The 59,354-nt window shown below is 37.9% G+C and overlaps 2 protein-coding genes across 8 annotated transcripts; both read right to left on the bottom strand.

Annotated features, from left to right (window-relative positions):
• Window positions 1–14,000: 14,000 nt before the first annotated feature.
• LOC139119346 (RNA-binding motif protein, X chromosome-like) lies at window positions 14,001–31,914 on the bottom strand. Of its 4 annotated transcripts, XM_070683118.1 has the most exons (12): window positions 31,804–31,914; window positions 30,214–30,357; window positions 27,928–28,034; window positions 25,035–25,174; window positions 24,124–24,245; window positions 22,010–22,051; window positions 21,331–21,369; window positions 19,901–19,996; window positions 19,127–19,316; window positions 18,183–18,541; window positions 17,358–17,429; window positions 14,001–15,188 (listed from the first exon to the last, which is right to left on the bottom strand). In XM_070683118.1, the coding sequence occupies exons 2-12, from the start codon at window positions 30,329–30,331 to the stop codon at window positions 14,953–14,955; spliced, it is 1,521 nt and encodes a 506-aa protein (XP_070539219.1). In that variant the 5' UTR covers window positions 30,332–30,357; window positions 31,804–31,914; the 3' UTR covers window positions 14,001–14,952. The 4 variants fall into 4 exon arrangements, with proteins under 4 accessions (XP_070539219.1, XP_070539221.1, XP_070539220.1 ...); XM_070683120.1 differs by lacking the exon at window positions 17,358–17,429; XM_070683119.1 differs by lacking the exon at window positions 22,010–22,051.
• Window positions 31,915–51,967: 20,053 nt separating this feature from the next.
• Window positions 51,968–59,025, bottom strand: LOC139119345 (uncharacterized). 4 transcript variants are annotated; one of them, XM_070683115.1, is made up of 10 exons: window positions 58,918–58,993; window positions 57,304–57,434; window positions 55,519–55,651; window positions 55,141–55,247; window positions 54,826–54,878; window positions 54,408–54,520; window positions 54,125–54,231; window positions 53,434–53,819; window positions 52,963–53,001; window positions 51,968–52,516 (listed from the first exon to the last, which is right to left on the bottom strand). In XM_070683115.1, the coding sequence occupies exons 3-9, from the start codon at window positions 55,616–55,618 to the stop codon at window positions 52,968–52,970; spliced, it is 900 nt and encodes a 299-aa protein (XP_070539216.1). In that variant the 5' UTR covers window positions 55,619–55,651; window positions 57,304–57,434; window positions 58,918–58,993; the 3' UTR covers window positions 51,968–52,516; window positions 52,963–52,967. The 4 variants fall into 4 exon arrangements, with proteins under 4 accessions (XP_070539216.1, XP_070539215.1, XP_070539218.1 ...); XM_070683114.1 differs by lacking the exon at window positions 57,304–57,434 and having other exon boundaries at window positions 58,918–59,025; XM_070683117.1 differs by lacking the exon at window positions 52,963–53,001 and having other exon boundaries at window positions 58,918–58,958.
• Window positions 59,026–59,354: the final 329 nt, after the last annotated feature.

Genomic DNA, 59,354 nt, shown 5'->3' with positions numbered 1-59,354 from the left:
GCCATTGTCTATTGTTAGCATCAGTAATAATGTAGTCATCTATAGCATTAGATTACTTTGTCTTTCTCAGACTAGTCATGTTTACATGAGAATTTTGTCTGATTTTGACATTTGACTTCTTTTTTCAGAGGTAGACAAAGGGGACAAGTCTCGAGGACAAGTACGTAAGTACATTCCTGGGCTTGCACCACCTCAGGTTCGGGTTTTCCTCTCACAGGCGCCCGTGGGCTGGGTAGTCAGCTTGATCGATCGATTTTCTGCTCGATCTATTGATCCCATACTCGATAGCTCGAGCAGAAAATCGATCGGTCAGGCAGACAACCCAGCCCACGGTTGCCTGTCTTCAGTCTACTGCATCTCGTCTTCTGCAAACCCGGATGCTGGCTGATTCCACCATCGAACCGTAGAAACGTCATCCTTGGTTACATGGTTGTTGGGTGCCAATATCGTGTGCGCCGGATCGCAGAGCACCCTCATATATATTTTAGTATCCTTTTGCCTTGGTCCAGCGATCCCTGCTATGGTGAAGGGCCAAATCTATGAATGTGCGTATATCAGCTTTTGACCTATTCTATCCGTTGCCCTGTTGACCTTATCAGGGGAGAACAATTTTATTTCGGGAGGGGGGGGGGTGTCGGCATGTGAAGAGTCAAAAAATAATCATATCCTGTAATGGCTTCAGGGGGAAAATGTCCCAACTGACAGGACTTGAAAATAAACTTGTCGCAATATGTTGAAATCAGTAAACTGGAAAATATGATTCTTTTAATATTTTTTATTCATTTATTTATTTGAAGCACGCCGCCTAAGACAGCTTTAATATTATCAACATGTGTGCGCAAGTCCTATGTTTTTGCCACCATTTATGATACAATAGCTAGTCAATGATGACAGACCCTGGAAAACATATTTCTGGCTTTGTTTGCAATAAGCATTGACACGATCAGCGTTTAAATAAAGAGAGACTATTAGACTTGCTCTGGAAATAGTTTAAATGTAAAAACACAGGACAGAATTCAATCAGTCAATGAATCAATTGTGAAAAAAATGGTTACCGAGAAAAAATTGAATTGTTTCTGTATAAGGAAAATATAATTTGACCAGGACTGACAGTAGGAAAAAAATGTGACGGAAAAAATTGCTGCCATAGCCATTTCCTCCTCTCCTCCCCCAAGAGAAATTAAATGGTTACATATTGATAATGCTCCACCACTACCATTGCCTGTCAATCACGAATGTCAAACATCATGGACCCACTCCACAGGTACATGAAAGGTTATTCATCCATGCATCAGTTTATGAAGTCATTCAAAGTTTGCAAGACCATATAACCGAGGTGATTCCCTACATAACAAATCTACTTGCATGTAATTGACTGACCTTGATTTTTCCCTCAGATTTTTGTTTAGGATAACTGGCAAATTATCTCTGTGAGGAGACGCATCAAAATTACCATTAGTGACGATGACGGTTTGTAAACAGTCGTTACATTTATAGTAGAGCCACTTCGCAAGTCCCAGTAAAAACCAATCCTTCTCAACTATTCAGATTATTCGTGTGAAACTATATCACTTTCGCTCAGAGATCATGGAGTGAGGAGTTAACCGTTGATCATTCGATAATCGGGCACTCCATTACTTTTAGCCGGGTGAAAAAATTTTGCGATCGTTGAGATGATCGTTAACAGTTCAAACATGGTAAAAAAAATAAAACACATGCGAGATCTTATGATAATTTTGTTTATTAAGTGTATACACAAACATATACAATGTATAATTCGATTCATGAATTCATGACCTTGTCAAAATTGGACTTACTTCCGATCTATCAGGACGTAACCGAGATGAAATGTTTCCTGTCGTTGAGGGCGCACCGATTACAACGACGAGAGACACGCAGATTTCTACGACCGCCAACCTGATGACACTGGTACTTGTAGTAAGAATTCGTCGGAATACCATTTTAATAATTGTGAAGACTGGGTTGACAGAAAGATGACGGCAGCAAATTGGAATCGATCAATGCGATCATCGTCCATTGATTAAGGTTGCAATATGAACCAGCACAGTGGCTTCCGGCTCCTTGCAGTATCGGTCAAGTTTCCATGGAAACCTGTTGCTGTAAGCTAAATGACCCTGGTGAGATCTATAAATACGTTAAAGAAACATGCACATTTTGAAAATTTGCAACTCAAGAGGCATTTATAAGCAGTAATTCAAACTTCAAAGCCAATGGCATTTGGCGATGAATAAACGAATGATAGGACTAAGCACCGTCCCTCCACCCACGAGGGACGGTGGACTAAGTGAACAGCTTTAACAAACCGAAAAGCATGAAATGCATGGCAATGGTGACAGTGCTTCAAATTGGTGTCAATGACAAGAATCAATTTTTTGCAGACATGTGAGCAAACGAATAGTGGTTGAGTTGACATAAGCTTGCAATTAACTTGAAATAAAATGTACTACTATCATGACAGACAGCCGAACATAGCATTTGTTTTACACATTTTGATAAACTCTCACTGTATGATTGCTCTACGGTGAATAAGCCATCATTTTTTTAGTAAAATTGACAAATTTTACACTTTTGAAGTCTGCTCGTTTTCTCCAAAGGGAAAGCAAGAAGCCTACATTTGACAATGACTTCAGCGCTGACCGAAATTTGGCAAACTACACTATTCAAAATTATTGACCCGTACCCACATATGCCACATGGATTTGTCCTGTGTGGGACGATCTGATCGTTGAGAGTTCTCAGTACCAAATGAAAGCGATCACCTTCAGCATAATGCTTTGATTCAGATTTCACCCATGAGGGCGCCGTATTGTCGATTTGCTTTGCGTGACATCAGCACCCATTTCGCCGTGTCGTCTATTTGAGAGACTGTCGATGGCCTCCGACGAGTGTCACACTTATCCAGGGTATGAGTTTATACAAGGAGTGTTTAGTTTACTGCTATTTTTACATTTTTTCTCAACTTAGAAAACGCGGACAGATTGCGATTCTAAAATCCCTCGTCATCCAACATTAAGATGTGTTTGCTGTAATATCTCGACAAATAATTTTCTTTTCCAGGCCTAAAATTACTTTTCTCCCATGATAAAAGGTCGCATGAAAAATCACTGTTCTTAGAATAATCAGACAAGTTTACACTTGTTGCTCGATTAAAAAAGTATGCTTTTTTGAAATTTTGGAGTTTGTTTCAATGACATTCGATGCGGAGAATGAGATAGGTAGGAACAGAATTCATATCCACGACATTCGAACTTGAACCATTTTTTGCGTTCCGTGAAAATTTGTGGTTGCACTATCGCTGTAGAATGCGCCTCGAGAAAAGATATTCGGACTTTAAATTTTTTACAGTACATTTTGGTCTACCACTCGTGGGGTCTCATTTTCAAGTTGACGCTCGCAGACTAATTTTCACAGACTCATTTTTAAGAAACTCGAAAATTTAATTTTTGGCCATCTTGAATTTCAAGTTTCGGAAAATATTGAGTAATTTGTTTCTCTAGAACCAAATTTTGCACGGTGACCCCTGATATTAATTCTTGATTTCCAGAAGGAATGATTTAAGGTTTCCTTACGGAATCAGTGCAAAAGTTTAAGCCTTTCAATTTCCAGGCGCGTGCTACAGTAACACAAACCCGATCTCGGTGCTCTGAGTAAATAGTAAGGAAAATAAGTTTGACGTTGGGGTTTTTTTTAGTTTTAATTCGTGAAGTAAAATCGGTAGGTAGAAGTCAGTCTCCACTCAAATGAGCTGGTAATTAAAGAGTGACTTTATCAAATAGATGTCATTCATTTCACCAACATACTCTCCCAATGTTTTTGGTCAGCAAGCTAGACGTTAAAGGGGGTGGTCGTCGGAACTGCGACTTACTTGTTTATAAACAATGTATTTCATGTATGATATCTATATTCATCACTTCAACGTAGCTGCAACATATAAATTTTATGATATTCATTGTTAACAAGCATGTTCCAACTTTCATCAATCGCCAACGTACCCTTGATACAGTATTTACATCGGTCGTAGGGGTCGCTGGCAACCTTTCAGCAGAGTTCCGACGACATAGGAAATGGGGAAAAAGTGTTACCTGACGCAATGCTTCGCTTTACATCATTAACCAGGCGCGAATTAGATGGAACATTATCGTTTGTTTTATGTACATTACGATGAAGTTTGAATAACGTATGCAACCACTTGGAATTACGCCGCTGCCCCAAAATATTGCTGCGAGGAGTTTCTGAAAATGGCGCGAACGTAACAGGAACCTCCATGATGGCTTATCAAACAGAAGTAGTGCCAATGGGTTCGGTGCTCCCATTATGTTAAAATCGAGGTCCCACTCCTTTTTTAAGACTGAAAAAATATAGGACGGCCATTTTAGATTGGATGTTTTGATCAACATTAGATAATTGGACTAAAAGTTTACAAAAAAGCCCAATTTCACTCGAGAACTGAGTAGTGAATTTGCATATTTGATTAGAACTGGAGCCTCATTTTCAAATGCGCGCGTGTTGTCAACATGGCAAACCACACACCTCGCCACTGACGTAAACATATTTTATGAAGTGGTTTATAGACATTGAAAAGCGAAAAAGAAAACTGAAATTCACTTTAGTCAGGATACAATTTATTCGATACACGGAAAAATCGGAGTTTTAGCTTCAGTTGTTTTTTTTTAAATTTATAACCAATCTCGCCACAAGTCATTCAATGCACACGATACACAGGCTGGTCTTCCACGCAAAGGTTAGGGGTCATGGAGGTCTTTAGCAAGAACGATATTTCAGTCACGTGATTTTGAAAGGTTACAGATACTACATGCCGAATATGGAAGTTGTACTGCCCAGCAAATGCAAACGACACAGTGTTTTAGATCAGGTGACTGACTCAGGTCAACTCACTTCCGGTTTTCGATGTGGCTACGTGCACGCTTCTGAGCACCATGAAACACTCGAAATTTCGAAACTACCTCGAAATCTAGTCAACTTCAATGGATATAATCTCCACCTTTCGAGGCTTGAGCCAAATCGTAATGATATATAATCAAATTATAAGGTAAAAATCTAATATAAAATGTACACTTGAAACGATTTTATGCTTGCTAACGGATAAGACGCAAAGTTTGTTTCAGCACTTTTATGGTCCTAGTGCACAGACTAAATCTGAACCTAGTCTAAGGCAGATATGCCTCCAAAAATTCAGTTGAAAAGTCGTTTTCGGCTGTAAAGGTAAGAGATGCAGTTTTGTTGCCCAAGTCTTTTTAATTAGAAATGGGTGATTTTTGGACGCTGTAAAATTACACCAGCGGTTTAGAGGGTACTCTTGCAATTGAAAGTAAAATCTCATTAACATATGCAAAAGCACGACCCGGTTTCTCAACTTAATTTCACTATGATTTGAACAAATCAAATTGCATGGAATAGATTTTCATTTATTCCCTCTGCATCAAAATTGGAAGTCCTTGTAAACGCAACACATGATAAGCCATCTTCTTTCGCACTAGAAACTTACCTTTTGTGAATAGAATGCATGAATGTCGATATTCTTTAACATTTTTTATTGAGCTTTTTTTGTGTTCTTCTTAAATACCTTAATGAAAGCGCAGCTACATATTTTCTGTTTTTACCACAGCAATTGACCCGTTCAGGCCAAGATGAGAACATTTTTAAAATGTCCTATGATATAAGCTTAAGGACAAGTTGATCATTCTGGGATAGCTATATCAAAACTGCACATCAAGTTTCTCATAATCAAGGCAGAAGTAAATGTCCTTCTACAATTGGGTTTGAGCAATCAAATGTAAATCACGTGTTTACATGAACATACAACACTGTGTAAAGCGACAGGTGTGTAAATACCTGGTTCCTGCATGCATTTAGCCCTTGTTGATGTTGGTACACACACATAGCATGGCATGGTGAAGGTCCTTTGCTTTATTTTAAATATTCAATCATTTTAATTTGTTTTGATATAACGCTGACAGACAGCCGGCCTACACCAAATGACAACTCTATCTCTATGTGGACTTTATTGCGATGAAAAAACTTTAATAGGCTGGTCGGTCTTCACCACATTTAAAGGGAAAAAGTTACTCAGCCAGTTTTGCATTATTTACAACAAGTTTCACGATAAAATATCATAATAGAGTTGGTTTCATTCACTTTAAGTTGCCTGTCGTCGAGTTATATGCGGATATGCGTAACTAAAATATGTTGGTGTTTCTGGGACATTACAGAAGGACTGGCAATATTTTAATAAAGTTTGATATACATTGAGGAAACTGCCAGACGTGCCAAGACTCTGGTCAAGGCTTGCATATTTTTACTAATATTCTTTGGCAGTAAACAGAAATGATGGCAATAAGTATTTTGAGCTAGATTTCATTGATCTTTAGAACACACATTCTGCTTGAATATGGCTGAATATAGTTGTTGGCTTACTAGAGGCCATTGTGTATTTTTAGTCCAGGAACGTATGCTCTATGAAAGAGGTTGCACACTGAGAGTGGTTCGGTAATTTTTAACTGGCATTTTTAACAGCAGTTCACTTTGACAATTTTAGACAAAAGTAGATTTAGAATGTCAATTTGCATTTGTAGTGAGGGCCATTTGCATATTTAAAAAATTTTTCAAACACTTTTTGTAGACAGCTTCACCAACTGTAAATACTGCCACCAGTGACTTTTGCGGTATTTTAATCAGTTTTCAGGAATGACACTGGGAATATTCAATTACATTCACTTCACATTTTGGTTCCACTTGCAGCTACTTACAGTTTTCCACTCATTCATTTTATGCATGATACTGAACAGAAAGGAAAGTAAATTGCATCGGTGGGAATTCTGCTATGATTGACTAATCATGTTAAAAAGACATATAAAGCAGTCTGAATACTTTGTGGCTCGAAAATCCCATTTGATATCTGCAGAATTAACATATGTCTGTATAGAAACAGCAAACAGTTCGGCCTTTTTTATAGCAATGAAAATGCTATTTGAATTGAAGTAATATTGTTGATTAAAGCTGAAGTCATGGACATGGCATACTGCACAACAATATCATTTTGGTGATCCTGTGAAAGGAATATCAAAAATCTAAGGAACCTCAATAGTCAATACCATGTTTCAAAGCAAAACAGGAAAAATTGCCCAGAAATTATACAAATATGCAAATTTCACTGCAATTTGAATAAATCTAAGGGAACCCCTAGCAACAAGCATTTTTAATTTCAAGCCAATTGGACATGAGGTTTCAGATAAGATTTTTTGACTAAAAATAGCCCCAAAAATGCAAATTCTACCATGATTTGAACAAACCTAAGGTCATCCCCTAGCAACCTGCATACCAAATTTCAAACAAATCAGACGAACTGTTTCAGAGAAGAAGCTTGGAATGTGAAAAGTTGACAGACGACGGACAATGACAGACAACCACCTATTTGATAAGCTCCATGTCCCTGATAGCGGAGCTAAAAAAGGGGTAAAAAACAAAATATTTTCTGTTGTATCTAAGAAACTTCTGTAAGATCTGAAAATACAAGTCACTGTAAATGACATAGTCCCTGCTTGGTGATGAATTTGGCAGCCATTGAAAAAATTATGATGAAGTGACATTGGTCAAAGCAGAAAATGGCTGAGAAAGTATTAATCATGTGTTGATGTGCATGCACATGACATGCACACCGTTAATAATATGAATGGAATTAGTTTAGCTAAATTTGTGGAATAGTTGAGTAATAGGTGTGGCTACATATTATGAAAGTGGGTATGAAAAAGTCAGAAAAAAATGGCCAGTTGGCAGCCATATTAGATTGCATTGCGAAGAAATGCATACGTATATCATGGTGTATGTATTGTCCAAATTGCAAATTTGAAAGAAAGTAGTCAAGACAAGTTATGGTAATGGCTTAAGATATTTAAAATTTGGAACAAAATGACCACCTGGCGGCCATCTTGGATTGTGTCATGAAGAAAACTGAAATCTGCTAAAAATCTGCAAAAAATCTGAATCTGGAGTCGATATCTTGTCTGTTTACCAGCCATTGATGCAAAAATGATCAAGTTAATTATCAGACAAATATTAAGCAACTATTATCAAGTGCAACGTCATGATATTATAAAATAGTCTGGTTCCCTGACCCATTTTCCCGGTAGAGGGCGTTGGGAAATATAGGGTCAGGTACCGGCTATGTAAACATGGACGCTATTGGGTTAAAATAAAACAAGCTGTGATTGGATGAAAGTAAACCTGTAACTTTTTCTCATCTTTCTTGGGTTTCGCACTTTCAGGCTCACTTGACACCAACTTCTTGTTTGTACCATAAAGCCGTGGAGGTAGAAAGAAAGACTTCTACCTCCATGATTTAGCCACTGTGACTTAGCACACCTCTTAATACTTTTAGAACGTCGACATGATGCCTGGCATTTTTCACGAAATTCGGACACCATTCTATCCATCGAAATCAATCGTCGTTCACAGTTCCAACAAAGTTTGCTTTCAATTAGCTGTGATATCGCAGCAGTACTTGTGGAGTGTATCGAACGTGCTCGGGTCATTGGGGTCACGCCACAGTCGGCGATGACCTCAATGACCCTAGCGCGTTCGATACACGCAACAAGTACTGCTGCGATATCACAGCCAGCCTTCAATCACCTCTATTTCCCCGTACTTCTGGATTAATCCTTTCAGTTTATGTTTCCCGTCTTGTGTGCCAATGTTTTTGCAAACATAATTCTGATCCAGTCGAATTTTGACCGGCGTTTTCATGGTAGCAGCCATATTTGTTGTAGCATGTTCTGTCAGGTGACTAACCTCCGCCATCTTGAACAAAATTCTGTTCAAGATGGCTACCCGGTACCTGACCCTATATTTCCCCACGCCCTCTACCGGGGAAATGGGTCAGGGAACCAGACTATATTATAAAATTTCTAATTGAAGCCATGGCTTCTATTGGGAAATGTGTTTACTATCCCCTTGGGACAAGTGTGAAAAACCATTATATTGCTTCTGTTGCATACATTTCCTGATCTTGATATGGTTAGGTGAGTCTCATGGTGCCACCCAGTTGGCCATTGTTATGCAAATGACCTTTGATCAAGAACACTGATAAAATATGATCAATAATAAATGATGAAATTTCTTTGATGTAGGTTGAATCACAATGTTTAACAAGACATATACTTAAAGAGTTAAATTTGAACTCATTTGTAGTTTTTGAACAAAATCCAATATCATCAATTTTTACAATGATCTTGTTTGTACATGGGGTCTAGTTGAACCAGTCTATCATCTATGGAGTTAATGTTGATGCCTGTACTCTCTCTTCTTTTCTACTCTGTTGATCATTCTATTGTTCCGATCTATTGTTTGGTATACAAAAAACTGTTTTTCTCATTAGAAGACAGTTTATTGCTGAACCCAATGCTTTGATTTTGTCGACCTTGTACACTTTTCAAACGCCACTCTATTCTTTGGAAACCCTACAAGCGCCAAGTTATTTTGATGAATTTGGTGTTACTTCTTCAACTGTGTCCGCCTCCTTGTTGTCATCTCCTTCCAAAATAAAGCACTCATCAAAAAGTCGTCAATGCATTGTTTCCAAGCTTACAGCTCATCTCTCTGTTATGCATCCTTGCTCAAGACATGTCGAGACAGATGCAAAAAATTTTTACCTTGACACGGGGGTAAACCATGATCAGAAGCATTCTACGAAAAATGCTCATTACTCATGTTGATTTTCGGCCATTCTGACAATACGCAGCTGTTAAAACTTGCTTGAAATCATGGTATGCAAGAAACTCTAGCATGTTTGTGGAAATCAAACAGAAAATGGGGCATTCTCAGCTATGGATTGTTGGCCAACTTACATACATGCAGACCTGTGTATTCTGCAGTTTTGTTTGTTCAGTTCAATGATTGAAAAGACAGAAAAGATGTTAAAATTCATTTAATTGTTCCAATGTTTGTTGTTCATTTGAGAATAAAGTTTGAAAATAATCAGTTTGTGTCGATGTACCGGCACATTTGACCTCACTGTTTCACGCGGACCACTCCATGATTTGGTGCAGCTTCTATTACAGATGGAATTGGAAAACTAAAAACTTGCCCAAAACGATTGAGGACAATCCTGTCTAGGTGTGGAGTCTATTGAGGCAGCAGCTTCAATGTGGCATTTTATGGACAGTAGATATTGCTGCTTCTGTCAATCAATGGTGTTGATGAAGATTTGAAGCGTCAGGAAGTGCAGCGTAAATAGCTCCCTATTTATTCTGCCCATCAAGGGCGTCAGTAAAGATCTGAAGTGTCAGGGGGGTTGAGCAAGAATTATAATGCCGTAACCTCTCCAGGATAAGCCAGGCTGCTGCAGTACACCAGTTTGTCTACCTCAGAGTGGTTGTTTTTATTAGTTTCTCATCGTCAGATCAAGCTTTTTTGGGGGCTCGATTGAGTTTTTATTTACGATGCACCTTAAGAATACATATTTGGCGAGTATTCTGCCAAAGACACTCCACCTTATTCTACCCAAAAGCAAAATCACAGACAGTAGAAGCAAGACTGTCCATGGCAAAACTAAATTGTAGAACAAGTTTTGCTTACTTAAAGATGGCATTGACATCAAACCCACTTCTAGCTGCTCAAACAGTGTTGTTGTTGACATACGAGTTGAAAATGGTGGTTTGATAAAAACATGGATTTGTGATTTGAAACAACTTTTATTGACATTTCTAAAGAAATTAACTGCCACCGATAAAGTCAGTGAAGATGCACCAGTCAACATGCATTTTGAATTGGAACACCCTGAACACGATTTGCTTGCAGATGGTGACAGCACCAAAATCAAAGACATTGAAACTACTTCTGACAAAGGGTGAATTTTATACATGATTTTTCTCAACAAGAGACTGTTGCAAGGTATGCAAGTTGTTTACGTAGTCGTTTTTGTACTATTTATTTTCTGTTGGCTGTTGGGAGGGGGTGTGACGATTGAATTTGAATACCCTGCAGCTGGAAAAAGGGATACTTCACCTCACAGGGAATTGATGATAAAACTTTCAACAGAACAAAGTTGTGTTGTTTACTGCTCGAGATTTACACCATGGACCGTGCTCCAGTTTATCTGTCTCAGATCTGAAGAAAGAATGTTCATATGGAAATTTAAATCTTTACTCAAATAATAATTAGAGGTTACTACCCAATTATCCCCTGTTCCCATGTCGTATTCGTGTTATCTGTGTTGCGTCAGACACCAGACTTTCTCTCGTGTCTGACGCAGCACAAATGACATGAATGCTGATACGACGCAAGGGATAGGTGATAACAATTTATCATGTACCCATGCATAGAATTTTGCTAATAGTACAAAAAAACCTTAAATTTTGATGCTTTACTTTATTACACTTTGCACATAAATATCAAAATATTTGTGTGAACAGGCTCCATTCATAAACTAACCGAAGAAATCAACATCACGGGCAAAATTGCTGCAAGTCCTCCATATCTCAATGAACACAGGGGGAACTTTTTAACGTTTAATACGCTATTACAATTGATATCGATCAAAAGGTGCTTTGAATCACTCCTGATTTCCATCGCGCTCGATCGTCGTAAAGCACCGAGAGGGGCCACCATTTTGTTTGTTTACACGGAGTTGCCATGTCAACAGGCATCATGCACTTTAACAGAAAAAACATGGGAAAACATTACAAGACTCAGCAAGTATTTCCGTATTTAGCAGCCTGAAATATCCGTGTCCCTCAAAGCCCTTCAAATTTTTTCGTCAGCAACATCGCTATGCAGGCAGAGAGTGGCAGCCATTTTGTTTGTTTACATTGTATACCATCAAATTGCAAATGTAGTGAACACTCCGAGACCAATGACGTTTATCGTGCATATCTGATAGAGCAATATGTTCCTACCAGAGATCTCCGTTCTGCAGACAAGTTACGTCTGATTCCACCTCGTGGAAAATTCAGTAAAGCATACGGCCAGAGAGCCTTTTCAGTGTGTGCGCCATCGTCGTGGAATATGTTGCCTGTAGAGATTCGTACTGCAAAAAATGTTGAGTCTTTTAAACGCGGTTTGAAAACCTATCTTTTTAATCTGTATTATCAGTGATTTGTTCATGCTTTGCGGTACATTTCTTCACCGCAGGACTGCTCGTGTGGTGCGTTTTATCCCTGTCACTTGTATTTTGTAAAATACCTTATTCTTTTGTCTGTTCTGTACAGCGCACTGTGACGTATGTGTAGTGCGTTTTTCAAGAATTTTTAATAATAATAATAATAATAATAATAATAATAATATATCTTAATGTTTACCATGAAGTATCACGGCTGATATTTTACGGTAAACATCACTACGATGAGGCTACATGGGCATATGATAAAAGTCACATATGAGAATGTTCAATTATCATTTGTTGTTCTTCTTGTTCTTCCAACCGGCAAACTTATACTTATTTCGGCCTTGCGTCAAGAAACTACAAAAGGCCACCTTTCCTTAAGTTGCATTTTCCACTGTAGCACAAACTTTATTTTTTTTTACAAAACCTCACACCAGCGGAATAGCCTACATTATCCATTGCCTTTTGGAAAATGAAACTTCTCAAAGTACTCGTAGCATACTCTGTAGGTTTCACAAAGGCAGAAAAGTTTGTACTTTGAGTTGAAGCAAACACAGATCAAGTCATAATATGCTATAAATCAAATCAAAGGTACTTTTGCTTTTATCGTAATTTTTACTTTTGCAAACACAGATCATGTCATAATATGCTATAAATCAAATCACAGGTACTTTTGATGATATTCGTATTTCTAGTTTTAGAAATTGATTTAATTAAAATGAATTCTCTTTATGCTGATCTGACAACATTTTGAACATGTGTGATCAGCAATGCACACTGGTTTTCTGTCATCGTTTTGACGTCCTATTCTATTCTCCTGAGATTGTTCGGAGGGTTGAATGACTCTCCAACACTGGAGGAAATAGTTGTGATGAGACAGTCTCTTAAAAAGACTCCAAAGGACATAAAAGTCAGTGCATCATTGCAATTGTTGAAAGTAACGTTATTTTTCACATTTTTCCCTGCAGTGAAATTTAAGAATATATGTGCACTTCTAGAAAAATAGCATTTGCATGAGAGCAAAACTTTTCCCACCAGATGCACGACACTGTTCAGGTTTTGAGAATGTCCAGTGCAAGTTCACGGTTTTTTGAAACTTTTTTCCTCTTTCTGAAGCGGTGTGGTGGGCAAATCATAGATTTCGAGTGAAAGAAGTGAACATTTTATTTATCATTGGATAACTAGGATTTGCAACGAAGATTTCACATTGAGATCACAGCATTGACCATGTATGTATGCAGAGAAGGTGATAACTGCCTGGAGCATGTAGATTTGGTCATGCATGAGAAATTTCACAATTACTAGTCAGACTGGTAGACAGATAGTTGTAGATTTATAGCTCGATGAGTCTAAGGGCAAGGTATCTAACCTATGTGCAATACGTATACTGTTCACAAAATTTTTTGGCACATATGATTTTGCTCAGGGAGGCAATGGTTTCTAGTTAATTGCCAGGAATATCTGGTTTTTATTTTTCCATGAATTTGCTTCACTGGTGTATCGATGACATGGAAGCTATTCCTATAGATAAAGGTGCTTCAAAATCCACAGCGGAATTTTGCTATCTTTCTTGATATCCATGAGAATATTTGATAAAGATTCCGTGTTTATAAACGGCTGATCTACAGGAACACATTCCTCCGGAAAGCTAACTCCAGAGCGCCTGCTCTTCCTTTACAGGTAGATCACATCTTGGTGCGAGTTTCAACCGCAGATATCCTACCTGCACTTAAATGCCAAGCTCTGTTACAAATCCTTCCGTGTCCGCAGACAAAGTAGCGCACATTTTTTGTGAGTTTTTAATCACTTTCCATAACTCATGCATGAATCTTTTTTTTTATTTTATTGACAGCGTAATCTACACTAACAGAGAAAATGTCAGTTCTTTAATAACATGTAGTAATAAGTTTCAAAAAGGGACAACTAGTAAAAAAGACAATATAAAAAGAATACATCAGGGAAAATCATTTAGCATCCACATAATCAAATACAATTCTGACTATCAATATCTGTACGTCAAAGAAATGTTTTTAAAAAGGCTAAAATTTCTATTTTTCCCTCTGAACATTTCAATACACAGAGGACAAGACAAAGTCGCATTTTCACGGTAGTACACGAAATAATATTTTGGTTTCATTGAGAAGCAGAAGTGTGTTTGGTAAAGTTTTCCTTCTTCAGTCAAATGGTGAATTCATCAAACAGAACGACAGCGAACTGCTCTTTATCATTCCGCAGAAAGGCAGTGGTTTTCTGCAACGTTACTTTTTCTTGCATTGTATATAAGAAATAGAGTGTTTCATTTATTTGGGTTTTTTTATGTTATTGTATGACAGAGACAGCACAATTTTTTGTTGCTTAAAATATGCAAATTTTGAAAGGCTTGCCAAAATTAGTTTTTGAGAGGTACTTAGAACCCCATTACAGGATTTAACACAACTTGATTTCTTTACTGTTCTCAATTATTTTGCAGTTCATTTTGAGATTTTTTTCTGAAATTCTGACAGCTTGAGTTTTTTCCGAGTCTAAACAGACATTTGTTGGCTCTACTTGGTCACCATCTTCTTGGAACCTGAAAACAAATCTTTTCGAGATTTTGTGGCAGTTTTAATCGCATTATAAGTTTCTTTAAGTAGAAGATACGAGTCCTTTACTTTGCAGGGAACAGCAACATCCTTTTCAGTATTTTCTTGTGACGAAGGATTTTATGTTTTCTTGATGATACATTTGCTATATCTCTGTTTGATAAAATGACATCAGACTGGAGCAAGTAACTATTGTAGGGTTTGACGCTGCTTCACTTGAACAATCATCATTTTTTAATAATGATGATCATATCCTCTTGCTGGCAAGGGACCTGCACTACGCTCTGGAGGCCTGAGACTACGAATCTCAGCCGCATATGGATCACGGGCCCCGTAACCTGCCTTATCGACTGGGCCTCTTTCGTCAGTGTAAGGGTCACGAGAGGCATATGCATCATAGCGACCCCGCCCTCCTTCTGTTGAATAGGAACTTGCTTGGGGGTGTGACGGCGGAGCTGAACGGGACGCACCTGAAAGTAGTATTTGATATTTGGGGTGTTGAAACGAAAGACATTCAGAATATTTACATGCATTCAGTGCTGCTACTTCTAGTGAAATTTATCTGTGCTTTTGAGTCACACTTTCCCAAGAGCACAGCAATTTTCATTTTGTTTGGGTTTTGCTTATTGTCTTCCCTGCTGGTCGTCACTGTCGGCCAACAAGCCACCTAGGGTGATAAAAATATGTTGAATGAAAAGGAACTCCCCCTGAGTTTTCAAAATGTAATATTTGAGGACTTGTGCGATTTTCAAAAAAATAACTCTTTGATTTATACAACAGAACTTTAGTTTCATACGCCTTTTTTCTGTGGCAACAGGGGCTAATAGTTTGAGAATGCAATTTTTGAGTGCAAATTTTGAGTGTATTTATCGTACACGTTTTTGTTTGATTCGTGCAGATTTATGATTCCCATTCTAAGTCTCAAGAAATATTTTAAAATAATGTCCCTTAGTGGAACAACAACATTCCTGTGGAGGGAAAAAATGAATTAAAAACTATCTTCACTTGCTGTTGCCTGGCTCCTGTCAAGGAATACATTTGTTACTAGATAATGTGTTATTCAAATTGAGGATTTCACTTGCATTCGTTGGACAGTCGGTTTCCGTTGCACATTGACAATACCAGGCATTTAAATATAGAACAGATATTTGCTGGTATTTCTAGATTGAGGTTGTCTCTCTGTTTCTCAGCATTTTCCATTTGTTTCTTATACACTCTGCATCACTTATGAAGTTTCCTTTATTTTCGGTTCATGGATGTATTTTCAAGGTTGGTATACAGTTTTTATTTTATCTCTGGAACACGACACGCTTTTGGGTTCATTATTTCTCATGAATATTTTAAGAAAATTCCATGTTTTCATTTACAACATTGAAGATCACTTATTTACATGAAGTTTTGACTTTTGTTATAGTGACAAAAAACTGCTTTAGCTTTAATATTTTTCAGTACGAGAGGCATTCCAATATGTATCTTATAATCATCAACTATTTTTTTCTTTTTCTGTATTTTTTCAGGATTTGTATGGTCAGTTACTAGTCTGTTGTGCCATTCTTTGTTTTTTTTTTGTTTTTGTTGTTTCATTCTTCTTCCTTTGATTCCAAACCATTCATTGACATTTGAGCACATCGCATCATGAACATTTGAGCACAGATGACAACATTTTGTGAGAACCCTGTTTGATGACAAAGCATACAGGATCTGCATCTTCTCACTGAGTGAGGGAGCCCTTCACTGACACGAAGCGCTGGCTGTGAGAAAATATTGTTAGTAAACACAGCTGCATATGAACACACACACTATCAGAGTTTGCATGATATCTTTGTGCCTGAATATACTTCAAAAGTGACTGATTGCAAGCATTGATGTATTTTAACCCTTTCACCCCATTACTGTGTGTAGAGGTCTAACTTCACCATCACAAACAACACGATTGGGCAAAACCACAATGGTGAAAGGGTAAGGATGCTAACAGATCGCTGAGGAGTGCATTTTATGCTGATCTTAGGGCTGATGTTATAGGAACACTGAGCTATTTATTTCAGGCTACCATTTCTAACTGTTTTGTATAATTAGCTTGTATATAATGAATTTTGAATAATCTGACTGATCAACCACTTCTGCTGGAAATTCTAGTGAAGTGCAAATAAACACGTAGAATCTAAGGATGTATAACTATGAAAATTGGATTTGCTACTAGAATCTCACTTGAAATATTTTATCTATCACTGTCATGCACTAGTCTTCTTTGATTAATTTTCGGTGGGCATATTTTTCATTACTTGTCGACAAAGACTACAACTGATACACAAATTAGAAATATTGACATCTTTCCTGTTATGTGGCTAATATTTGTCTCATAAATGTGTACAATCCTACCAGTATGAAAACTGAAAATGGCACAGGAATACTTGATCTTTTTGACTGATGGATCTTTAACAGACTCAAAAATGCATAAACTGAACAAATTCCTTCCCTTTGAAAACTTATCCATTAACCTTTTCATCCTATATCCCAGTAATTGGACCGAACAAACATAGTTAAAAACAGTAGGGAGTGACACCACAGTCTGGAAGTGAAAGGGTTAAGAGAAAACGTGAGCAGACAGCAGACACAAGATAAGAGAAGTGTAACATTACCACCATAATCCCCGTAATCCCTAGACCCCGTGCTTGCATATCGGTCGTCGTAATCCCGACCACTCGGGGCACCTGAGAACACAAAAGTCAATAGAAACCCTTGTGAAGTTGTCTCAAACAAAGCTCAGGGGGACACATCACCTTGCTGCCCAGCTCTGTGAAAAAAATGACATTTCTAATAGCTCACCCGAATACCTATCTTGGAATGTTCTAGAGCCTACATGTTAGTGCACATAATCTAAAACAGTGGAAAAAGCATTAAAAACTGCGACTGGAATACAGAATCATAATTTGAGTATGCATTGTAAATAATATTGATTTCCTTGGGAAACAGGAATGCACTGATAGAAATGATACGGAATCCTTTTCGAAGAATGATTCGGGGCTATAGTGAGGATCAGTGGGATTGTCTATTCCTGTATTCAAGTCACAGTATAAACACTTATTCAACCCTCAATATTAGTGGTGGTACTGAGTACACAGCATACTACCAATAATATTTCACCATATTTCACTATAGGGCGCTGTAAATAAATTTTTTGTTTGCCGTCCGCGTGCTGGTAGGTTTTCAGAGAAAATTAAGAAAACAAACACAATGTTAACACTATTAAAAATAAAAATATTATTTTTCCAAAAGAAACTAAATAAAAAATGAGCTTATGTTAACACACTAGTGTTTTTTCTCTGTTTTTCAAAAATCCAAGGATGGCAAACAAAGAATTTTATTTAAATGGCCTAGTGTAGTGTCTGCACTGCTACCATCTACTCCTACACCGTCCAGTGTGTACATCTAATGACTACACGGCACAGAGATAGATAACTTACCATAGGACTCGTACTCTCTGGAGTAACCGCTATCCCTACCATTAGACTGACTGCTAGAATGGCCGTAATCCCGACTTGGAGGAGGAGGATTGTATTCTCTGGCACCATAGGAGTCTTCGTAACCACGGCGCCTCTCACTGGAGGGGTAATCCCTGGAGGCACTGACCGGGGGATAGTCGCGGCTTGATGAGCCACCGTAGTCCCTTGAACTGGCTGATGGATAGTCATGAGATTGGTATTCAGATCTGCTGCTTGGAGGGTAGTCACGAGAAGCATAGTCACGAGGTGCAGCGTACGAATCTCGCTCAGGAGGATAATCACGTGCTGAAGCATAAGAGTCTCTTTGCGCATAGTCATGACTGTGAACAAGCATATAAAAGATACTTGAACACTTTACATACTGATAAAATCGCAGTCAGAGTTTATTTAAACCAGAAATGAAGTGTTTCAAACTCTACTCGTCTACTTATCACTGCTTTTACTAGGTTTTTTTTTGCAGGAAATCACAACTTGGGTTACTTTGAAATTCAATGTAGAGAACTCTCACTCAGCAAAAACACCAATGGCAGACAACTTTGCATACTAATGAGATGTGTACGTTTCAATTTTGATGCCCTCAGTGGATTGGCTCTGTGTTAACATTCACAACAAACATCAGAAATATATACCTCATCACTGGGCAACATATCACATAAGTTTGACATCGAAAACTGATCATAAATGCCTACTAAGATAATCAATCTTAGCATGACGATCAATGACAAAAAAGCTTTCCTGAAGTGAAACAATCCCGATATTATAATAGAGACACTCAGAGAAATTTCTCATGTTACTTTTATCATAGACTGCTGCTGTGAGTTTGAAGTTCAACTCAGAGCTAAAATGTGTATGTAAAATGAATATTTCTGATCTCATAAACGACTGTAGGAGTTCATAGTCAGTACCTGTCCCTTGGAGGATAATCTCTGCTACTTGGTGGCTCTCTGCTCGGTGGAGGATAATCCCTAGGTGGATAATCCCTTGCCGGTGGTAAGTCCCTGGCAGACGCATAATCCCTGGATGGTGGAGGATCACGGGAGCCATAATCACTGTACCTTGATTCACCATAGCCACGATCACTTCCATATCCCCTACCTAAAAACCATCAACAAAATATTAAGCATTTCGGAATTTTTTTCCCAAAAGACATAGAACAGAATCTGTTGACAACAAAACACTGAGAAGAGTCATTATCAATGACACTGTCCAAACTGAAAATTAGTCATAATTAATTGATATGAAAATGCAATGGATAAGGCAAAAAAAATAATAGGTTTGTTTCTGGTCATTGACATGTGGCAAAAATGATGCGGTGACGCGATTTTTTTTTCATTTTTTTTTTTATTTTGGCTGGAATTTGATACATTTTCCCCTTTCTTCCATAGGGGCAAATGAAAAACAGGAAAAAAAGAGTTGACGCGCACACTTTGAAGTGATACGCGCGCTGACCAGAAACAAATCAATTTTTTTTTTGGCCTAAGTGTATGTATTGCATGCAGAGATAGAGTATGAGTGACAAACCAAGATTCTGGATTGTTAAATAACAAAATGACTCCCAGATGACCATATTGGATCATATCCTAAAACAACTGGCATCATGAATTTGCATATTATGAGTTGACACCAGGAAAAAAAAGGAAAAATCAGAAATCAAATCCAAATGCAATGTGGAATTTTACCTGGGTCTGCAGACATTAATGGAACTGGAGCAGAAGGTCCTCTCCGTTCTTCTCGAGAGCGTCCCCAATCTCCCCTGTACCCATCACCTGCAAGATCTAGATGCAGAAAAGACGTGTCACCTCTTGAGCATCTTTATGTGAGCCTGAATATCTAATCCTGCTTTCTTTGTCACAAATGTCTGAAAAATATGCTGCTTTTTCTTAAATTCTTTCACTTCTGGAACAATTTTAGCTTTTCCAACCCTTATGTTTACTCTATAGTATTGAAAAATTATGATTAGCAGTACAGGTTTACAAGAGTTAATCCAAGCTGCTTGGCCAGAAAAATGATGATGGGTGATGTATGGACAATTGATACCACTGCCACTTCAATCAATGTCTTGAAAACTTGAAGCAGTTGTAACTAGTCATCATGGATGACATAGTCCCAGTTGGATCACAAGTTTATTGGTACTGTTGATCCTTGTGTGGATTGTAAGTTCTTGTTTTTTATTGGTGTATCGCAGACAATGCACCATTGGTTACAATTTGGGATCTGAGAATCATTTCTGATTGTTTATAAAAGCTAAGACAATACATAAATACGCATACATAATGCTCTAAAGTTAATAACTGTTGCTCTTTTGTTATTGACATGTATGCATTTGAAACATGCACAGCACAGTCTGGCCTTGCCTTTGAGATTAACAAACTCACTCAGTGTAAATCACCAATGGCAGACAACTTTACATACTAATGAGATGTGTAGGTTTTGAATTTAGATGCCCTCAGTGGATTGGCTCTGTGTTAACATTCACCGAAAACATCAGAAATGAATACCTCATCACTGGGCAACATGTCGCAAAGTCTGACATTGAAAACTGGTACTCTTTGCTCAAGTCAATCATAAATCCCTACTAAGATACGCACACTCAGCATGACAATCAATGATAAAAAGCTTTGTGTGAAACAAGTGAAAAAAGCTTGAAATTACGATAAAACTCATAGAAATTTCTCATGTAACTTTTATCATACATTGCTACTGCATAGTACAATGTCATTGGTACCCAGTCCGAGTGAAATCAGTTTTTAGTAATGGTTCTAGACATGAAAAAGTTGCAACAAAATGGCTGCCCTGCAGCCATACTGGATCACACTGCCATGCATATGGATGTCATGGTGCACTAACCCTAGATCAACTTGGAATGCAATCTGTAAAAGCATTGTCTGCATAATAGCTCCGGATGTAAAAAACGAACATAATGGCCATCCAGGAGCCATAATGAAACAAATTGGCGTGCAAATGTACACCATTGTGTATTATCCCTGCATGAGGTTTGAAATAATGTGGTTCACACAAGTCAGAGAAATGGCTCTGGACGCACAGACGGACACATGAACAGGCGGAATGAATTACAGTGTTAAATCGTCCAACCATTCTGCATTCTTACCTGGATCAGGTCTTAGTCTTTTCATAGGTGGACCATGATCTGTAAAACAAAACAGTGAGGCATTAAAGATTATGCCTTTGCTGAAAATATGTAAATGGAGGAAATACAATACAATGAATGACAACAGATGAGGCCAGAAAAATCCAAGATTTCCTTGACCCCATTTCCATTATTTTTGTATAAATACAACATGTTGTCAACTCAATAGTTTCAACAAAAGTAGTATGAATCTATAAATACATAAAGCGCACTGAGAGTGCCTGAAGTTGAGTGACAATTGATTACCTTTTTATATAATCATTACATACAGAAAGCTCTTTATAGAGTTTTATACCTGCTCCCAACACTTAAAGGAAGATGCTGAGATGGCAAGAAAACTTATTGCAAGCAGAGAAGCAGCGAATCCAGCAAATGAACATTGAGAATTTCATGTGGTAAGCGTGACAATGCCATGGTTGTGGATGAGCCTACTTGGCCAGTAGTCTATCACAGATATCCTTTGAACAAATTTTACATATGAGTAACATCAATTTTTCTGGTTGCAAAATCTACTCCTTTTATGATGAATTGACAATGGAATCACGGGACTTTGTCCTCTATCCTGGAGATCATGTGGGAAATCAGTCCGTTCTGTAACGTTCAGTGCATGCCTGCACAAAGTGGACTACTTGGTATTTACCTTGCCTGGGTCCTCCTCTGCCTCTTGATAGACCCCCATCACCTGAAAGCCAACAACCACTGTCACATCAGGTCTAGGACATTCGTGGGCACAAAATTTAGGCTACTATACCACAGTTCCTACTTTTGTAGATGGCGTTTTAAATGAACTACCATATAGCTTGTCTGTAAATCATTTGGCACTGGAAGTTCATTGCTGTGGCACAACTTGAAACCTCATGTTTAGTCCCGGCTAAGAGTTTTCACTGCCAGGAACACTATCCTGCAATGTTGATGTGGACCATTGATCATAACACCTTTAGTTTGCTGTTGGTCACTTCCAAATTTGTGTTTGACCCTTGTGGTTTAGCCTTTCCCTGATGAGGGTTCTTTAGGCTTACAATTTATTGCATTAGGTCTGTCAAAGACGCTATTTTATTTGTATTTCAGGAATCAAACTTACTTTTTTTCGTTCAAATTTATTGGAGTGATTACGGTAGATGTGCAGCAAGAGCCAAGAGAGTTGTAGCTGATTGGCTATTTTGAATTTTAATTCAATACTGTCAATGATATTAGCCAACTAATGAGCTGCAACATTGAAAGACACTGCTAACCAGCTCAAAAATTTCACAAATACCTACAAATTTTTATTTGCAGAGAGAGTTTGGCAGTTTCCTTTTGGAATACGTCAGACAATATATGTATCCTAGACTTAATTGAAGAAGACAGAGCAGGAACACACAGTAAACCACAAGACAATATTTTTGTAACAGTACACCAGTATACATTACCAGGGCTCAGATTCATTTTGTGAGGGCTCCTGATATTATGTTATCGACAATGTAGAATCAGAAATATTGCTGTATGAGCAGATCTCAAATCATGGACTTGTGTTTCCAAATCTCAGAACAGCAAAGTTTCTTTCAGAAAAATTGAGTATCATTCTTCAGTGGGCTTTGAAGACTGTGAAATCTTGTGAGAAGGGACACTGAGATATCTGTTATAATTTCGTACTAAGGGCTACTCTTACAGTCGGACATAACACTGACAGCACACCACACCGTGGTCAATTTTTGAAGCTACACACTTCTCCCTACTTTTTGCTGATCACAAACCACATCCGATAAAACAACTCGAGGGGACTCCCCGTTTTATCAGTTTGTTTTTTTTACAGTCTCTCCATCTTGAACAAAACTGTTTGAAAGTCAATCAGATGACTACTCTTCCTTTCCACATGATCTCAAGTTTCAGTTAGGGCAAAAGAGTTGTGAAATATGAAATCTGTAGGTCAAGCTGCAACGATCTGAGCTCTATGTCAGCATTATAAATGAAAGGAGGATGGTTATACAGTGTGTTTAGTTCATTCACTTGCTCCATATGCCCAGATGACACACTCACAACAAAAGACAAGACAGAAGGAACATACATTTGAAATGTATGTATTTGATAGAATACACAGAATATAGATAAAATGAAAATCTAGCAAGATGGATGAATGCGTTGCTGAATGAGTAGTTTTACATAGAAAAACCTGGCATAGCCACAATATTGAGGATACAGAAGACGTACAAATGCTGCAATGTGACAGAAGAATGAGTTTGAAAAAGGATAAGTTCAACAATATGAAGGCGGTAAAGAGATTGAGAAATACAGAAACAATCAGTTGGACTATTTTACTTAAATAAACCATATGTAGAAGTTCTTTTAAAATGCTGGCAATGTTCAGGAGGGCACTTAACAGAATGACAGGAAACACTGTTAGTATATTTGTAAAACAAGTCAGGAAAATAAAGACTATTTTATCTTGGTATTCAATCTACTCATCTAGAATAAATAGTTGTTTTGATTCGATGATTTCAAGGTCCCCATTTGATATTTTTATATACAGGCAGGACACTTGACTGTGATACTCAAGACTAAAAGACAGATTTCTATAATAATGGGGGAAATTCACACATACAAATACTGTCCACAGTTGTGCTTTCATTTTGTTTCCTGTTTTTATTTTTTAAAGCATATGATTAATATATGTGATGGGTTTTGCATTTATGTTTCAGATAAATCAATGATACTGCATGCACAAACGTAGCATGTCAACCTGTCCCAGTGTAACCTGTAATTGATAAGAGTGCTTACCTCTTAGATATCCACCGCCTTGGCCACCCCTTGAACTGCGGTCAGAATAACCTCCGCGTCCCTGATATCCACCACGACCACCTCTGTCACTGAAGCCTCCACGACCCCTCATTCCAAATCCCCTAAATGACACATGGAGAGTCAAACTGTTTAGTCACCTTACAGTAAATGTGATCTTTGTAAAAAAAAAAAGTTTTCTGTAAGAGATGCCTCAAAAACTGAACAACTTTACATTTTAAACAGCACAATATGTCAAGTGTATTTCAAATATTTCAAACATAATAACAAGTTATTGGAATTGAAAATGAATCAAATGAAGTGGTGAAAATATTTTGAACCAGAAAGTTCATTAGAGTATTGGGTTTACTCAACTAAATAGAATCTAGCAATTGTGATGTGCAACTTCTTGGGAGCGAGGGGATTAAAATGAACGTCAATGTTTTTAGTAAACATAAGTAATATCTATTACAAAGGCACAAAGCATCACCAGAACACAGCGATTTCCATTCCAAATAAGAGAGATAAAGTTGTCTTTGAAATTGTGAAATTGTACATTTTTGCACTTTCAGAAAAATCTAGGCGTTTTTGATGGTATCAAATTCAGAAAAAAATTTGTTAGATACGACTTCTTTAACTCAAGCTTGCTGTAATGAGATAAAATCTCATGATGAAGTAAACCTCAACATTAAAACCTTGTACAGCTATTTTTCAAACAGATTTCCAATTTCATTCCACATTTTATCAATTCTTTGCTTCCTTTGCAGATTCGCATTGTTTCCACTACATTTACACTGAAGCACTGATAACTTGAATAGCCAAATATTTCCTGAAGCTTTGCTGGAATACCACAACTATACCATTGTGTAAAGCTTTGAAAATTGAGATTAAAATGAATGACCAAATATTTATACCTGCCACCTCCGCGTCCACCTCTGTCACCACCACGACCTCCCCCTCTCCCGCCACGACCTTTTTGATTGGGCGAGTACCCCGGTTGTTCAAATGACGGCTTGTTCGCATGGTCCACTTTAACGACTTTGCCCTGAAATTCCTAGTTGATGAAAGAGAAACAGACCGTATGACTATCTTGTTCACTGAGGATGAAATTACTTGTGCTGGTTCCGGGTAGAATTCTCCACTGGACTTGAGTTGTCACTCACATTCAATAAAAAATTGCTTGGTAGTATATAGCTCACATTTGATTTCTCATTATTGACAACAAATCAATGTATTTGCATACATTAACAACATATTTCTCAACTACCTGTACTACCAGTATTGGAGCCACTATACTGATAAATGCAATATGCAATATTTTCATGAGTTGAGATAACATTCTTGAGTGAATGGAGCACAAACTTGGCACAAAAAATACACAACACTTTAATACAAGTTACATATAAATGAATCCTTCAAACATTACATAACACTGTAGGTTGTGAAGGGACAACAGCTGTAACTCTCTATAATATTTTGAGGGATTTTTGTTCAGTAAAACAAACACATCTTCTTCTCACCAAGTACATTGGAATACAAAAGTTTTAATTTTGCCAACACAAAGGCATTTTGTAAAATAATGTCCTTGTTTACAATCAAATTCTAGTGACGACTAAAATTCAGTTGTTAACAATGACATCGAATGTTACACACATTTACAGGCAGGCAATTTGGCATGGTTTTTACGGAATAACAAGAAACAATTTTAACAGACAGAACAAAATTTTGAAAATATCTCATAAAATTGTGTATAATAAACATTGTCATTGTTTAGGGCCCTGTCACACCTTGACGATTTAGTCAGCATATACCGACGCATCAAAGTTTCTCTAAAACGTTGGCTTGCTGAACTAACGATGTATATTTCAATTTTGGGCGTATACATAGCCAGGGCTCGAAATACTTTTTTTCAACCACCTGTCCACTGGACAAGTCAAAATAAAAAGTACCTGTCCCAGTGAGAAAAGTACCTGTCCAAAATGGCATAATTTATTCTAAGAAACCATACTAGTATCAATTCAATTCAACAAACTCATGCCTGTATCATATGCAAACTGGCGTAACAGCTGTGTCAAGATAGCTCTGAGAATCTCCCAATCTAAGAGATTTGAGACATGACCTTAGATAAATCATATGGCTGCCTCCTGTAAACAGTGATTGCATATTTTCGAATTTTCTTTTACTTTTTTCTGACAGGTAAATATCCAAATAATGATTTTCAAAATTGTAAAAGGTATATACTGTAACAGCGTTTCCGTTAACGCAAAATCCTGCGTATTTTACGCAAAATAGTCTGAAATACGCAAAAAAAATCATGACTGCGTAAACTAATTAATACGCCTTGAGAAATGCCGCCCCATGACACGGACGTACTTGGCTCACACTACATTGCCTCAACGTGGTTCAATGCAGGACAAAAATAGAACATATGCACCTGCTTGCAAGTGACATTTATCATGATATTGCAACATTTTAGACTTTAGCGGACGGCAACTCTTTATGAAACCTTGTACTTCATCATCATAAAGCATTGTGTCAATCAGTTCTGTATAGACAATGACACAGATGCAAAAAATTCAAGAATCCATCGAGTCTACGTTGTTGGTAACACAATACAGTTAATCATGGTCATTAGGTCACATGTTATTTGGAAAGTGTTTACGGGTGACGATTTACACTCTGTAGGGTTGCATCTTGAGAGGTCCCGCTGGACTTTGATCAGTATCTGCTTTTTGTTGGCCCTTTGAAAACACTAATTTCATTGTCAGAAAGTATTTTCTTTTAAACTTGAACATGAAGTCATTAGGCTGCTCAACGATCATATACGAGACATGCATCACGGCATTATCATTGCAAGCGTTCAGCTACTATACCTGAAGCCCCCCACGTTATTGTTTTTTGTTAATAGAGCATGCGCATTAAAGGAAACCCCCTAGTTCGACAGAAAAGACTGCCCAACTCACTTCAGATACCGATTCCACCAGCACCGTACGAGTTGTTGATACATTTTACGCAAATAAGAACCAAGTTGCGTAAAATCGTACGCAAGTTTTGAAATTGTAACGGAAACGCTATTATATAAATTTAAACTTATGAATATTTGCTGTAGTCAATAGGTTGAAATACTGGTTGCAGGCTGAAAAAACCTACCTGTCCACTTGGACAAGTACTTTTCAAAACTACTTGTCCCAGGCCAAATTTCACTTGTCCGGGACAGGCAGACAGGTAATATTTCGAGCCCATATAGCATATTCAAAACGTAATCGTGGGTTAAAAATATGTTTTGGGTACGCTAGACAATTATCTTTATACATTTCGACTTATGAGTAACTTTCAAGTAAGGTGTGTAAATGTGTGTCAACGAGCGCATAACCTACCTACGAGCCATATGCTATCATACGTTGAAAAGTTTTATGCATGCACAAAAGCTTTCGATGACCTCACTGTACTTCGATGTATACCAGCGTGCTTCAGCGCGTTCTTAACTTATACAAAACTTACCCATAACATATTCGACATAAGCTAAGCGTATTCACAAAACTTTTCATACCATAAATCGTCAAGGTGTGACAGGGCCATTACAGTCAAATTCTAATGTGGATTGAAATTCAGTTGCAAATATCAACATTGGGTATTACACACAAGTACAGCACTAAAAAATTTCCTAGTCTGCAAGATAGGTAGCATTGGTGGATCCTGTACTCTCAATAAACACAAGTGTGGATATCACAAACACCTCAGACTGGGAGATTTGACAATCTGTAACACAACATCCTATATCAGTCTAAAAAGTTGTAGAGTAAATACCTTCCCATTCATTCCACCCACAGCTAAATCAGCATCATGAGCATTTTCATACGTAACGAACCCGAAGCCTCTCGATCTTCCTGTGACTTTGTCTTTGATTAACAGTACTAGAGAGGAAGGAAACATTGAAATATCTCTGTTAGTGAAAACACCAAACCTGTCATTCCAGACACCAAAAAACCAAGTGCTGAAACATAAAGTATTTCTTGAAGAATATTATCTGGCTTAGCTTGGCAAATAGGTATATTTGAATATTTTGTTGAAGCTGTATTTTCTGCGCATAACATCTCAAAAAATGTCAGATATTCATTTTCAAAGTAACACAATTACTGTAAATAGTTTAATTTTGATGTTTCAAAAACAAACATCAATATAAAAGCTATTCACCGTCTCTGAATGACCATTCTTCAATATAAATGGACCTTATGGTTGTTTAGTGAATTTTAAAAGGGAAAGCTATAGGCAAATTTTCACGCTATAGGAGAGGCAGAAGTTGGAGCTGCCAACAACTCACAAGGTTGTCTGTGATTGGTCATTTCTTTCCAGTTCATTATTTGACACATCTATACATTTAACCCTTTTCTTGCCAAGTTCATATTTCACCATGATTCTCACCAAGTTCATTAAACCTAGTGAAGCACACAATGTGTCCCATTTGGTGCATTTAACAAAAAATTGAACATCTGAAGCACCTGAAATCAAAGATAGAGTAAACATGATTTTTATGGACTAAAGCTGTTGGAACAGATCAAGCCAAATGGGTGGAAATACCTACGGTTTTGGTTCAATACCACTTTTCACTGAGTTGGCTGATGGGGAAGTGATTGTGTCTGGCAGGGAAAGGGGTTAAGATAGAATGCACCTTGGAGACAGATATTTGGACCCTAAAATTTGTTTCAATTCTTTTTTGATCTACCTCTTGTGGTGGCTCATTTTAAAGCTCTTGGGATAAGCAAATTGTTCACCATCTTAGTTTTTGAAAATCTCAATTTTCACAGCTCCAGGTTCAGACAGCTTGAACACTTTAAAAATTTACTTGAAAATGCTGAAAGTTTACATGACTCGCTTATTTTGGCCAGCTACAAATGCCTCAAACCCAAAATTGTCAGTGACTTAAAGCTTGTACTACACTGCTACTCCATTTTAAGTAAACTTTCAGCAAGTTTAAACAAATTTCAAGATGTTCCAGATATCACGAATGGTGAGCTGCATTAACTTCTAAAGTTGACCCATTTGACATTTTGGATACATGCAGCATTGATGCTCACTGGTGCGAGTAATTGCTTTGCTTTGTTTTAGTAGTACAGAAAATTTCTCAGCACCTGTAGTGAATTCAAGAATTTTGATTATTTATTGGAGGAAAATGATTTGTCATTTCCATACACCAAGATCCTTGCCAAATCTTTCTAGAAATTTCTTTGAATATGTCAAAAAATTCTTGCCAACCTAAAAAGAACTCTTTTATGGCTGTAGAACCTTATGTTATTTCAAAGGTTTACTGTCATTGCAAATCACTGACAATACATAAGGCCAAAAAAAAAAAAATGTTTCTGGTCAGGTCTTTCTTTAAAAAATGGTGCGGCGACGCGCATTTTATTTTATTTTATTTATTTTTTTTTTTTCCCTCAAGGGAGGGAGGAGGGTCAGTTTTATAGTTTTATCAATATAGTCACATATGTACTGTTCATGCAGTCACTGATCATGCCCCCAAAAGAATTTTCTCTTTCTCTTCAGCCATTTTGGTTTGGTGTCAGCCACGGCCGCCGGCCACAAACAGAAAAAAAAGGGTGACGCGCTGTTGTTCAAGTGACGCGCGCGCTGACCAGAAACATTTCTTTTTCTTTTTTTGGGCCTGAACATGGAAGTATGGAAAAGTCTGGAACAAATATAATGTTTTCAAAAAAGTGTTAGATGATCACATGTCATGCACAGAGATTAAATTTTCTTTCCCTTTTCATTCCTTTCACAGTCCATAGATATAATCATCAACTTTTTCTTTTGTTTTCTTTCAAAAGGCTCGAGACTACCCTCTCCCATCAGTTTCCATCTTTCGGTAGCCATGGTTGTCCCAAGACCGCAATCCTGGCTGCAATTAGCTGACTGCATTTTGTCAACAGTGGGTTAAATCTTCAACGAACTTTCTTGTCAAATTATCTTCCATTTTTCAATTGCTATTCTGAATAAGGATGTCTTTTTTGATATACAAAAATTACACTCTCAACTTTGTTGTCATGATCTTCAAAGTTTCATATTTTTTGAAATGTGCTTTAAAATAAATGCTCTTACCTTCAGAAACATTGCCATATTTACTCATTTCAAGCTCCAAAGCCAACTCGTCAGTATCTTGACTCAGCCCTGCTATGTACAATTTTGTAGGTTCATCCTTTACTGCCGAGTCACCCATTGTATACTTTTACTATAAGAAATACCCTGTGGACAAACATCACAAAAATATGTGTCATTAACCCTTTTCCTGCCAAGTCCATATTTCACCACCAGGTCAAGATGGTTAAAATTAATGAAACACAAAATATTCCATATGGTGTATTTTAACATAATACTGTACATTTGAAGGCTGTTGAAAACATAATACTGTAAAGTTGATTTTTTTTAACACAAGATGCTATAACATACCAAGCCAAGCGGGTGAAAATACGTCATGTTTTGCTCAATACCGCTTTTTACTGACTTGGCTGATGGGGAAGTGATACAGTTATTACTGTCTGGCAGGAAAGGGTTAACATTGTGTATTTGCGAGAGGTATAAAAGTTCCTTGGAAGAGTTTGTGGTTCATCAACCATTTAACTTATACCAAGTTTTTACTAACTTGAACATGGGGAAGATGCAATTGGCAAGATTCTATGACATTTGCAGAATTCTGGACTACCTGGTGAGTGTGCTGTCCACTGCAGTCAGAATTAGATTCACAGAAATCATCATTAATCAGACAAAAGTTAGACTTAGAGATACCGAGATTGATAAGAGAAAAACAGAACAGCAGCCAATCAAAAATGCCACAATTAGAAAAAATCCGGTTTTTACTTTATTCTCGGTCCTCTCTATTCAAGTATTGAACGATTTAAATTCCACAAAAATGGGAAATAGCCCCTAAAATAATCACATTCACTATATTTTCAAATTATCACGATTACTTTTGTGAATGTGAGAAGTTAGTTTTTTTTCCTGCAAAGTAAAAGTTTGAACACCTGAGCTCCACTCAGAGTCACACCTAGGGAAAACACATAACCTCCACACAATCTGATGACATTTCTGAAATGAACCATAATGTCATCGAAGCATTTCTTCAAAATGAACCCACGCATCTACAACCAAAGTTTATTCACAGTGCAACCTGCCTTTCTGTCTATTTTAGTTTAAAATATAACAACTTAAAATTTATACCCAAAGTGAACGGACACGCAAACGATGCGATTCTGAGACAACCAATCCACAGAGTGAAGCCCTTCACAGGTTCCATCATGCATAGTAAATTAATCAATCAATCACATGTGACGAGCAAATGGTATAAATATAATCAGAGATCTACATAGTGAAATCATGAGAGCAGATAAGACTGAATCTAAAGCTGGTAATATAATGCTCTGTCAGTAATGTCAATTGGAATGCTTTTTATGTACAAAACTGCGATTCCATTTCTTTGTTCTCGGCTAGGTCGGCGAATTTTTTTAACCGCGGAACACTCAGTATTTGTATCACGTGTTCTTCGAATAAATTTGTGTGAATAAATATGTCAGTTCTTGGCAGGAAAACACCGTCTGGAGGTCTTAAAGAAGACCATTTATATCTTAAATCATATGTGGATCAAAGCACGTGCTCTTTACAAAGAGAGGAGGTCACTTAATCGCTTCAACTTACCGTTAAAAGCCTCACTAGTCGGTACCACGGTACTGGCACGGATAAAAAGAAAATGGCCGACTGCCGCCACGCTTTACGTGGAATTGTGGGAAAGTAAATGAAACAATCGATGAGGGCGCACCAACGGGATGCATACCTCTGACCCACTGACCAACACGGTTACTTTATGGTACATGTTGTGGGTAGAGTGACCATGCTCTTGTGGAGTGAGTAATGTCTGGCCTTGAAGCTTCATCAATTCAGGAGAAATGTAAGAGAGTAACTATAAGTAGGTCAACAAAATTAAAATGTGTCTTCATCCATATAGGTGCGTTTCTGACTTACATATATAACAATTCTCTTCTTCAATCTTTATGGTCAATAATTAGGTATTTTGCAAAGTTGTTTACTCATGTATGTTCATTATTGCATTTATTGCATTTACTGATGCAATTTTCCCACTTTGTTCTAAGACTACTGTACCTTACAACACTCTCTGATGGTGTATGTTGAGTACTAATAACTACTATATAGTAAAAAGAATTCAGGTTGACCTATTTACGCCCGGATCTTTTTTTCACCTCGTTCTCCAAGCACTGATCGTAAAGAGACCCTGTTTTGTGGCCACACGTATTCTTCTCATTCAGGAACACGATGGTACAGTAATATGTTGATAAAATTCATAATTTTGATAAAAATGCGATTTTTCAAAATCTCTCGCAAAATCCCGTGTACTCTCGCTTACCCTAACAATTGACGGTGCCCCCGCGCGAGAAATTATAATAAAGGCAAATATAAACAAACACAGTCGCATTTAATGAGGTACATTTTGGTAAGTTTCTTTCAGATTATTCTGACATTCACCTGATTTAATTTGTTTGCTTCAATTATCTCCATGTTTGCGATTAATAATTATAATATCCCGTCTCCGGTGGGGGGCTCGCGACCGACTTTTTGTTTGTAAGTGCGCACGACCGCTATACGTGACCCCCGTCGCTTACCCTATGTTCTAACGGAACAAATTCAGCACAAACGAAAACCGCTAATTTCAAGTATCTTTACGCGTATAATGTCCCGAAACATGTTAATTTACTCCAGCCATACCTTTGTTTACTCGTCCCGTCTTTAAAATTGTGAATGGGTTTGATTTAATGTGAATTAGCGACATCAAACGAACACTCCGGACAAGCCGCGGAGTCGCACCCCCGACCATGTTTTACCTGTGCAAACAAACATGAACCTGTGACCGAAACGGTATACGCTCGTAAAAGAGGCGTAGATTTAGATCAATAGATAGGAATATGATGGAGCCATGAGCTTTAAAAATTACAACATTCAAACAACATGAACTATTCAAAACTTCCAATTTTTAAAAGATATTTCGATTTCGCGCGCGTCGCCAAGTCGGTCGCGGCCCAGACGTACAATGAGGTCAACGAACTCCTGTGTATGTTACAAGCCGATGAAAGGCGCGCGCGCGCCGTATCTCCTGGCCTGGGAAAAATATAGGCCTATGTGCATATCGCGCAAAGTGAGGAGTTTGTGAAAGGATGTTTGGATACGTCAGAAAGATAAAGTTTTACAATGAGTAGGGATGTAGAGTATTTCTTTTCAAGTACACTCAGTGTGACAGTTTTCGGACGACCTCAGTTTTCGGACATTTAGTGACATGCTGTTAGTTACACTCACTTCGCTCCGTATTGATAGCGTTTTACAGGTCGTGTGACCTCATATTAAGTCAGGTGATGCTGATGTCCCGTTTTCAATAGTTTTTTTGGTAGAAGCTATCGAGTTCGCTACGAGCGGCGGTCACAAATTGTCGTCTGATACCGCGTCAGTGATACTGTCAACATACTGCCGTCATGTCAAAGTAACTGAAATTTTGACTAAAGTCCTGATTTAGCATTGAATTTTGAATGTGGGGGAGAATAATGATTTTGAAAATATTCTTTCCATTGTTCGCTACGATTGCATGTAGTTTCAACGAAAACTGCGCAGCTGTTTCTAGAAAAAAAAGTACATTTAATGAACGTATGAAGTGTACAAGTTTTCGGACAGACAATATTTAGCATAATTGTGTAAACGTAAGTGACTTACCGCGTAAAAACTTGACAGGTAAATAATGTCATACGATGAAATATACTCGCTATTTTTATTAATAATGCCTGTGCGATTCTAATACAAACAAAATATGCAATGGAAACAATTATAAGTAATACTCACTGAACAAACTTAGCGAAGTTAGCCACATCGTACGATACAAGGTGCCGAAAGCAACACACACAGAGGCAGCCCGTGTCCGATATCTAGCGCTATACACTTCGAAATATAGTTGAGTCGTCCATGGATCAAACATAACTAATTATCATGAAATATTCTTATATACAGTTTTCTAAACACATCGAAATTAAAAATCGGTGGTTTGAGGTTTCAAATTATCAATACTTAGCTCCTAATCACATTCCAAACACGACGTCCGATTTCTGGGATTGCAGTCCGATTACTACGCCATCGACATGGGGTCAAAACTTTGGCAACTTTGACCCCGAAATATCACTCCCGTCGTATCAACTGAGTTTGAGAATAACCACAATAAAGTTTCGAAAGGTACGGTAATAAGATTTCGTATTGCTGGTCATTTACGAAACGACTTTAGGCGAAATTTACTACCCTGTCCGAATTCTGTCACACTGAGTGTATTGCTGTCAAATTGCCGTGATTAAACATATCCAGTCCGGCCGGGGCTGACACCGCCGGGATGGAGTGGCGGAGGTCGATCATCACACGGAAGGACGTGAAAATGTTCTGATGCGACGTAGTCCGTCCCTTAGTTTATTCTCAGTGCATGGAGCCTTAGCTTATTATTTACGCGTTTGGAAATGTGTGATTTACAAAATATCCGCAAAAAAGTAATGCGAGATAGTAGTAGGAAAACTTTACATGGTATGATCTATCAACGCCAACGCCGGTCTCTGGGTAAATATTGTCGAGGCTGGGTGATCGTACTCAAACATCCCCGGGCTCTCGCTTTGTTCAAAGTTGCGACTTGGCATCAATGAATGACTTTCCTTCAGGATGTCTATAAAATAAATCCAAACTATCATTGGATGATATTTTAAAAATAAAGCCCTCCCATATCACTCGGGTTGATTGTCTTCTCTAAAACTTGCGCAATGATTGGTCCTTTCCGAATATTTCTCAATTTTATACCACGTGGGGGGAAGTTCATCAACAACAAGGTCTGTGAGTGGTTCGCAAATTGCAACTTTCGTCTCACAAGATTGTCAATCAAACAGTGTCGCGTCCCACGTTTTGTCTCCGCACTCCAGGGTGAAAAGAATCACTTTGCGAGCAGACAACGAACATTTTAATGAATTGATCATTTTTCAACATTAAAAGTTATATAAATGACAACTTTAACTCACAAAAAATAACATGATGATGAGACAAAGATTGAATGAGGGAAAGTCCTGACACATTTCTATGAAATCCAGGATAACTATTTGTACTGTTGTTTGTTGATAGTTATAATTTCCAACACGTCTGTATCTTTTCAGGTCATAAATACAACACTTTACTCGTTCCTTTAGCAATGACTCATACTTTAACATCTGCATAATTTATTCTTCAACACAAAAGTCACTTTTCTTTGGCTATGGTACGTCCACTCTCTCTCGAAAGAAATTATGACACCTTCAATATCCAGAAAACAGTGTAGCACATAGGATTTTATTTCAAATACTACATGAATATGCAGACAAAAATCAATAGATGAAAATTTTGTTCAATGCTATACATGTATATCATTGATATAGGAAATATACCAGTGTATCCAGAAATACCAAGTGTACAAATATAGTGTGAAATAAATTTGGCATCTACTTGAATATTTAGGGGTGCCCAGAAATAAATATTAAATAAACATTATTTATTGCTTGGTATGCTTTTCACAAAACTGATGAAGAATGAATGAATGAAAATTTTAGTATGATTACGTTTAGCTGTGAATACCATGTTGTGGACTACAGTTTGAAATAAGATAACCAAGGTGAAAATCAGCAAGCCGTAGATCTATTATTGACCCTGTTTGAAACTGTCCCTCAGCTACAACATCATGTATTCACCTGGAGGTACAAGAATCTCATCCACCTGTAACGGTACCCTTCAAACCACAAGTTGTCTGAGCTCCGCCAATGACCAAAGAGACACAATGAACAAAAGATGCCGGAGAATCATAATTTCATTTATTTTATCATTTCTTCCCGACCTTCCTTATTTTCATTTTCGGACAAATGATAGTATAATATGGAAGGGATTGAGAGATATCAATCCCCAACTCTTTCTGTATATTACAAAATCACAAATAACTGAAAAAACATGGAGAGGCTTAATCACGTCATGGTCTCCAAACCGATTCTGTAAAATAGTTTACCCTAATTGCCTTTTTGGGAATGTGCAACTTTGTAATCAACTTGCTGTGTGTATTTCAGGCGAGATAAACACTTGCGAGTGTAAAATTGGCGTCATCCTCATACTCACTTCAGCTTCACAGGGCAGGTATGGATTTTGAGTGTGAGATGCTGCGGTGTCATTTCTTCACTAGACTCACTGACGACGGTCAGATCTGACTATTCCCGACAGTACAAGCATCATATCATGCATTTCCAGTTATCTCTTTCACAAACATTCATTCAGTAGGGTTTTGCGAAGCATCTTGTAAAATAAATAAATAAATAAATATCTCACATTTCCTGACGCAGAATATAGATGTGTTTGTTGAAAATGCCCATTTAACCAATATTTTATCAAAAGTGCCTGCCAAGGCTGCGTTCACAAATAACGGTGGGGGGGAGGCTGGAGGAATCGCGATTGAAATCTTTTTTTTCCAGATCCCCCCTCAATACCCACAAAAATTTTCGAGTTCAATTTCCCAACCCCCCCCCCCCCCTCCATTATCATCAGTGTTCTTCCCAGGATTTTCTGGCAGAGTGGGGGCTAATTTGCATGACAATAAACGTAATTGTTATGGTAATGATTTTCTATTGTTTTCCAAATTAAAGAGTGGCGGCCACCACTCTATAATTGCTAAGGGGCTAACACTGATCATATTGCTGCATATGTATTAGGGATGCACGCAAAGAAAATATAAACATCTATTGGGCAGTTCTGCTCAGAAATGTTCAACACTACCTGTTATTAACAGTTTGTAGAGCCATATTCCTAAGGCAAGTTCTTAAATTGATTCATTTTTAGAAACAATAGTGGATTTTTTTTATCAGTCAAAGCCGATTTAAGTTAATCCAACTCAATCTGGCCATGCCAATGGTACCTGCTGAAGAGCACACAAAATGATGACCATGAAAGAGTATGCAAATTGTGAATTCCTGGCTACATTAAATGCTAGTTATAAGTTGTACAAAATTGACAATACCAATAAGGAAGGATAAAATATTTCATCAAATAAAATTTAATCGCTGGAATTTTTGGTGAAATAATGGTAAATTTGGTAAAATTAAAATAATTCAATCTAGTCACACATTTTTCATTTAAATTAGAGTCTTTACTGTACAAAGTTTTACTTTTTAGTATTATTTTACAATGAGAATATGAAAATTTAGAAAATCAAGCAGGGTGACCCGTATCTTTTTTCTTTAATATTAAGGGACCATTCTTCCCATGGGTATAGCATTGTCCACTCACCCATGCTCAAACCAGGCTGTGCGTATGTACATAACTTTTGTGTATACTGAGTATCCTTGCATAAACGATGAATCACTTATAATAAACTGTCCAATGTCAGATTTTTATGTTGCTGTTTACTACTGTGTTACTGTGAGTGGACAATGTGGGGGCCATACCCGTCCGAAGATGGTCCCTTCCATATCACATAATGCAAGCTCCAAGCTTGGAGCTTTTTCCCATGATTCAAATTACATGGGCAACTTCCTGTACAATTTTTATCATTTTTTTAAAAAATCGCGCGAGTTATAAATGGTGAAAATAGTTTTTCCTGGGTAAATGACCACAGAGCTACCACATATGTAAAAATCATCCTGGGTGAACTTCCCCTTTAAGTTTTTTCAAACTTGAAAATTTTATTTTCTCTGTAGAGTTTAACACTGGGGTGGAAGCCATTTTGAATTCTAAATATCTGTAAATATTGATTTATGTGTTTCCCTAGTACCAAAATTTGCACGGTGACCCCTGATTTCTGTTCTTGGTTTTGAAAGAGAGTGGTTGAAAGTTTTTCCAAGGAAAATTTGAATGCCCCCCAAAAAATTATCCACCCACCCCCCGGGGTGAAGAAATTGGCCTGTCCTTCAAATAAGGAAATTTATTTCCTGAAATTGTTTCCCTGTACTTTGAATACAAGTACTTAATTGTGTTATCTGTGATATTAATGTATTCCATTTTCAAGATGTGGAGACTTGTCTTACTGAAAATCTGCCAACAGAGTGGAAATTACTGATCGAGAAAGACTTTTGAAGAGGTGATCAGGCACACTGCATCGGTGTGAGTAAAATGTCAAACAATGACCTACAGCTAGATGTTTGCTGAGAAGTTTCACTTTTTGTTGATGGACACCTGCATCGTTGATATCACATTCAAAAAACATGCGCAAAACACATCTTGGGAATTAGAAATATGTGAATGTAGGTAAAAATGTTCATAAAGAAAAACAGTACTGTGCTTCAAAGTACATTTTAAGAATTTTTATAACTAGTCTGATAAATTTGTCTATTACACATGGTCTACATGCCAGACTTCACTAAGTTATCTCCAAGAGAGCAAAATTATAATGAATCATGGGATTATCTCAAGTGCTGTGCAATAGTGAATCCTTTTACCACAACATGTATTGCTTCCTTTGCTCACATCTCTTCTCAGCAAGGAGAGAGTTAGATGATTTCACAGAATGAACACTAAAATTTGTACTGTAATGAATTTATTCAAAGTATAAATTCGACATTAAATTACAACCTACATTAATTTGTAGGCAGCTGGGCAGTCCGTTATTAGCATTAGGCTACGTTCACAAATAACGACTAGGGGGGCTGGAGGAATCGCGATTGAAATGTTGTTTTTTTTCAGATCCCCCCCCTCTCAATACCCTAAAAAATTTTCAAACCCCCCCTCTATATGATCAAAATTTTTCAAGTCCCCCCAACTATCACAGGCCCACATATTAAAAGGATGTGCGCGCAGAAATAATAAACACGTATTGCGCCGTTCTGCTCACAGATGTTCAACACTACTTCCAGTCTGCCACAGAACCCCTGATTTCCGGTACCATTGTATCATGGGTAATTTGGGCCAAAATGGCGTTCTCGGCGAGACTCGCTGATCAGTGGAAAACAACAACTCTCTCAACTCGGCATTTCAACACGAATTCGCGACGCTCCGTGTTTATTTCTATTCCGGCGTTGTGGCCCAAGTTCGAAAGAATACCATCAAAGCCATATGCCACAAAATTACCCAGTTTTATTGCCATGATCATTTTTAAAAATCCGGAGGCTAAAAATGGCTTATTTTGCAATAAACAACTTCAACCAGATATGAACTGAAAATGCTCACGTGTTTCATTATATATTGCATTTATGTGCAAGTTTGAACCTTTGCTACATGCTTTGCTACATTTAAAGTGTTATGATCAACACAATGAATTTCACCACAGATCAATTCTAAAGGTCATTAAGTATTCAAATATGTAATTAGCTGAAATAAAAATAATTAATTTCTTTGAGTACTGTCATTGTATCACAATATAGCATGTGTAATTACCTTTGGTCAAGTCCTTCAAGCTCTATATGCCAAACCGTGAAAGCTTGTTAGCTATTTATGCAAATTATGAATTAGCTGACATGAAAATGCAAAATGACTTTCAATACTGTTATAAACCTGGTATAATGATCAATGTACACAGCATGTTTCGCCAAATTTTATCAAGTAAATGCCAGTATATATCCCTAATTTGGAAGGTTCATTAAATATGCATATTGGGAATTGGCTGAAAAAATGTCAAATGACTTTCAATAATCTTGTATCATAGTATCTTTAATGTACATAGCAAGTTTTGCCAACTTTGGTCAAGTCAAAACAGATAAATATCGCTAATAATGCGGGATATCGGACCGCAGGCGGGCGAAGATTGCATTATAAGCGCGCCAACCCAAACTCACTGCATGGACATCACATTTACGAAATCGAAGTCCAAAGTCAACTATATCATTGTTAGAATAAGAGAGGTTTTCCATAACACGGGAGCATACCACCACAAATTTTGCACAGATGGCGTTGCACTGGCATTGAAAAAGGTGCATGGGAGCATGGGAACGCGGGCAGTTTCCCTCGCTATGGGTAGGAAATGCATTGAGCAAGACACACTTCCGGGTTCGCAAAAAAACGAGGATCCCATTTACGGGGCGCTCAGATATAACTACCGGTATTTGCTGTGATACATAGCAGAGGCGTATATGTTTGTGATGCTGAGAATAACATCAGTAAATAAATGACGGGTTTTAAAAGTTGACGTTTTTTGCGATGAAACAGACTTCTGAAGGTAGCTCGCTTGGGGAACACGTCATCCCGGCCGCTGTCTGCTTTGACCCCAGTAATTCACACTGGTTTTGGTCGGCCCCAGGTACCCAAGTCACTTCGACCCCGTCACACTTTTGCCTACATGTCCACGGAGACGATTCAACATGTTCCACAACAAAGCCAAGACAAAAATTGAAAATATCAATAAAATGGCTTCACAAAGGCTGAAATACACGATACTCGATGAAGTATGAAGTTTATGAAATGAAATCAAAATTGACAACACAAGTGTTTGTCTCGGGTAATACCACTTGAAGTTGAACTATTCTACAGACTGTATTCCATACAGTGCAGTATTTGTCAGTGACAAATTAATCTTTGCAATACATTTTTTTGCGATGAGCTGGAAATTTGATTAATATCGAGTTAATGTACATAAATATTCCGTTATTTACTGGAGACGTTTATTTTCTCGATCCGCTATCTGCGGACTACGTGCTGAAGTACATTGACTGTTCATGTCAACGATCGTTTCTCCCTCTGCAGAGTTTCTGTATCCCGTTCAACAACGCTAGTACCTCGATCACACGATAGTGACGCTATGTAGCTGTGCAGTATTGAAACTTATCATAAAATGGCCACCTCGTCTAACAGTAACACGTATTGTCGGGATTATCGTACGAAAAAAAGACTGCAAAAGTAAGACTTATGAATCTTCATCAGAATTGAACACATCATGATTGTACACGAGTATCAACCGTGAATGCACGTTGAGCTCGGCAGTTACACAAGCATGGTACACTCAGTGTGACAGAATTCGGACAGGGTAGTAAATTTCGCCTAAAGTCGTTTCGTAAATGACCAGCAATAAGAAATCTTATTACCATACCTTTCGAAACTTTATTGTGGTTATTCTCAAACTCAGTTGATACGACGGGAGTGATATTTCGGGTCAAAGTTGCCAAAGTTTTGACCCATGTCGATGGCGTAGTAATCGACTGCAATCCCAGAAATCGGACGTCGTGTTTGGAATGTGATTAGGAGCTAAGTATTGATAATTTGAAACTTCAAACCACCAATTTTTAATTTCGATGTGTTTAGTAAACTGTATATAAGAATATTTCATGATAATTAGTTAGTTTTAATCCATGGACGACTCAACTATATTTCGACGTGTATAGCGCTAGATATCGGACACGGGCTGCCTCTGTGTGTGTTGCTTTCGGCACCTTGTATCGTACGGTGTGGCTAACTTCGCTAAGTTTGTTCAGTGAGTATTACTTATAATTGTTTCCATTGCATATTTTGTTTGTATTAGAATCGCACAGGCATTATTTAATACAAATAGCGAGTATATTTCATCGTACGACATTATTTACCTGTCAAGTTTTTACGCGGTAAGTCACTTACTACGTTTACACAATTATGCTAAATATTGTCTGTCCGAAAACTTGTACACTTCATACGTTCATTAAATGTTCTTTTTTCTAGAAACAACTGCGCAGTTTTCGTTAAAACTACATGCAATCGTAGCGAACAATGGAAAGAATATTTTCAAAATCATTATTCTCCCCCACATTCGAAATTCAATGCTAAATAAGGACTTTATTCAAAATTTCAGTTACTGTGACCTGACGGCAATATGTTGACAGTATCACTGACGCGGTGTCAGACGACAATTTGTGACCGCCGCTCGTAGCGAACTCAATAGCTTCTACCAAAAAAAAATATCGAAAACGGGACAACAGTGTCACCTGACTTAATATGACGTCACATGACCTGTAAAACGCTATCGATACGGAGCGAAGTGAGTGTAACTAACAGCATGTCACTAAATGTCCGAAAACTGAGGTCGTCCGAAAACTGTCACACTGAGTGTACGCTACATGCATAGCCCTACGAGTATGTCGACAGTGTCCGGCTTTGGCTACGCCGGGGGCTACGCCGCCTACCGGAGGTGGGAGGCGGCGTAGCCAAAGCCGGACACTCTCGCCATACTCGTAGGGCTAGCTACATGCACTGCCGCGATGCCGATCGTATGCATTCCAAGGCCTATCCCGGAATTTGTTTCACAAACAACCTCAAAGGAGAGCAAACATACTTCTATGGACAATGACGAATACGTTTCTTGGCGAAGCAAAATCAAAACAGTGCAGAAGTACATGAAGTAGGTCATGGCCTTGGACTCTGTGCACGAACCTGATTGGACACTTCAATACCTTTGACCCAAAGTTATTATTCATCAGCACTTCCATGCCATGAGGCTAGGTAGAGAACGTATTAGCCCTGCGTACGATGCTGTGTGTTCCGCTACAGCTAATAGCCCCGCTCACTGTGGTGAGCGGGGCTATTAGCTGTAGCGGAACACACAGCATCGTACGCAGGGCTAAGAATGTATGTACTCATTTCTGGCGATCGAGCAGCGAGGGAAACAATCAATTACCAAGGATAAAGCTAATTTGCTAAACGATATTTTATCTTGAATAGTGAGTTGAATGAGTAATAAAATATCATATTTTTAATGTTCAATACGAGGTTGAAACACGGAGGGACCGTGGTTGAAACCAGAGCTATCCAGCTGTAGCCAACCTGGACAAGCACTTTTCACAGCGCCCTCAAACAGTCGATTGTTTTCACTTGTCATACGAGGCGTAACAGAAAAATTAAAACTTTCATAACTTCATTAATATCCAAGCCACGCCCACCAAAACCTTTTCAGTTCTAGCCATTTGAATTCTGAAGATGTCTACCAAATTTGACTGAAATACGTTCAGCCGTTTTTGAGAAAATGGACCCACAGACAGACAGACACACAGACAGACAGACAGACAGACAGACAGACATCGCTGCGACATATGCTCACGTGTTCACACGTGAGCAAAAAACGTGTACTTTTGTGTCCAAAGAACGATATGCGAAGACACGTGTACGATTACGATCGATACCTTTCTGACTAATGGTGAATGGGTCAGCTCGGTGATCGAATGCGTCATTGTCTCGTAAAACCGCCAGAAACCATAGGTAGTAAATTGGTCAAAATCGTTGATTTTACGGATTTTTAAGAGGTCGTACAGATCACAGCGCTTATTTAGTTTTGAACAGAGAGTAGAGTCATGTACAGTAACATGCCGCCATGGCAAGGAACCTGTTGGTGGTCATGCTTGCATACTTTTACTGGCCTGTCAACAGTAGACTCCAACATGCACTATTTCCGGGGGTTGGAGCAGTACATTTTCGCGAGCGTGTACTTTTGTGTCCAAAAATGAAATACGCACAATATTGTCATCAGCGTTTAATACAGTTGACATTAAAAACCTACGTTGTAAAATTGGGTGGAATTCTGACGCGACGACTGGTTTGAAGACACTCGAATTTCGAGTAAAAACGTAAAATTCTGTACAATTTCAACCACTTCAACACACCACTGAAATACGAAAACACACACAGCGATGCCGTTGAATTTCCAGTGGGTTAGTCCGGACAACATGCTCTTTCAAGCTGCCCATCAATATCTAGGCTGTACCCCAGTCAAACTTTAGAACGTCATCGGATCGTGATGACAGTCATAAAATTGTAAAGTGACACATGTCAAATTCCTCAAATTGAGGGCAGTAAACACCGTTCTATCCAATCATAGCATATGCAACACAGTCTGGTCTCCTCCTACTGAACTCTGACACTCAAATTTTGCATGATCACCCTCTATATAAGGTAAAATGGGCAGAACATGCTTCTTTTTTGGCATATTGCATTTGGCGAGAAATTCTGGCATGTCACATGACATATTTTGGCAACCGTCATTGGCCAGCTACTTTCATTATTGACACAAGGCGACGTGAATGAATATATTACTAACCAAGGTCACTCATCATTTATGCGTAAGGGACGGACCATTAGATCTTGGGAGGGGGGTGGTCAAAAACAGAAAAAAAAATTTTCAGAGCAGAAAGTTAGGAAAAAAAAATCTTCAAACTAGTTTGCAAAATAAAAAAAAATAAATAAGAAGACAAAGGCGTAAAAAAAAATCTGCAAAAGTCTTAAAATTTTGAATTTTTTTTAGATTTTACCGACAGAAAGCAACTTTCTGTATTTTTAGTACATCCTCCCGGAACATTTGAATTTTAATTTATACATTTAGAGTGACTGTATCCCTTATACAGGATGATTATCTTATCTTTTCAGGACTTTTGTATTCAGATCACTTGAAAATTATGAAATTATAGAACCTGTTTTCTACTTGTTTCCTGTGTACAAACCAAGCAGGTACACTAGGTAAAACATTGAAACTATGGTATGGTTGTCAAGACAGAAAGTTGTATTTGCCTTTTAAGATCAAGGTAAACAGATGCAGGCCACATCAGTTTCATTTTTTTCACAGCATTTTATTGCAATGATGAATGCAAGAATTGGTGAACAAGTAGAAACACGTCAATAATGATAAAACAACATATCAAGTCATTATGTTTATTTTGCTTTTAAAAAGCATTTTCAATTCTTTTTTCTCAAAAAACAGCCTCAAAAAACAACAGCAACACATGTTTTAACATTCAACAATACACTACGTAGAATGCCATCTATCCAACAAATCCCAACACAAAAACACACAAAAGGGGTTGAACTTTGAAAGTTTCTCGATAGCAAATACTGAATAAATCTGCATGAATAATCGTTTTTGTGTAGCAAATTTCAAAGAAATTGGACAAGCCCTTTCAGAGAATACAGATTTTTTGACCATGAATGGCATAAATTGCCCTAAAAAGACAAATTTCGAAATTTCAACACATCTATCACATCCAATCAATTTGGACATGCTGCTACAGAGAAATAGATGTTTTGATCAAAAAAGGGCAACAATTGCTCTAAAAACACAAATATGCAAATATTTAACTATATTATTTAGCTTATTTTAGCTTCTCAGCTTGTCAAAATCAATTGTAAATCATGAGATATGCATGATGTTTGGTGGGGTGAATGAAGCCATTTCACCACGCAGTAGGAAGGGAAGCCAGGAAACCAAATAGTCAATTTTCAAAACTATAGGAAGCTACTGAGGAGCAAGAAGACCGTGTTTCAGAGGAAGATGTGTAATCCGAAAAAAATGCTCCCAAAGTGCCACCAAATAACACCATTTTAATCTCTATTTTTCAAAAGCTCCAACGGCAGGAGGGGGGACACCCCCCCCCCGACCCCCCCCCGCAAAAATACTCCCAAGTGCCACCAAATAACACCATTTAATCTCTATTTTTCAAAAGCTCCAACGGCAGGAGGGGGACACCCCCTCCTGACCTCCCCCCGCAAAAATACTCCCCAAGTGCCACCAAATAACACCATTGTAATCTCTATTTTTCAAAAGCTCCAACAGCAGCAGGGGGACACCCCTCTCCTGACCCCCCCCCCCCCGTGACCGCTTGCGTGGCCGCTTGTGGTGCTTGGCACCACATCTTTGCCCTCTTTATCTTCAGACAGCGACAAACTAAAAAAAATTATAAATCTGAAAATTTACTCTGAAAAAAAAAATTTGCACAGCTAATCTCAATTGGAAAAAAAAAAATTCAGAAATTTACAATTGTAAAAAAAAAATTTTCACAATTTCATTGTGACCACCCCCCCTCCCAAGGTCTAATTGTCCATCCTAAGTAGCCCCGAACGAAACACCAGCTCGTCTTCATCCCCGCTGAATATTCATTGCCGTCTTCATTTTATTGTAGAAATCATTTTAATACTGTATTCTGAAAGTTTTGATGTTTTTTGCACGAATTATATCTACATAACGTAGGCTCCTAGTTTGTTCGTGAGCGCTTTAGTAGTGCCACCGGGTGCCAAACTAGTCCAGTTGGTGAGTAACTGGTACTGATTAAATACCTTCATGCCGAGTCGGAGTATTTTCATCGTCTTTTTCAATAATTATCAAGTAGGTTATCACGTTCAACAGTGTGTGTTGAAAAGTCTGTGAAATATTGTATATTTACAGTAGATAATTAGTTAGTAGGGAACGCTTTGTATGATTACGTAGCTCTGAGTTTATGACGCTGGCCATGCCACACGCTGTGATATAATTTGATACAGTTCATTGTTAGCAAACTTGTCAAAAGCCCTTGGCAACACTAGCGATCACAAAATTCTCTTTCAACGAAAATTAATTGTACATGTATCACTTATTCTGGTAAGTCTGTTAGCGAAACGTGCAAAAAGACAACACAGTTGCTTTCGAGGGCATTGATAATTACGTTGTTAATTAATCAACATGCTGTCAAAAATGTTTCAACATTTGATTGGCATGTGGCTATCTGAAACGCTACCTATTTGAATTTAGTTCATCATTGTTGCTGTCTAGCGGTGATATCGCAGCCGTACTTGTGGCGTACATCGAACGCGCTGCATTGGGGTCATCGCCACAGTCTGCGCTGGCGGAAACCATTTTTATTGTGGGGCCGAAGCGAATGCTAATGTGAGTACGGTTGGCTTGTAATCGCACAGATATTACTAATATTTGCGATTCAATTGCTTAGTAGGAGTTTTCAGATAAATTAGCAGCTGAGAAAGCGAAAATAATATAGTTTTGAAGCACTTAATAACTTTTTTGGATCACACGTAACTGGCAATATCCCCCTTCCATAGTGAGAAGTACCATGCATGATGTCATTGCTTTAGATCCAATCAAATTGCTGGTACCGGACACACCCCCAAATCAGGGGTTCTGTGGCAGACTGTTCCTGTTATTAGCACTTTCTATACTCATATTCCCAAGGCAAGTTCTTTAAACACATCAGTGAACTTTTTGGATTTATTGGTCTAGGCCAACTTGAGTTAATACAACTCTGGCCAGGTTAATTGCTTCTGCCCTGGAAGAGCACACAAAATGAAAATCTTGAGAGAGTAGGCAAATTGTGAATTCTAGCTGATTGCCATAAAAAACTGAGTACAGTGACCTACCAAACATTTGTTTCAAAAGTACAAGACATATATGAATTAGATGCTACTAAAAATTGACAATACTGGAAGGTTAAAATATTCCATCAAATAAATGTTTTCATCTCTGAAATTTTGTGTGTAATACTTGCAAATTTGGTTAAAAAATAAATAATTCCATTTTAATAGTCATATATTTTTTCATTTCGTCTTTAATGTTCAAAGTTTTAGTTTTGTATTATTTTATGACAAGAATGTGATAATTTAGAAAATTAAGCATGGTGACCCCATCTTTTTTAATATTTGATTATTCTCATATATGCCAGAATTCAAAAATTTCCATGTGTTCTTCCATGTGTTGCTCTCTGGCCTGATCTTGTTCAGTAATGTTTCACTGTCATGAGCGTCATTTGACACAAACTCTTCTTCAACTACCATTTATATCAGAGTCAGAGCTATCTCTGTCACTTCTCACGTATGCAGTAACAGTGACACTGCAGTAGCAGGGCAGTATCTGATAGTGACAGTTGCCCGTAGGCAGTAGCTGTATTAACTTTGATAATTTTGACAATATTTTTGTTCAGTTTTACAACTGCATTCTTGTTCTACTCCCTACAGCATTTGAACTGTCCAGTATTCAGCTTGCTATCACAGCCTGTGTATGTGTACCATGCATTTGTATCACTGACAACTGACTGTCAGTCTGGACTCTAATTAAACTATCACCTATACATATTTATATATACAGGCTTTGTCGACAAACTGAACATTGTGTTTGAGCATGCTGTAGACAGACAGCAAGAAACTGCAGTTGATATAATGCATAGAAATAGTGCAAAAATCATCAACAGTTGCAGCTTCTGCCCTGTGGCTCAAGTGTGATTTTTTAACGAAAAAAATCACACGCTTCAATTTTTTCAACATAAAAGTCATGGAATGTGACAAAATGGTTCTACATTCTGTTAAATTATTACTAACATTTCAACTTTCGGATGACATAAAACTGGTAGTCATTTTTCATTAAATTACCTACAAAAACATTGAATTTAAAAATGTAAAACAGAAAAGGGAACCAAAAATATGTTCAAGGCCCCCCTACAGGTAGAGCAAAATTTTCAACTCCCCTCCCCCTGAATTCCCCCCACCCCCCCCCCCCCCCAGTTTATTTTTTCAATCTGTGACTGTGGCTAGCTAGCTCTGTAATGAGTCATATATCGAGGCATATATCAGACTGAATATTAGCACAAAATAATACAGAGGTGGAGAACTTGGCCAATTCCATGCCCCGAATGAATTCAGTAAATTTTACACCATGGGAAAGGTTACTGTGACAGAACTGAATTGATGAAATTGTGGTGGTAAACTAAAGTAGGATGAAACACATACAGTTGTGACAGTGTTTTGCAAGGCCTGGTCATGATGTCAAATTAATTTGTGTTCATTTGACCAGTCTACTTGGTAGATTTATGTGTACCAAGGAGGTGCAATTAAGCTGTCTGCTTTGACTTGTGTGACTTTTGTGAAAATCAGCTGGTTAATACCCATGGACACTGTTACCTCAGAGCAGTCATACCAAAAATATGTTCAACCCATTTTCAGAAATTATTACTGAAAAATCTAGGTTACTTAGAGGAACTGTGATTAGGCCAAGCTGCCATATTTTTATTGCCTTGTACGAATGTCCCACACACACTGGATTGCACATTTGAAAACAACAATCAGGGCCAGGCTAAAAGGCAATATGAATTTTATTGCTTCATTTTATTGGTTCATATATATACAGATAAATTACTGTTCTGTCACTACATGGTCAGACATCAGACGAAACCAAGCAATGTGTACGTTACAATACAAGCATTTTTATCCTTGCAGCTTTGTCAGGTTGTCACCCTTCAACCAAGAAACTAAACCTACACAAATGGATATAAGGTACCAGTAAAGCAATACAGTGTTGGCACAAACATCCCGGAAACAGTACAGCTTATAGATAGGGTGATACATTTCCTAACCTCATGACCTCTGTAATAGAGCATGGCTTGCTCACAGGGTTGTTGACCCAATGACAGGAACTGTATGGCAACAGGATAGCCACAATGTTACGATTACACTATTGCCCTCTTGACAGAGGTTTCACTGAACAGTAGATACTATAGGAAAGTCAGCCCTTGTGTCCTAGCTCTTCCCACAATTTCGGGGGAAATGAAATTAATTGACGAGGATTGAATTCTAGCGCTTTAACACAGATTATTCGAATTATATTGACCACTTTCCTTCTTTCCAACAAAAATGCACCAAGCAGACTTAGTAATTACCTGCTACCGACAAAGTAGTCTTGAAAACTATCAACATTTGAATCAGGGTAGAATACATGTATCTGTGGGGAAGGTTTTTTATAAGAATTTAAAAACTCAAGGAACACACTTTTTTTTTGTGAGACATTACTATAAAATGTACTCATTATGCTTTTGTCTGGCTGTCAGTGTGAATCGAAGCAGCATTGCCCTCCAATTTGACAGGCACAATTAACACAGGGCTTGAGAGTTTAATTCCTACGCCCATAGATGAAACACTGATCCAGTTTTCAAATTGAAGAGTTGCCTTAAGTAGTACAAACACCACACCAAAGTGACAGTGTTTCCACTATCATCTCTGCTTTCATGTAGAGAGAGTGTCATCACAGTTAACCTCTAGCCCTTAAAGGATACATTTCTTGATACCTTGACCTCAATGGTACATCTGACTCAAGCGTTTTTTGAACTCAATACAGGAACAGGATACACCAGCAAGCTTTGCCTTGAACACCGGATGTATCTTCCTTCGGTGAAATTAAATAAGGTTTCAACAAAGACACACAATTTCTAGCATTATCAACTTCAACACTCACAAAGTTGTTGAGAGATTTCAAGTTTGAACCTTGCAAAAAATTCATTCTTAAATATTTTAAATAACATAAATTCATTTGCTCTTGCAATATTTATGGAGTCATGAGTTATCGGACTGAATTTTGCAAGCGAGCACATGAAATATATTTTGCGAAAGTTCCTACAAAACTCTCCCTGAAGTTCTTAGAAGAAATCTCTTCTGATGTACGTTTCACATTCAGCAAGCAATTCAAGAGCACTTTAACTCACCAATATTACAAGGGCAGCAGTGACACATAATAAATGCAGTTATAATGCTGTAGTCATTGCCTGAAAGTTTCGAATTCTATTCAAAGCCGCCAAACTGTACCCAGTAACAGCTATGGACATTCGCTGATGACAAAAAACACAGGTCAAGCAACATCCAAGGCTCTACATCTTTGTGGCATTACAAAACTAAAGAGTTGGGTGTCATATCTTCTACGGGTTAACTGCCCACAGTACTTTGGTCCACAATCACCATTGATAATGCTTGGGGTAAGACTAAAATCTGATGGTAAAAGGTTCAAAATGGGAAGCAAATCAGTTGTGGTAATATTTTTAGCAGTAACGGGTCCTTTCCTGTCATATCAGGCGCTTGTTTCGGACACAGAGTTTCAATATCAAACACTCAGTTACTGACCTTCAGTGACAAAATGGTTGAAGTGTTTGAGAAATGGCTTTAGAATGTATAGTGCACTTTGTTTTCCCATAGACAATGGAGGCTGTGGAGCGGAAGACCTCTGCAAAGTCCACACCACCACCAGGTCAAGTCAGTAAATCAGTGAAGATGCTTTTAACTAGACTAATGACAGTCGTTCATGCCTTCTTTGCCTAAACTATCCAAGAAGCCACTGTCACAAGTACCATGGAATATGCTTATTGCTGCAACCAGAAGCGGAAAACTCAAGGGACGGTGCCAAACGTTCAAGCTGCACTAACCTACAACACACAACGGCACAAAGCAGCTGTAAACAATCTGCCACATGTTGAATTTTAATAAAAGATGTGATCATTTGAAGCCTCGAAGAACAGATGGCATGATTTTTACTAACTCCAACTGCTGTAACATTCCGTGCCGAATAGGTGAAAATGTTTTGGCTGAGGCTTAAAGATTTGCAAGATGGGGGAATGATAGGCCTGGCACCAATAAGGTGTGTGCCAGTTGAGTATGTTCATGGCCTTTTTATCAGCCGACATTTTGCAAGAGGTACCAAAATCCACTTTCAAGAAAATAAACTCATGTTCTCACAAATGACACCATAATATTCCATGATTTATCTGAGACTCCGACAGCCAACTATTCTGACCTCCGCAGACTGGTTGAACTCCAGAGAATGTCAACATACACCACACTGCAAAGGCAATTTCCTCAGATTGCAAGGAGACCCGGAACCTTCATGATTTTAAATCAGCAAGCTAAACTTTCATCAGCACATAATGTGAACACAAGGCTAAATCAGAATTCAGGTTGTTTTTACACTGCACGTTAAAAGTGATCAGAGATCACCAAAATTGAAAAATCTTGCATATTTTTGCAAAATAGCTTCATGATCCTCAGGACTGCCCCCCCCCCTCCCCTAACAAGCTTCACTTGCTTAGATTCACTGATCCAAGACCTGTAAAATTCCTCATTTCCTTGGTAATAGAGCGTACTTATCGTTAAAGTCAAGGAGCCTTGGTAAACAAGGCTGTAGCATCAGCCAAGTGTGGAGACCACGCTCATTGAGATTTTTAGAATGTGATATACCTCTCATGCACACCATACACGCAGCCACAAGAAATCACACATCTATAAACCAAAAATCGCAAAAGTAATAGCACGACACCAAAGTAACTTCTTTTTAAACATGTTATTTAATAATACTTCAAGATATATATGAAACAACAACTGCCAACTGGCCTTTCTTTTTTTTAAATCTCTTCATTGGAGCACAAAGTAAACCCCCTTTTTTCTCCCCGCATGAAAAATAAAGAACAGTACAAAAGAACTTCAAAAATATTCTTACATGATGTGTACACTTGACTTTTTTAATAGTTTACTGTGAGCATGTCCATGTCTATTAACCAGTTATTGGAAAGACTGACAGGCAGTGAAAGTCTGAAAGTTGGATATAACCCTTGTCATCAAATCTACACACTACTGGAATACAGGGAAAAATTCTCGTTACACAGACATAAACACAATAAAAGGTATGATTCAAAGAAAAATATTAAGCAGAAACTTGTCTATGATACATGCCTGGAACGATACCAGTATGAAATGGTGATGTATACTCAAATAGAGAAAACAGATGTCTAAAAATCCATACTGTGTTGAATTTGATGTATGGAAGTGCAGCTCGTATCTTTGCTTTACTGCCCAGCCACTTTCCACTTCTTAGTACCTATATTGCATGAAGAAAAACAGAAACACATGGTTATCAAAATGCTAAGCTGGTGATGCCATTTCATTAACATAAAGTTAAACAGACTTACAGTACTTGCAAACATCTGTTAATATCATGCAGATTTGGCAGTTAGCGAAATAGCTTCTTGTGTTCGTAAAGTTTCAAAAAAATGTACTTCAGTTATTCAATTAAGTGTCCCATATACTTGGATTTACATTTACAGCAAGATTCAGAGCAGATTGACCATCTCTTCAGAATGATAGTTGACAATACTCAATACACATTCATTTGTAGACATTGCCCTTGAACTCAAGGCACAGACTATCACTTAACAAGTAATACAACCTTTTGTCAGAAAACATGCCAGTTGTCGATGAAAATACTCAAAATCATATGGTTTTGAAAGTTTTTCTAAACAATCAAAATAGTAAAAATATCCTCACTGTTTTTATTGGTTCCACGAATAGCTTTGCTGATCAGAACTGAAAATATACATGAAGGGAGAAAACTCAGTCTTCTGCACAGACAAGATGTGGGTTTGACAAAAATGGCCAAAGAGTATGTAGAATGTGTGGCAACTGAAGTGATAAGAAATATTTCTCAACCACTAACTACATGAACTGGATCAACAATGTTTGAATCCTCAATGAACTTTTGAAGTCTTAAAGTTTGCATGAACATTTATGAAAAATAAAATCAGCAAGCCAATTACTCAATAAATAGGTAAAAGTAAAACACTACTATACATAATCAAGTCGGGTTTTGAAGGAGTGGTGCAAATGTACTTCATTTATAAGTTTTGATGAAGTCATGTGTACAGTACAATCTGTCTAGAATCTTGCTGTACGCTTTTGGTGAGACTCTGATGTCATGTACGTCAGTGGGTGGGATAGGACTCTCAGACATTAACCAACCTGTACATGTAGTTGTTTCCCCTGTCGTATCCACCGCTTCTGTCTCCACCTCCTCCATAGTATCCTCTGGAGTTACCATATCCACCGCCACCACCATATCCTCCACTGTTTCCGCCATATCCACCGCCGTAACCGCCACCACCGCCGTAACTGCCTCCACCATATCCACCACCGCCTCCATAACCACCGCCTCCGCTGTATCCACCGTAGCCGCCGCCGCCACCTCCTCGTCCATAGCCGCCACCGCCGCGTCCAAATCCGCCACCTCCTCTGCCGTAACCGCCGCCGCCACCTCTCCTGTTATCTCTGCCATAGAAGCCTCCATCACCACCTCTGCGGGATGGTTTCTTTGCTGGACGTACCATCACAGCATTTCCATCTATTGTCTGCAACAAAAGAAAAACAATCTGTCAGATCTTGATGAAAATCTGAGGCTTCAGACAGAATAAGATCTTTTCCATAAAGCCTTGAAAATACACATCAGCCAGAGCTTGGTGAATTCACAATTTCTAGCTTCAATTCTTGTTGAAAAATGGCCTTTGATTCTGGCAATACATTTCTACACAGAAACATAAAATCAGACCTTGTTGAATAATTCCTGAATAACTACAAAGAAATGCCTTTGCAAAAATTCAAAGGGCCCTTTCACTATCAACATGTCCCTATAGCAAGTGTGACGATAATGACATACCTTTCCATTGAGACCATCAGTGGCTGACGATGCATCTTCTGCACATTCAAATTTTACGAAAGCGAACCCCCTTGATTCTCCAGTAACTTTATCCTTGATTAGATTGACTGCAAAGGAAAAGCAAGACACATGAACCATCACATAAAAGTGAGTAAAAACATCAATATTACAAGCTATGCATAGCAGCTAAGCAACATGCCATTTCTTACTGGGCATTTTGGATTGCCTCAAAAGTTGAATATTACCAGCTACAAAATTCTCTGCACTTAGGATGAACACTCACCTTCAACTACTTTGCCGTATTTACTCAATTCCTTCTCGAGGGCACTTTCATCTGTGTTTGGAGTGAGCTTGCCCACATACAGTTTTGTTGGGTCATCATCAGAGTCCCCTCCTCTGTAATGAGAAGTTTTGAGTCTAACATGAATGTTTTTTTCTATGAAATGTTGCTTTCTTTTACAGTTTTGACATCCATTTGTAAGTTATAAATTATAACATACGAAAATTTTGTAATTATTGACTGAACATCCACTTCTATGTACAAGCAGAATGAGAGACATAAAAATATATCATGGATATCACAAGATTATCCGAATGTCTCTTCAGAATTTTTTACTACAACTTGTATACACAGGTCAAAGCCCAGTAAAATTTATTTGTCAGTGCTGGGTTCTTTTAAGGATCATGAACATGAAACTTACGCTTGCTGTGGCTTTTTGGCAGGGCCTACAGTAATTGTCCTTCCATCAAAATTCTGCAATGAAATCATTCAACAAAACGAGGTTACAATATAATCTGCGCTTACCTCAACTATTGTTCTCAAAAAGGACTTTACAAATCTACATGCTGAAGTTAAATTATTTCACAAGTGTAACCATGTCAATTTAGTAACTGGGCGTGTTTCTGGTCACAAACTTGGAAACTTTATACAGCACTGTCCATCACTATCCTGAAGATGTCAGTTCCACCTGTGAGCATAATGGCTGAAAAAATTACTAAGACAACCTAAAGCTTACCGTTCCATTCAATTTTTCAATGGCAAGGGATGCTTCTTCAGGTTTTTCAAACGTCACAAAGCCAAAACCTCTTGATCGACTTGTGTACTTGTCTTTTACAATTACCACTGTAAGGAAACAATACAATATTCAGTCCCATCCAACATGTGCCTATGCATTATGGATATTTACGTCTGTCTTGCAGTTTTTTTAATTATACTGATTAATCTTGGGCACCTTGCACGAATTGGGTGACAGCAAAAGTTTTGTTTTACCTATTTGTGACATCCAGCAAAAACAAAGGCATTTTCATTTCGTCCTTGCCCATGAGTAGTACTTTAAACAGCCTACTACAACAAACAAAATTTTGGCACTGATCGTTCATTTCCTGACACTCACCTTCTGAAACCATTCCAAATTTGCTCATTTCCAGCTCTAACGTCATCTCATCTGTGCTGTGGTTTAAACCACCAACGTAAAGCTTTCCGTCATCAGACATCTTTCCAAGATTTACTTGAACAGAAAATTATACCTGGAAGAGGCACCAGTATGCTATGTTAAGTATTAGATAATGAACTAGCACTACATGTGCAATGAGACAAGTCGCAATATTTCGAGACAAATTTCACAAAAACTCTTACTGACACACAACTTCATTGACAATGGCACTTGTGAGAAAATTATAATCATCATCACAAAGTTTGATAAAATTGATTTTATTTGATTGGATTCAAGTGGTAATATTATAATAAAAGAGGACAAGAAAAAAAACACTGCATGCTTGTAATCTTCAATGAATTCTTCTGAAACAATGCCACTGCACTTGGTTCAAATCCAATTTTCAACCATATCACTGATCAATTTTACATTTTGATCAAGAGAAGAACAGCTGGAAAACTTGTACAAACAGGATGAACTGAACTGTGTGAGCCTACAAGAATCTTCTGACAATCTTTGGGCAACTGATTCAGGCGACTTTCTCTTCAGTTGGAGGACTGAAAACATCTCGTGAGATTTGAACACAACTATGCGTACAACAGCTCGGTCTGGGCAGCAATTATTTTTCTGAAGCAGTTTGTACTTTACCATGCGGCAACAAACATCTTATTGTGAGACAGCTATGGCACATTGCGGAGGGTTACTGCAGTTCCTGATGTGAATCATGGTTGGGGTCAGCCCCATCAAATGACCCGGGCTAACAGTTGCAATCACGTTCTCAGCAAATCATTCTGGTATGGTACAAAGGCTACCATTGCAAAAGAAGTATTTGGGATATCACATTTCCTTGGAACATATGTTGTTTACTTCTCGCGTGGCATCATTAATATCCAATTATGAAATCATAGTGGACAAAATTTTATTCCAGTGTTCATATATACAGTAGTAATACATCAGTTTGACTTCAGAAGCACCCAATGAGCACGGTGTACTTTATGGTTGTATAATATTATTTTGCTTATTAGTACTGTCACGGCCTACATAGAACTTCATCACAATATAACAACATGGCACTGAAGCTTTCCCTGGTGTCAACATACATAACTCGTGTGAAAGATGTTATTTATTGTAAAACCTTTGAGGATCATCATACAAACATACACTGTATTTGCATGTTACAGAATTGAAAAATTGCATGAAAAAGAAAAAGTATGTATACAAAACTTATTATGTGATGAAAATGTAGTATCCCTTAACAATCCAAAGATACAATTATTCATACTCCTGTCAGACAAGGGTAACAAAACAGCATTATCTATCATGTAACCTCACAAGTATGGCTTCTGATATTGTCATACTGATAAAATACTGAATGGAATATTTATCTGAAGGATTGTATTTCAGGTTTAGATACAAGAAGTATATACCACAGACTTTATTATTTTGCAACCATAAGCAAAAATATTATAATTCATAATGATAATAATGCTAAGATTTCACAATTTAACACCTGTACATCATTGGGTGCCTCTGGATCGGAGTTTCTCTCATTAAAACAAGAAAAGAAATTTACCAATTTGTGACAGCGTTGACAATTTCACTCTGCAAGATGTAGTGCAAACTGACGAGTAATGGCCGCTCACATGGGTACACAGTTGACCCAGTATGAACTGACGAAGCCTCGCAATCGAAATTCTGCCGCCTTTTTTATTTGTGAACACCAAACCCAGTTACAAGGAGACTCACCTTCTCCAGTACCTTGAGGTTTTACAATAATTTCAGGCTGCAACGCAACTTCACCTGCGTCTGCACTCAGCCAAACCACCATAGGCATCCATGGCGCATCTTTTACACTACTCTCTGTCATGTTTGCACTTCTAGTACCGAGCAAAACAGAGGATTCAGTCGTCTAAGATTTCAAGACCAGTCAACGTCATGTTGTCAAATAAGACTGTCACTCAATTCCAAATTAAGACTTCTCTTGTTTAAAAAATACAGTAATACTGCTGCATTATAAAATATGCTTCAAGAACTTTGAATACAAGAAAATATATACAATATTTTGTACTTGGCAAGTAAAAGTGACATTCCAAAGAGTTGAATCTGCAATCACAGAGTAGAAAGCTTATTTACATGTACATGTTCACTATGTTGGATCAGGATGATAAAAAGGAAATAATGACAAATAGCTTATGTATTTTGATGAAAAATAAGAAAATCACCTAACACAGTCTATACAGTTGGAAATGTGCAAATAAGTATATGATGTATTATAATAGGGTATAACATTTCCATATCGACACTTGTCTTTGTTCAAATTCATGATCACATCAATAACATATCATAGGAAAATATATTTAAGACGTGAAATAAACAAAAAGTTAACTAGCTCATAGACAAATAGAACCACATGTATCATTATAACAGAGTTAGAAAATATTGTTATAGTGCAGTTCTCATCTCACCCAGGCTGAACTATCAGACTAACACATCAAGACCACAAAAAGATGATCACACACGGACTATATAAGGTGTAAGATTGATAAGAAATTGACACATTGATAAACAATTCATTGATTAATAATTCTTACTCTTTGAACGAGCGCTAGTTGAAACAGTCACAACTGAGCCACAGGTAAACACATATTATAAATCACGCCCGCATTCCAGGGCTTCACATACTTGCAGACACGTTGGCCTTTGTTACAATTCGCAAAGCATTATGGGTTATCATTTGTCGGCATCGGTTCAAGGATACTCACGCAGTACAACACGCTTATCGCATCGAATTTGTGAATTTGAAATTCGAAGAACTAGCGAAAGCCACTTGGAATCTGATCACGGTTAACAAATTGACGATTCAAAAAGATGCGCACGAGGGGTATTTTTTCTTTTTCTGTTCCAAACATTTCATCCTTCATGACTGATTTCCTTTGTCTCTCTTGAGCTGCACAGGAAATCAGAAATGGCCGCGTTTTTTCCTCCACTTTTAGACATTCATTAGTGCCGGAGATTACAATCAAATACCTTAAAGCGTATGAATCTGAAGTAGCCAAATGAAGCCCTTCTCTCACATAATACAATTCAGCGTCATTCTGACCAAAAAACGACGGAATTTCAAGCAATTTGAACCGTTTTATAATGTCACGTGGCTGCTACGGCCGTGCAGCATGCATGATGAACGCCTTATCATTTCGTAAAAAAGAGTTGAGTTCAAAGTGTAAAAAAACATATTTCGTCGGCATAGTTTTGAGCCTTAATTTTTTAAGAATGTCCTTGTTTGTCGATAGAAAGCTAGTATCATAAATTTATGCACAAAATACCGAATAAAGAGAGAATATGCGTCAGTAAAATTCTTACCCAGTAATTACGATACGACCGCCAGCGAATCTTGAGGAAAATGGCCGAATGACGCGTTGTCAACGCTGCATTATGGGTAATGATTTACTTAAATTAATTCAAAACGAGGCTACTGGGCGCGCCTTTTAGCTCACATGACCATTTCCCAATATGCATATAAATAGACCCTAGATACAGGTATTTAGCACATAAGCGTTGGCACGTTGGCAGGTAGCGACGCCAGTGATTATCGATGATTTTAAATAATTATATTTGCCCATCGCATAGGGTGCAATCGTTTACAGTGCGAATGGCCGATTTATACTTGAGTTTTTGGAGGGAAAATGAACTCAATTTTCATTGCTATCTTGAAGGGCAGCGTTCTGCTCAGATGAAAATATGCAGCCAGTATAAAATGTAAAAATTTTGTATTAGGCCTAAGCATGTTTTCTAAGTTC

This window comes from Ptychodera flava, chromosome 19 (assembly GCF_041260155.1).
Source record: "Ptychodera flava strain L36383 chromosome 19, AS_Pfla_20210202, whole genome shotgun sequence".
NCBI lineage: Eukaryota > Metazoa > Hemichordata > Enteropneusta > Ptychoderidae > Ptychodera > Ptychodera flava.
The sequence above is the reverse complement of the archived record's forward strand: the minus strand, read 5'-3'. Positions and strand labels throughout refer to the sequence as shown.

What these genes read in the sequence shown, in the direction of transcription:
- LOC139119346 (XM_070683118.1), bottom strand. Translation starts at nt 30,331, where the DNA reads ATGGGTGACTCGGCAGTAAAGGATGAACCTACAAAATTGTACATAGCA. An exon ending in TGGGTGGAATGAATGGGAAG is followed by an intron (nt 25,175 to 27,927) that starts GTATTTACTCTA and finishes TTCATCAACTAG; the next exon opens with GAATTTCAGGGCAAAGTCGT. An exon ending in AAGACTAAGACCTGATCCAG is followed by an intron (nt 19,997 to 21,330) that starts GTAAGAATGCAG and finishes TTCTGCATCTAG; the next exon opens with ATCTTGCAGGTGATGGGTAC.
- LOC139119345 (XM_070683114.1), bottom strand. Translation starts at nt 55,618, where the DNA reads ATGTCTGATGACGGAAAGCTTTACGTTGGTGGTTTAAACCACAGCACA. An exon ending in TTGAAAAATTGAATGGAACG is followed by an intron (nt 54,879 to 55,140) that starts GTAAGCTTTAGG and finishes ATTTCATTGCAG; the next exon opens with AATTTTGATGGAAGGACAAT. An exon ending in ATACGGCAAAGTAGTTGAAG is followed by an intron (nt 54,232 to 54,407) that starts GTGAGTGTTCAT and finishes TTTCCTTTGCAG; the next exon opens with TCAATCTAATCAAGGATAAA.